A 72,089-nucleotide genomic window follows, 5' to 3' on the forward strand; every position below is an offset into this window, starting at 1 on the left:
GCAAGTGTACTCATCTATGAGGCTTATGGCCTTATGCCCCTGTTGCCTCGTGGTGATAAGACTCGCACTCACACATGCACGCTTCTTGCTGCTCCCTCACAAAATAAATCAGCATGTATGAAAAAAGATGAAACATGTCGTGAATGTGTTTAAAGCACAGCACTTCCCTGTAACTTGTGAGGAAAATGATCTTCCGTCTGAAGACCGAATATTGCATTGCATGTTTGTTTATATTCATAAAAGCAAGTGTTGTCCCATTGTGAACTGTGTGCCAAGTGGTTTATGGAGACATCATATTCCTTCATATGACTCATCAGAAGTGCTTGATGGCTCATTACCAGCATGTGCCTAATCACTCATCACCAGCTTGTGTCTGAGGACTCATCACCAGCACACCAATCTATGAATAAAACTGCCAAGGTGTTTCCTGTGCTAGACTTCGAGTCTTCCTTCACTCACAGGTGTTACTGGTTCAGCTGGAGTATGGTGATTCTTTCAGGAGTCATCTTTTCACTGTGAGGCTTCATCGGAGCTTCCCTCTCTGGAGCAGATTACTTTCACAGTTGCTGGAGAATTTACGAGCAGTATTTCATCTTCCTCAAATAATCAAAACATGCCAGGAGAAGTTGGTTCGTAGGTAATTCCCCTCTCATCTCCCTGTTTTTAGTCTTCTTGAGGTTAGTGACCTTTTGGTGCATTATGAAAGACATTCCTCGATGCTGGGAAACCTGTGATACAAGACTATTTTCCAAAGACAGCTTGTGAAATATTTTTAAAAGCAGCATTGAAGTTAAGTGTTGTGAGCTCCTGAAAGCATCACTGGATATCTATGCAAACTTAAATGTTTATTCTGATTGTTTTGGATCAAGTCTATTGTGTGAAAACAAATACCAAAAGACAAAATTCATAAGTTTGATTTTATAACGATTTTGTTTGAGTTACAAAAGCGTACTTAATAGTTGAGCAATCGAGCGCCAATCATCATTGTGACTTTGCTGAAAGACTTGGTGATTGCCCAATTGAATAATAATAATTATTGTTATTTTGCTGAAAGACTCTGTGATATTTGTAGTTCTTTTGTTTTTTATTTGTTTTTGGTCTTAGAATACCTGCACCAAGCCCTGAGGCAACTTTCTTAGAACAACAGTGATGCTCCTTTGTGAACCAGTGTTTTGTTTCTCTTCCCTTCCCAAATCCCTGTTCCCTATCCCTTTCCCCCGGTAGCTATTCACTCGTTCCCTATTCATTTCAGATATGAGAGAATAGTGTTTAGGAGTGAGGGTTTCATTCTCTTTGCTCCTGCGGAAGCTAGAATTCAGGTGAGTGAGTGGATAAGGACTTGTCACTTGGCTGTCGTCAGATGTCTGTTGCCTTGTTAGGCGGGCTGCCTGAACAGGGGTGATTTCAGGTGGCGAGCCCCCTCGGCGCTGTGGTTGGGGGTGGCCTTTCCTTGAGAAACGAGGAGACGAGGAATCCTGACTGTTTGACGCCACTTTTCCAGGTGGGGTGCCCTTATTTTTGGGCTCGCTGTCATACTTGTCACCATGTGCAGTGTTGGACTCTCCTTGTGGTTGAATGGATGTGTGTATACCCTTTCTGTCTTTCAGCTCTTTTATTACGCCCCCAAGTATGCTTGGCAGCTGGCTTAATTTGTCTTGAGTTGCAGAACAGCAGCATCTTGGAGCGATATCGTTGGTAGCCTCTCGCACCCTCTTGAGGCTGTTGAGGTCGTTGATGTGCTTATCTATGCCAGCCACAAAGGTTGCTACTGAGCTCAATATCTCCACTTGTACATCTATCTTAGCTGAGTGATAGCTGAGTGCATCAGCCTTGACTGAATGGTTCTGAGCAGTGCTAGCCAGGCACTGTCTTCCACCTGCTCAGGAGATCCTCTGCTATTATCAGGGAGGATCCACCACGATTTTGGTAAGGGGCCAGGGAGCGGGGTTCTCAATGTGCAGTCAAGCGCTCTTTTCCTTTTTCCGTTGAGTATGAGGCGAGCAGCTTGTTCGATTCTTCCTGTGATAGGTCTTCGAAGTCTGCCTCTATGTTGGGGTCAGCTTCTGCCTCTCCATGCTCCGCCTTGTTGAGCTCTGAGCCGCCTTTGTATGGTTGTCTTTGTCTTTGACCACTTTGCTCGATCTTTTCATACAGTGAGGGCTTTCTCGTGCTTGGCATTTTCCTCTTGTGCTCCTTCTTGCCTGGGCTGGTGTAATGGTGGTCAGGACTTGGTCCCCCTGCCAGTGGGTGTGGGTTAGGCTGGGTGCAGTCGTTCCTGTCATTTTGCACTCCTGACAGCGTGGTCCATGCCAGGGTTTCAACTTTACTTGCCGTGTTTGCATCATTACCCCTTTCTGTGTTTGTTTTAATTTGTCCAGTTGTTTGAAAGGTGCTCGTGACACTTGTGTTGGGCCTGCCTGAGGTGGCTTTGCCTCTGAGTTTGTATGGGGGGTTGTTGTAGTAGTAGTGATTGTTATGGTTGTTGTTCCAGTTATCCTGCTGCTAGATAGTGGCTCTGGCTCCTGTGGTGTCCCAGCCTGCCAGGGGGCCCCATCCAGCTGGGTCCCAGAGCTCTTGTTAGGAATCAGAGATGGTGGTTGCTTCTTGACTCTGATTATCACCAGAGAAGTCACGGAAAGTCCAGTGGGCAGGGGGGGGGGGTGGCAAGGAACAGATGGCAGCTCCTCCAGCTTTCCGAAATTGGAACTTTGTTGGTATTTTGGGTTGGCCGGTGATTGTCGCCCCTGTTGCGGGACCCTTCTGACCCATATGGGCGCCCATTGGTTGGGCATCTGCTGGCAGAATATCCACCAGGGGGGATTGCTGTGGAATGTCCACACATTCGTAGCTGCCTGAGCCACTTACACAGGGTCCTGGGGCATGCGCCTGCAGCAGCTTCTGAAACTGCTGCACTCGTCAGACTCCAGTTTCCATGTTCCTAGCTCTGGAGTGGTTCTGATACGTTTATCTGGTAATCTACTGGTCAGATGTCGCCGTATGTCACAGGATGTCACAGGAGGGAGCATGAGGCTCAGGCAGAGGTGGGGTGGGTTGTGATGAGTCTCTTGAAACCTTTGCGACCTTCAGTGAGGACCTAGAGGGCCCCCTGGTTTATGCTCACTGGAGGTCTGGCCGGCTGTGTGCTAACTGGGTGGATGTCGGTGTTGGTGGGTGTTGGTGGGCAGTACCTCGTTGTCGGGTTGTCTGGTTGCTGGAGTACTGGGTTTCTACGGTTTCCTCTGTGTTCTCCCTTGGCTCTCTTTTCAAGCCTCACTAACCCCACTGCCCCACCGCAACCTGTACCCAGTCCCCCATACCCTGCACTCTGCACACAATAACACCACCTCCCCCTGTGCACTTCGGTGGCCTCTCTGGGCTGCGTGCTGTCGGCAGGCTGGGGAAGGGGAGAGGGACAGGGGACTGGCAGGCACGGGGGCACAAGAGGGCATGAGTGTGTGCAGCCAGCAAGTGGCTGCAAGGGACTGCGAGGAGAGGCACCGGGGCACTGAGGCAGCTGAGGCACTACCAGCCCCTGACCGGGCCCTAGGTCAAGGACCAGCCCCCCACTGAGCCTCGAGACACTACTAGTCCGGTGTGCAATGCATGCATGGCAGGGCAAGTGTGGGAGTGGCAGGCTAGGAGCTGCTGATTGCTGGGTATGGCAGGCACTTAAGCAGGTATCGGGTGGCAGGCAGCACTGATCGCAGTTGTGTTGTGCCGTGGCCCCCCCGCTCTCGCCCTGCTCAGGTGCACTGACCCACCTGGCACCGGCACTGCCTCACTCGTGGCTCACTCCCGGCTTCCCTCCAACTCCGCACCAATGCACACCAACACACGGTTCATGGCTTGCAGCGCCTCTCCTTTCTCCTTGCTCGTCTGCTACATTGCCTCTGCGGCCGCCCTTTTCGACTTCTGCTTCCTCTTCCGGATCTGGATCCCATTGTTATGTCATCTACAGAAATGTGCCTCAAATCATTGTGAATTAACTCAAATTTACATTCTTTGGGGTACAAAAAAAGAATCTTCGTCAATACAAATACAAGGCAGACAGTCCAAGTGTACATGTATTAACCCACTAGTATGTCAAAAAATCAACAATTTTCAAAGCAGTAGTATTCATCTGTTCCACAAGAGATAGTATGGAGATGAGTTAGCGATGATGTTTCGGTCCAAGCTGCAGATGTTAATAGGACCATCTTCTGGACTGGTAAAATATATGAAGATACATGGTCTCCCTAAGGGGAATTGAAATAACAGTGCATACAATATACACCTGCGAAAATAATAGAATGAAAGAAAGCATAGACCTCAACACAGATGATGCAGAAAGGGTAGAACCATACATAAAGAAATCCAGCAGATTAAAACAAATACCATAAACGTGAAGTGAAACACATGTACATGCACAAACATTATAAGTGCAATACTGTTCATTAAAATCTTAAAAACCATAAATGTAGTGACACCTCGGGTCAAGCTTGTTTCATACTTTACTGAAAACCAAAAGACTCATAGAGGTATTGAGACACTCACTAAATTAGTAAATACTGCTGGGAAAGACAAATACATCAAAGAGTAAGGACAGAAATGTGTTGATGGGATTAAAATCAAACCTCAAACTAACATCAAAAAGCATCAAAGTCGAGCCATCCCAGGGGTGGCGTTAGCAGGGCGCAACGAGGAGGAATACTTTTATTCATCCTCGTTTTTTTGCTTTTCCAATGTGTGCTGCATTCTGCAGCATGCGTACAAAGAGCAAAATGCCAGACATGATTGTTTATGTGCAGGAAGGTAATTTAGCGCCGGCGCATGGGACAACATAGGGGTGCGACGTATTCAATTAAATACGACGCAAACCTGCGTTGTGAAAATGCCAATTTTGGCGCAATGTCGCACTCTGTCATTTTCTTTTAAATATGGGCCCAAATTCAGATAGTATTAAAAATGGACAACCGAAACGATTCTGATGAGCTAAGATTAAACATTGAAACAACCAAGCACCATTATTTGAGTGAGAACTTATCTTAACTAAAGCAAACATATAAACAGTACTCACATGCCACCACTTCACTGAACATCATCCCTGCATGGAGAACTCAAAAGAAATAGACATAGAAAGAGGCCATCACCATAGTAAACAGTTCAAGAATAGAAAGTGAATACAAAGAATCCGCTACCACATTATAACATTAGAGATGCATGGTAATTCAAACAATTAATATAATGTTATATTTAAAACCACTGAATATGTCACATATTACAATTGATTTTGCTGAAAACCAATAAGTACAATAGGGATACAGAAGAAGAATACACAAAAAATATTTACAAATTAGGTATTCAAACTTGAGTGTTTTATATATATGTATCGTAGCGTCATAATCTTTAGACACCACTATTTCGAAGGACAACTATCATAATATACAAAAGCATAAATAGTCATTAGTTGTTTATAATTCATGTATTAAAACATATCACAATAGTTAGTCAAAGTAGGTTGACAAATACCTATATTAGCTGCAATAATATGGAATACATGTACCAGAGTATGTCATATCAGTCAGGCAAAGAAGATTAACAGGAGCCAATTAACAACAGAGACATGGAGGTTTGCACAAGGCTACTATATTTTAAACAGGTGAAGATAATTATAAGGACACACCCATCATAGGACTACTAGTGTAGTCAGTTCAATAGATGAGTTCAAGCTCCATGAACACTGTTAGGTCTCCAGATTCATCAGTTTGCCTTAAAAGTGAGTAAACATTCTATTTTAGTAGATCTAAATGATGTTTTAGCAACATCAATCATCCACCATGATATGTCTTTTTCTGTGTGTTGCACTTGTGTGAGGTGTTCTACCATGGGTACGTGTTCTATCCTACATCAAAACCTAGATTGGTGTTGCAATATATATTTCTTGATAGGTTGGGTAGTTTTGCCTATATGGGGTTGACTGCATGGACAAATGATACAATAAATGAGATTGCTTGTTTTACAATTGGAAAATTGTTTAAACTATTTTACAGTTTTGGTAGTATTGCAGGCAATACATTGGTTGCATTTATAATGTCCTTGAACAGGAGGGAGATGTTTTATGATTTGAGATAGTAGTTCAGAATATGCTTTTACTAATCTGCCCCTAAGGTTTGGTCTTCGTTTAAAAGCAAACAATATTTTTATCATTCAAGATGGGATGATTATCCAATAAATTCTAATACTTGTGTATCGTTTTTGTGATCTTATTGGTAAGAACCCCAAATGTTGATATACAAACAAGTTTTGAGAGTTCAGGGTGCTGTCTAATTTCTAATAGAGCTTCTCTGTGGCTGTACCAAGCTTGTTTCAGAGATCTTTTAATCAATCTAGATGGATATCTATGGACAATCAATGTATTTGTCAGTTTATTAGCTTCATTAAAATAATCTCCTTTTTTAGGACAATTGCGTCTTAAACCTGGAAAATGCTCAAATGGGAAATTATCCTTCAAGGACTGAGGATGATAGCTATTATACCTCAGCACTGTATTGTGAGCCATGGGTTTAGTGTATAGGGTAGCGTACAATTTATCATTTTCTGTCTTGATTGTAATATCAAAAAAGTTAATCTGATAATTGTTATAATCAGTAGAGAATTTCATGTTGGGATTACATGTATTTATCCAGGAATGGAATATCAACACACATTGTGTATCACCTTCCAGATGAAAAAACGTCATCAATATATCTCATCCATTTGATGATCTGTGTCCTGTACAGGTTAATAACATTATAAATAAATTTAGACTCAAAGTTAGCCACATATATATTGGCCATATCTGGAGAAAAACCTGCCCCCACTGCTACTCATGTGATTTGTTGGTAGAATTGATTTTCAAACACAAAGAAGTTTTTATTAAGAGCCAATTGAGTACATTCAAGGTTGTAATATATAGGAACGTAATGTGGGTGAGGTCAGTTTTCAAGTAGTTGATCTAAAATACTAGGGGGCATATTTATGAGCTCCTAGCGCCACAGTAGCATCACTTCATGTGACGCTCCAGTGGTGCTATGCCATGCCTCATATTTGGAAGGTGGCATTAAGCCACTTTTTGTGGCTTAACGCCACCTTGTAAATACAGTCCAATCACATGCATCCCTTTACGTGGAAGGGGCGTGCAGTGAGTGTTGCTGTGGGTGTGCCACAGCAACACCCGTTGCATTTTGACGCTGTGCCAGATTTATATATTTTCATAAACCTGAGGCAGCACCAAAATCTAAGGCCACCCCAGGTGTTGCGTTAGAGTAGCACAACAAGGAGAAGTACTTTTATTCTTCCTCATTTTTTGCTTTTTCTATGTGTGCTGCATACTGCATTCTCCAGCACACATAGAAAGAGCAAAATGCCAGACATGATTGTCTATGTGAGGGAAGGTGTCTCTTCCTGCACATAAACAATCATTCAAAATGACTGTTTGGCACTTCTGTGTGTGCTGCATTTTGCAGCACACACAAAGTACCAAATCACCATTAGTGATTGTTTATGTAAAGGAAAGGACACCTTCCTGCACATAAACAATCAAACCCCTCAATGCAGACATCCTTGCATGATGGTGCAAGGATGCCTACGTTGGCGCTAGGAGCTTAAGTTAGCTCCAGTGCAGGGGGAAACGCAGGGGTGCGCCAGATTCTAATAAATATGACATATCCCTGTGCTTCTAAAGTGACACAGCACAGTGCTGCCAATTTTCTGTTAAATATGGGGCTAAGCAGCATATTTAAGAACCCCTAGCGTCATTCCAACACCACATTATGTAATTTCGATGACACTAATGTGGCGTTTGAAGGCTAAAATCTTGTGTCATATTTAGAAAGTGGCAGAATACATGCATTGTGCCACTTTCTAAACCTTTGTGCTACATTATGCCTGCGCCAGGCATAATGTATACAATGGGGGCAAAAACATGGTGCAAGGAAATCTAAGAGTTTACTTGCATCATTTTCTTCAACAATTTTAATGCCTGGTCAGAGGAGGCATTAAAGGGGGGGCATACCATTGAATACAATGCTCTCTTATGTACTCTGCAGTGGTGCACACATGGTAGCGGTAGGGGGGTGATAATGGGTGCAAGAAAAGAGGCATTGCACTGTGTGCAGTGCCACGTTTCTTGCACCCATCAGTGGTATGTTCGTGTATAAACATTCCATATCCGTAGTGACCAATATTTCCTCCCCAAGATGGAAAGGGTGATTGTCAATAGAGGCTTCTCTCACTTTGTTTTTTTCCACAGCAGGGTATCCGGCCTTGTTGAATAGTCTTTGGCTACAACCTTCTGCCTAATCCCATTGGAGATTCTCAACTTCATTTCAGAGACAAAGAGTGAACACAGAAATCTTCACCACAGCTTTAAGTCAAGGCCATCTGATGATCATGCTCCCTCCTAGGACAACTCCTGCAGCCTTGCCCTACTTGACTTTAACTTCTCAGACACTTTTTTTCTCCCTCCTCCCCTTCCCAGCGAAGGTCATTGAGAAAATCGTGAACAGCCAACTATCCCGCTTCCTGGAAGACAGCAAAGCGCTCAACACCTCCCAATCCGGGTTTCGCAAGAACCACAGCACAGAGACTGCACTCATTGCTGCTACAGATGACATCAGGACCATGCTCGACAAGGGCGAAACCGCAGCGCTCATCCTCCTGGACCTCTCTGCAGCCTTCGACAGCGTTTGTCACCACACCCTCCGAACACGCCTCCACAACGCTGGGATCCATGTCAAAGCCCTCAAATGGATCTCCTCATTCCTCTCCGGCAGAACCCAGAAAGTCCGCCTTCCACCCTACCTGTCCGAATGCTCGAAAGCCATCTGTGGCATCCCCCAGGGAACCTCCCTCAGCCCAACACTCTTCAACGTTTACATGGCTCCTCTCACCAACATCGCAAGATCCCACCACATCAACATAGTAACCTATGCAGACGACACCCAGCTAATCATCTCCCTCACAAAAGACCCCACAACAGTAAGAAACAACCTCCACAATGGACTACACGCCATCTCCACCTGGATGGAATCAAGCAGCCTCAAGTTAAACACAGAGAAAACAGAGATCCCCATCTTCGGCAGCAACCCCTCCGCTTGCAACGATTCTTGGTGGCCTACCTCCCTAGGAGCCGCACCCACACCCACCACCCAAGTACGAAACCTGGGAATCATCTTAGACTCAGCACTCAGCATGCCTCAGCAGGTCAATGCAGTCTCCTCTTCCTGCTACAACACCCTTTGCATGCTCCACAAGACTTTCAAGTGGATTCCCATCGAAACCAGAAAGACGGTCACCCACGCCCTGGTCAGCAGCCGTCTGGACTACAGCAATGCACTCGATGCAGGAACCATGGCCAAACTACAAACAAAAATGCAACGCATCTAAAACGCCTCCGCCCGATTCATCCTCGACGTCCCACGCCGCGACCAAATCTCTGCCCACCTTAGAAACCTACACTGGCTACCCGTATCGAAGATGATTACCTTCAAACTACTCACTCACGCACACAAAGCCCTCCACAACTCTGGCCCGGCCTACCTCAACGACAGACTCACCTTCCACACTCCAGTCTGCCAGCTCCTCTCCGCCAGCCTCGCCTCTGTCCCCCGCATTTGCCGCACCACCGCCAGAGGAAAATCCTTCTCTCACCTCGCCGCAAAGACCTTGAACTCCCTACCACTCCACCTGCGCCAGACCCAGGACCTCCTGACTTTCAGGAAACACCTCAAAACATGGCTATTCGACTAGCAGCTCCCCCCCCACCCAGCGCCTTGAGACCCTAACGGGTGAGTAGCGCACTTTATAAATCTCGTGATTGATTGATTGATTGAATTTCTTCAAAGTCCGAAGGTAAACGCTGACAAGGACCAATCTATTTTATTGTATCTGAACTGCACTTATCGTGGTCAGCCATATTTTTCAACTTTGACCCGGTCACAAGTGAATAGGGGTTACATGAAAGAAAGGAAGAAATTACACATGCCTATTTGTGAAAAAATTATGAATCGCAAATAGGCAATCGCAATTAGGGATGTACGTAGCCTTGGTCCTGTGATTTTGTGACTCACAAAGCATACGAGTCGCAAATTCAGAAATTGCAATTTGCAATTTCCTATTTGGTCACAAATTGCGATTGCAGTAGCAAATTGCTATTCTCATAAAAACATAGGAGAAACACTTCTTCGGTCAAGGGCCACACCCAGAGGCCCAAATACTTGAACAAGGAAGTGCTTCTCAGTGGCTTCCAATCAAGGAGAGAGACAGAGAGATGTGTATCAGGCTGCCTCCTGTTGGCTCTGAGAAGTCACCCTCTCACCCAAACCAATATGGCAAGCCTTTAAGGATATAAGGAGGCAGTGGTCTGGAAGAGAAAATTAAAATTCATAGAAATTTCCAGTGGAAGGCCCCCTATAGCCGAGGCAGTTGCTGGATTTGGACAATTGTACAGCTCAACTCCGGGACCCAACACAAGTAGTTGCAGTATGTAGGTGGTACTGTTTATTTCAAGTTGTTTATCCACACAGACATGTTAAGATTAGGCCTGGTTGGAAAGCCCAGTTGTGCTACACAAAACTCCTCAATGTGGTAAAAAAACTCTGCTGCAGATTTCCACGTGTGGGTGGAGTTCTCTGGTGTGCCCGTTTACATTGCGTTTGACAGCAGATGTAATGCAAAGTACGTACTTGTATTGAAAATCACAGTGACAGCACCATGTGGTTCGCAAGGGCGCAGCTATCTTGTTTTTCACTCTGTTTATGGTGCTGGTCCTGATTTTTGCATCCCTATTTATGTTTGTAGTCCTTTACCCTCAAAATTAATCTACCCCTCTTTTTTAGTTATTTCATTACTGTCTCTTATCATGAATCTGTGGCTTTTTGTATTTTTGTTTATTTTTCCCTTATTTTCTTCCTTCCTACCCCTCTTGTTTCCATCTCTTCCTCTTTACTGCCACCCCACCCAAAACATGGCTGAGCAAGCTGCCTACCTTGTGGCGGTGGTGCTAACAAGGGGTGCAATCTCGGGCCATCTTTAGCGAGGAGGAGGGGGCAGTACTAGTTTTTTTTTGTGCAGTGCCAGCTCTCCCCACGCTGACAGCAAGTCGCAGGCCAGGGAGTGGTTAGACCTTTCGGAAACTTCAACTGCTGTGGGGGAGGGTGCGCCTGTTTGTTTATCACCAAAACGGGGGCCAGCACACCCAGCAGCAGTTGATGCACCATTGGGAGTACATAATCGACCAGGAACAGGACCTGGTGGACCTGCTGGGAGTCGAGGTATTGGGGCTTGGTGAGTAATAGTTATTTATTGTTGTGTGTGTTGTTCCACAATTCTATTTTTTTTTTCTAATAGCAGTGCTGACTCTCAGAGATAAATTAAGATTATGTTTATTCATTATGTAATGCAGTTTGAGGTAGCAAGGGGAGTTAGCAGCAGTGCTTCTTAATTGTACTTGTGGGAGTGCATTTGAGCTGATTATTTAAGAAGCTAGGCAGACAGATACTCCTTCTGTCCCCACCAAGTAGAATAAGATAGTGATAGTAGTAATAAGTAATATCAATGAGTTAGCATTCCCTTCTCTCTGCATTTCTTTATGTAGCTTCTGAAGTCCCTCCCAATCGCAATCTCATGGTGAATGTGTAGAATTATATTATCATAGTATGTATGTTTCTATACATTGAAAAAAATGCAGGTTGAGTCACCCTATCAAAGGTGGTTGAGAAGAAAAGATCATTTGTTGCAATATGAATGCATTGTTAGTGGTACGTAGTTGTAAATGTATGACCCTTTGCACCGCTGGACTTCACGTTTAGAGACAGTCTGGTGTCTACTTTTATTTCTCCTTGTTTTTTCCATTTTCTATGTGTGCTGGAATCTGCAGCACACATAGAAAAAGGAAAACTCCTCATGTGATTGTTTTTTTTTTGTGCAAGAAGGAGTCCCTTACTGCAAAAAAACAATCATCCCCTCAATGCAGGCACCCTTCGAGCAAGGTTCAGAGGTGCCTGCATTGGCTCATGGCAGCCCATTGTGCTCCAACACGGGAAAAGGACAGGAATGTGCCAAATTTGCTGTAGACACAGCACATTCCTGCTCTCTCCTTTTGACGCAGAAGAGTGCTGCAATAAGGCTTGTGGCACCGCCCTTCATCAAAAGCTTGTAGGTATGTCCCATAGTTTAGGAAATGTTGGAGTAGCGCTTAGGTGTAGGAATTAGGAATTTAAAAGTAATAGGTCAACTCGAGTTGAGTCCATCATACTAGGTAAACTGATTTAGAAAATTACAATGTTACTGTGTTTGCCTCTCCTTGTCTAAAAATCATTTGGGGAGATTAAGGGGCATATTTATACTCTGTTTGCGCCGAATGTGCGTCAAAATTTTTGACACACAATCAGCGCAAACCCTGCCCCATATTTATACTTTGACGTCCGACCCCGCGGGCGTCAAAATTCCACCATGTGCGTCATTTTTTGGAAGGGGGAACCAGCCTTGCGTTAATTATATGCAAGGTAGGCGTTCCCTTCCAAAAAATGACTTTAAGGCCTGTGCCCCATATTTATACTCTGACGTCATTTTGACGCACAGGAGGGGGTGGGCCTTAAAAAACGACGCACAGCCTGATGGGTCAGGGCAGGCGTTAAGGGACCTGTGGGCCCGGAAGGAGCTCAGAGGTGCCCTCCCCTGCCCCCAGGGACACCCCCTGCCACCCTTGCCCACCCCAGGAGGGCACCCAAGGATGGAGGGACCCATCCCAGGGAAGTTGAGGTAAGTTGGGGTAAGGATTTTTTTGTGTTTTTTTAAGTGTCATAGGGGGGCCAGATTTGGGCCCCCCTACATGCCAAAATGGCCAATGACCATGCCCAGGGGACATTAGTCCCCTGGGCATGGCCATTGGGCAAGGGGGCATGACTCCTGTCTTTGCTAAGACAGGAGTCATGTCAATGGAGGTTGGGCGTCAAAAAAAATGGCGCAAATCCGGTTTGAGGCCTGAATTTAGCCTCAGACCTGACCTGCCCCATTTTTTGACGCACAACCCCCATTTTCCCATACGCCGGCGCTGGCTGGTGTGAGTCTTTTTTTTTGACGCACACCAGTCCGCAGCGCCGGCTAACGTCATTCCATAAATAAGGCGCCCGCATGGCGCGTTGGAATGGCGTTAGCCGGCGGTAAAATTTTTGACGCACAACTGCGTTGGCGCAGTTTTGCGTCAAAAAGTATAAATATGGGCCTAAGTGTACCACTAATCTTTTTGTTTTATCTTCATGTGTTTCTCACACAGCACCAAAGGGGAAGAAGAGGGCAACATCATCGGCTTGTCCAGAAGGAGACGAGGGTGCCAGTGCCAGCACCAGTAGGGATGCTGGTGGATCTGTTGGCCCCAGTAAGTCTTCCTGTTATATTATTATTCTTTCCTTTATTTTATTTTTCACCTCCTCATTTCAAATAAAGTTTCTTTTACTTTTACAGTGCCTGTCTACTTTTTGTACTTATTGTTGTTCTATGTAAGCATTGTTAAATTCTTGTTACCCCTGTATTTATCTATTTGACATGTTTCTTCTGTACCTGACTTCCTCCTGTCTGTACTAGCTTTCTTCTGCTTTGTTACTAAGTTTAACTTTCCCTTCTCCCCTTATATATATCTTGCATACTGGAACTTAATATTGAGAGGACAGATTTTGACAACAGGTGCTCCACTGACAAGATTGCATGCCTAAGTTAGCTTTTCTATGCATGTTTGTGAAAGTCTTCTTTGCCCTGCTCATGCCCATTGCATTTGCCAACCAAAACCTCACCATAGGTTCTCCTGAATTAACCAAAGTATTCCACCCCTTTATTGCTCTTCAGTGACTTAGCTCTGCTCCCAATTACGAAATGTTTGCAGTTGATTTGTCTACCTTGCTTTTCTTACAACCAACAAAGGGCCAGATGTATGAAAATGTTTTGCACTAGCAAATGGTGCGAATCGCAAAATTCGGCCGTTTGCGAGTGCAAAACAGTGGTCTGCAATGCATGAAAGGCATTCACAGACCACAAAGAAGAAATCGCTAAAATAGCAATTTCTTGCGTTGCGACCTGGGTTTTGCGAATCGCAATTTGCGATTCGCAAAATCCACATCGCAAGGCGATGCTGCAAAAAATCTCAAATTGCGATTTTTCGCAGAATGCCATTTTGCACATGCAAAATACCATGGACTGCAACCAGATGGTAAACTGGTGCAAAATTTAAAAATGCATTTAAAATGCATTTTTAAATTGAACATGTAAAGCACACATGCCCTTTTGGCATGTGTGCACCTTACATGTCCCCCAAAACATTTTTGGGGTGCAGCAGAGGGGGCCATAGGCCCCCAGCACCCTGGGGATTTGCATTTGCAAAATTGTGATTTCTGGTTCAGAAATCGCAATTTTGGAAATGCAAAAAATTCGCAGCTATGCGCCAACTGCGGTGGCAAAGGCTGGCGGGGATCTCGGATTAATATCAACAGCTGGTGGCCCTTCAGGAGGACGAGGTTTTTGCTGAGGCAGGAGTGGCTGCTGATGCCAGCCCTAGCTTCTCCAACTGGCCGCCAGAGCCTCCAGCCTCCCAATACCACCACCATCTCAGCCGCCAGCCAACATCAGCCCATGCGTATCCACCACTGCTACCCCCCCCCGCACTCATACTGCATTTTCCAGCATTGCGTCCTCCAACACCTTGCGCGCCCGGACCACTGGATGGTACACATGGCGGCAAGCATTGAAGATCTATGGACTTTTTTCAAAAAGATCCTGTTCTGACTCTTTTTTATTATTTTTAGTTTTAGGGGGAGGGACATATTGTGTGTGCAAAGGGTGGGGAGGAGTTGGGATGGGTTTTTGGAACATTACATATTGGACTTTTCGTTGGACTTCTGGGGACAGGGCAATTTCTTTGTTTTGCAAGAGAGGTAGGCCTGTTGTGGAAAGGGCGGGGTCTTGTTTTTGTTTCAAATAAAGAGGACAATTGATTTTACTCGATTTATGCTTCAAATGTTTATTTTGATGTTTTAGTTTGAACTGCTGCCTTTTAGTGTAGCCTGATTTTTAAATCTGCTTATAAAAGTATATCTCATTTACTTATACCCTTGCTCTATTGTCCTCTGCAACCATATTGACCACTAGCGGATGACTGCCATCGCCTATTTTGCCTAAAAAAACTTAGCTATACATAGACAAATAAGACAACATCTTCTTTAGTAGGAGTTAATTACTAACTAAACAAGTTAACTTCAATCCATAGTTCTTCTCTTACCTGAACAGATGAAGTAAGTGAGTCTTCTTACTGCATGGATTTTCCCAAGATGGTATCTTAAGGGGGTGGTAGATAGGTAGCAGTAGTAGGAGGCTAGTGTGCTAACAAGAAAACAGAACTTCACAGAAAGTGACACTCCCACCTATGCAAACTTCAGCTACTGGTTTAATCAAAGGGTTGTCTATAATTGTCAACTCTATTGAAAGAAAACAGGGAGTTAGTGGGTCATCATCATATTATTATAACTTTAGAAAGACTGAGATCAGACTACCACAATGACAATATTTGATACACAGCAAAGACCTGATATGATAATAAAATCTACCAATATCGGTTTCTTCTGAGCAATGGTGGGGAGCTACAAATCATGGAGTCAGGAGAAGTGGGCTAAGACTCAAGTGGTATGACCAGGTTAAGCATTTACAGAACACACACACAAGGCACAAATGATGATGTTTCTGGGGCCGGTTGCGGAATATTAATCAGGTAATAGAAGGTTAAGGTCATGCAGTGAGTTGGTGTCGCTTTCACCACACTCGCCCCAGCAAGTGTGTGTTTCATTTATGGTGTAAAATGAAGTCACACCTCAACAAATCACACAGCCCGGGGGAAGATGGTTAGGGGCTTGACAAATGGATGTGAAGGGGAGTTGGGAAAAGGTGTGACAAAGACAAACACTACACAAAATAAACCATGGCAATATTCATTGGGGTGCTGAGCAGCACACCATCATCAATCTGTTTTGGAAGGAAACAAAGGGATAAGTAAGTTTGACACAGTTCAGTTAAATGCTTTGCAAACACTCCTTCTGCCCCAGAGAGACCCCAAATATTATATCCTAAGCTTTATGTCTTCTAGTTTTTAAATATGGAAGATTGAATTTAACCCACCCAGTTCTAAACATTATGATTGTTAATAGGAAAATTGTACAGTATTGCCAAATTGGGTGATCCATCTCTATTCTTCTTGGGGTGTCTGTCACTCTGGTGCATGCCTGAACCTGTCCGGTAGGTAAGCTGGAGTCTCCAGCTTTCCACAAGTTCTGTTCGTGCAGGAGAGGACTAGGAGAAGGCCTGTGTATTGAAAGAAAACAGTAGCTGTGTTAAAGAATAAAGGGGAAGGTCAAAAGAAAGCAAGGTGAGCTTCATGAGGAGTCAGGAGTGTACCAAGAAGACTCAGAGGCAAAGCAAGGACTTAAGAGGAGCTTCACATTTGAGCTAGCAATGCAGCAAACACACACTCAGCAGCATTTCTAAATCAATGCTCATTTCTCCAGTTCACAGAGCTGAGTAAGTACTAGGCCTCAGAGACTTTGCCATCATCATGGGTTCTCTTTGAAGTCGGTAAGTTTCTCCATTCTAGCTGCTTAGGTAGTCCCGTCTGGAGTCCTTCCATCTTACTCCTCCAGATTCTGATTAACTCTGTCTCTGTCCAAAACTGACCAACGTAGACGTGTGAAGTGAGCTGCTGTTGAAGAACAAATAAAGAAACAGAACTGGAATATTTTTTGTGTAGATTTGTGTTTAGTAACTACAGTATCTGCTCTGTTCTGATGAACCAGAAAAAAGAGTAGACACTGCATGTACATTTCACTAAGTTTGAAAGGCCTATCACTTTCAGAAAATAACTATCACCCATCAGCCCTTAATCATTGCAAATCATCAGAAACAAGTTTACAGATTTGTTGAACTCCCCCCTCACTGTCCGCCACCGCGTACATCATCATCACTCATAAATTCACAATCACTCAATTTATCACCACTCATTGGTGCAATAGTTACTTAGTAGTTACCTCTTCCAATCCAAGCACGGAGGTTGAACAAAATATCTCCTCTTTGATGGTATCCACACATTAGAATTAGGCATTGGCACTGGCTGTCTTTTAATCAATGATCTTCTAGGGCAGCCATTCTATGTGCTGTAAAAAATAGGACAGGCAATGGCATGTGATGGAGGCAGGCATTATCTTCAGTGTCCTGAAAGGTATATGGGGGTGTTCGACTTGGCATCATTGGCATTTTGCCTCTACCTCCCAGGTTGTTTCTATGTGCTAAACTCTGTTTTTGATGTTTTGTTTGCTCTGGGCACTGCTGGCCAGTACTAAATTGTAAGTGCTCCCTGTATAACTTATATGTGTACATTGGCTTATCCTTGATTCGCATATTTGATTTACTGGTAAGTCCCTAGGAAAAAGGCACAAGAAGTGTCCAGGGCCTGTAAATCAAATGCTATTAGTAGGCCTGCAGCACTGGTTGTGACACCCACATTAGTAGCCCTGTAAACATGGCTCAGACCTGCCACTGCAGTGGCTGTGAGTGCAGTTTTAAACTGTCAATTCAACTTGGCAAGTGTACCCACTTGCCAGGCCTAAACCTTCCCTTTTCAAACATGTAAGGTAGGCCTTAGGTAGCCCCATAGACAGGGTGCAGTGTATTTTAAAGGTGGGACATGTACTTATTTGTTTTACATGTCCTGACAGTGAAATACTGCCAAATTCGTTTTTCACTTTTGCAGGGCCTTTCTCTGTCATAGGTTAACATGGGGGCTGCCTTTAAATATGACTAAGATTCCTTTTGGGAGAAGATAGACATGTGGAGTTTGGGGTCTCTGAACTCACAATTTGAAAACAACAGAGACATCTCTTTGAAGTAGGCCTACTTCAAAGGCAGAAATGGGTATAAGAAGAGCACCCAAAACCCCTGAAAATCTGATTACTTCTGGAACCAAGAGGAACCTCTGCCAAGGACAAGGGCTGGAGAGCTAGAGGATGAGTACTACCCCTTTGTCTGTGACTGTGCTTTGCTGGGTTGGCCTGCAGTAGCTGCTTCTGCCTGAGAGAGGACAAAGACTGACTTTTGTGTGACTTCCCACTGGTAAAGTATCTCCAAGGGCTTGAACTGAGCTTGCCTCCTGTTGTTCAAGTCTCAGGGACAACAAACACTTCTCTCTGCCAACACATGGGCTTTCTGCTGAGAGTCTTGCCTGCCAAGTGGTACCCTAACCTGTCTCTGGGCCCCTGAAAGATGCAGCTAGTGGAAAGGGACCAAATCCACGTAAAGACCGCTGTGCAGGGAAACTTTCAACGCTCTGCCTGCCCAGCGGCAGATAAATGACACTCTGCCGGCCTCGAGGCTAAAATCGACGCTCCACCTGCATCGCAGCTGGGCGATCGATGCAACATGGCTGGAGAAACGAAGCGCAACCACATCAATAGCTGCTGTTAATGATGCAAGCCCCCATGCAGAGTGGTTTCAAATCAATGCAAAGGCTGCCCGGACCTGAGGGTGCTCATCCGGGATTTACGCATCGCTCTCTTGTGGGAGAGAAGAAATTACGCATGCTGACCCGACCGGAAGAGGAACAACGCGCGGTCTCGTGAGTGAGAAATCAACACATCGCTGGCCTTTTTCAAAGCACACTCACCTGTGCAGCTTTATTTTGACACTACCCAGGTACTTTTGTGCAATAACAGCATTCTCACTGTTTTCTAAGGATTAAGGACCAGATGTACGAAGCATTTTTCAAGTCGCAAAGGGGCCAATTCACAGAATTGGCCTGTTTGTGACATGAAAAATGCTTTTTGAGATGTACAGAGCTCAAATAGTGATTCGGTAACTTGTTACCGAATCGCAGTTTGCGTTTTGCGATTCGGTATTAGGAAGGGCATGTCAAGGGCGTCCTTTCCTAATACCGAATCCGAATGGTATGTATGATTGTTTTGTGACCGCGAATGCGGTCGCAAAACAATCGCAGTTAGCACCGGTTTCAAACTGGTGCTAACCCATTCGCAAATTGGAAGGGGTCCCCACGGGACCCCTTTGTGAATGGCAGTGAAAATATTTTTTCAGAGCAGGCATTGGTCCCATGGACCACTGCCTGCTCTGAAAAAATGAAAAGAAAGCTTTTCATTTTTGTTTTTGAAATGCATCTCGTTTTCCTTTAAGGAAAATGGGCTGCATTAAAAAAAAAAAAAACTGTTTTATTTAAAAGCAGTCACAGACATGGTGGTCTGCTGTCTCCAGTAGGCCACCATCCCTGTGAGGGTGGCCATTCCTAATGGGGTCACAAATTGCAACCAACCTCGTGAATATTCATGAGGTATGTCATTTGTGACCCCATTGGGAATCACAGACAGTGTCACTGACACTGTTGTACGTCCGGTTTTGTGACTCGCAAATTACGAGTCCCTAAGACTCGCAGTTTGCAAGTCGCAAAACCGTATCTTTGTACATGTGGCCCTAAGACTCTTAGGCCCGTATTTATACTTTTTGACGCTAAACTGCGCTAACGCAGTTTAGCGTCAAAAATCTTTGCCCCGGCTAACGCCATTCTGAAGCGCCATGCGGGCGCCGTATTTATTGAATGGCGTTAGCCGGTGCAAGCAGACCGGCGCTGCCTGGTGTGCGTGGAAAAAAACCACGTACACCAGGCAGCGCCGGCGTTGGGAAAAATGGCGCTAGGGCGTCTTAAAAATGGTGCAAGTCAGGTTGACGCAAAAAATCGCCTCCACCCGATTTGCGCCATTTTTAACGACGCCCAGACGCCATTTACATGACTCCTGTCTTAGTTAAGACAGGAGTCATGCCCCCTTGCCCAATGGCCATGCCCAGGGGACTTATGTCCCCTGGGCATGGTCATTGGGCATTGAGGCATGTAGGGGGGCACAAATCAGGCCCCCCTATGCCAAAAAAAATATATAAAAAAAAAAATTATACTTACCTGAACTTACCTGAATGTCCCTGGGGTGGGTCCCTCCAGCCTTGGGTGTCCTCCTGGGGTGGGCAAGGGTGGCAGGGGGGGTCCCTGGGGGCATGGGAGGGCATCTGTGGGCTCATTTTGAGCCCACAGGTCCCTTAACGCCTGCCCTGACCCAGGCACTAAAATCCGGCGCAAATGCGGGGTTTTTTGCCCCGCCCACTCCCGGGCGTCATTTTTGCCCGGGAGTATAAATACGACGCATTTGCGGCGCAGTCATTTTTTTAGACGGGAACGCCTACCTTGCATCTCATTAACGCAAGGAAGGCGTTCACGCAAAAAAATGACGCTCTTTCCTCATACTTTGGCGCTAGACGCATCTAACGGCAAAGTATAAATATGGCGTTAGTTTTGCGTCGAATTTGCGTCGAAAAAAACGACGCAAATTCGGCGCAAACGGAGTATAAATATGCCCCTTATTCTTTTTAAAAATTCATAACTCGACTTTTTTATGCTGGATTTGTATTGTTTTGGTCTTGTTTTGCTTATATAAATATTACCTATTTTTCTAAACCTGTGTTTTGTCATTTTGTAGTGGGTTCACTGGGTTAGACTATTGTTTTCAGTGCAGACTATTACATGACCACACTTGTCTTTGTGATTTTTGTTTTTTTCTCTTTTTTTGGATTTTTCTCTACTTACATTTGATGTTAATCCTTCATTGACTTTTGAACTTCATTTGGGAACTTGTTTTTCTGCCTTTGGAGCTTTGCACTTTTAACTGATCATCATGTCTCAATTTGGAGATGCTCAACAGGAGCTGCTTTTAATATAGAGGAGAGGAGGAGCATGAGGAGGAGGAAGAGCAATCCATCCACAATGGTGTTGTGTGTGGCCCTGTTATGTACAAGGAGAGGGTCTCTAGGGCAGGTAGGAGTGTGTCATCCAAGGGTCTAACTCCTGAAGAGTTGCAGGACAGACAGACAGAGAGGGCTCACCAGCTGGAGTTGGAGAAAATGAGGATGGCCATAGAAGAGAAAAAGTTAATGTTGGCTCATGAGCTCAGCTTAAGGGAGCTGGATAAGAGGAGGACGTCTTGTAGGGATGGTGGCACCAATAACACAGTGCAGCCTGAGAGGAGGGTGCCCATTCCTAAGGATATGTGAAGGATTACAAAAGGAAGGATAACACACTGTTGTGGTTCAAGGGGTATGAGCATGCTCTTCATTAGAATCTGGTCCCTGAAGCTTAATTTGGGGGTGGGTCTGTGGAAGCACCCAAAAGAAGTGGGAGGATAAGGGTAAACAGGGGGAATTCTCTAAAGGGCCCCAACCTAGTTTCCAGATTAAAGAATCCCAGTCCCCAGTAGAAAAGAAACCATGGGTCTCTACAGTGAAACCTGAAAAGAAGGGTCTCACAAGAGCTTTGAATGTGATCAGGATGGTCACATGAGGGGGGACCCCAAATTTCCCAAGTGGACAGCGGCATCCACTGGTGCACAGTCACAGGGTTTGGCCAGTGTAGCGCTTGGGGAGGAGTTGGTTCCAGGTGGGTGGGAGCCAGCTGAGATGACCCTTGTCTCACCAGGGGACAGTGAAATGTTACAGAGGACTCTCATTCCTGAGAACACTAAGAAGTACAGGCAGTGGCTGACCATCAATGGACAGAGGGTGGAGACTCTGAGAGACACAGGAGCCATTGTGACTAAAGTCCGATAGATCCCAGATAGATCCCTGTGTACTTCACCAAGTGATTGCATTGGACAACTCCGAGTGCCTGTGCAGAGTGATGCAGGTTCCCTTTGAATGGAGGGTCTCATGTTCCTTGAAGGTAGCTGTGAGTCCAACCATGCCTGTAGATTGTTTGCTTGGAAATGACCTGGAAGATTCCCCTTAGCAGGAGGTGGAACGCAGGTCATACTTGGAAATGCTGGGTCTGCCTGGGTGGGCATGTGTGTCTACCCAGTCTATGGCAGACCAGCAGGGTGATCAGGAGACCCTGGAGCCTGAGAGAGTGGCCCAGGTGTCTGCAAAAAGGAGAAAGGCAAGGGGTGCAGGACACCGGCCCCCGACGTTCCCAAAGTCCAGGAGGAGGCTGAACCTGAGGGGAGTCCCTAAAACCTACAGGGGAACAGGTGGCTGAACTGAGCGAGGTCCCAGAGCTGTCATAGTGGCAGCAGGAAGTGCGGCCCACCAGGGAAGCATTCTGTGAAGCATAGAAAACATGCCCTACTCTGGAGGGTTTGCGGCGGCAGGCTGCAGACCAGTAGTCTGGCAAGGAGCTTCGATCACATTTCATTTACTGGGAGGGTGGTCTCCTATATGGCGAGCCTAAGGTTCCTAAGCCTGGGTCAGCCTGTTTGCTGGTGGTACCCCAGCACTTCAGAGCCTTCCTACTGGGTCTGGCTCATTATGAGCCTTAAGCTGGACAATTGGGGCAGGACAAGACCTTTGAACAGCTTGTCATCCACTTTTATTGACCCCTAATGGGCAGGCACTTGGATGCTCATTGTAAGTCTTGCCCAACTTGTCAGACAAGTGGCAAGAGTGGGGAGAAATGAAGGGCCCCCCTACAACCTTTCCCTGTGGTTAGTATCCCCTTTGAAAGGGTTGGTATTGACATTGCAGGGCCTCTGGATCCAAAGACCGCCATGGGTAACAGGTTGATCCTGGTCTTGGTGGACCATGCCACCCATACCTGGAAGCCATTCCTTTGAGATCAATCACTGCCCCCGTGGTGGGCTGTGCTTTGAAGGGGGTTTTTACGTGCCTGGTGTTCCCCACGGAGGTGGTGTCCAATAACGGTACCAACTTCATATCAACTTATATGAAGTCTCTGTGGAAGGTGTGTAGGGTAATGTACAAGTTTACCACACCTTACCACCCCCAAAGTAATAGTCTGGTTGAGAGATTCAACCACACCTTGAAGGGCATGGTAATGGGCCTGTCAGAGCCCTTGAGGCAGAAGTGGGACGTCCTCTTGCCATGTCTTCTGTTTGCTTACAGGGAGGTGCCTCAAAAAGGGGTTGCCTTTAGTCCTTTTGAGATGTTGTATGGCCAACCTGTGAGGGGACCTTTGAGTCTGGTAAAGGAGACTTTGGAGAAAGCCCCTAGTGAACACCCACATGATGTATTCAGTTACATGCTGGCTTTGAGAAACCAGACTGCCCACTAAAGAGCTCTCACACAAGAGAACCTGGAAGCAAGCCAGGAAGTTATGAAACACTGATGTGACCAGAATGCCACTCTGGTCAAGTTTCAACCTGGTTAGAAAGTGTGGGTGATGGCACCAGTGGAGCCTAGGGCACTCCAGGCAAATGGATTGGGCCGTTTGAGGTGGTGGAGCGCAAGAGTGAAGTGGACTTGCGGACTCCCAGAAACCCTTTGAGGGTCCTTTCGGTGATCCGGCTCAAGTCACACTTTGAGCGGACTGAATTGTCCGTAATCCTAACATCAGATTGTGGGGTGAAGGAAGAGAGTGAGCATCTTCCTGACCTCCTGTCTGCAGGTGAAAAAGATGGGTTTGTGGAGGGAGTGATCTTCGCCCCCAGAGCAGCAGAGGGACTGTTGCCAGGTTTTGGGTCAGTTCGTCTCACTATTCTCCCTGATCCCTGGGGTCACACACTTGTGTACATACGATGTGGAAACTGGGGGCAGTCCTCCTGTTAAACACAAAGTTTACAGAGTGACTGACAGGGTGAGGGCTAACTTTAAAGTTTATGGTGCTGAATATAACTTTGGCGGTAAGTACTGCCGCAGTGATGACCTCCAGCATACCACCGCTGCGGCGACCAACCATCCGCCAGATTCTGAGCATTGCCTGACATGCACCACAATAAGGGCAGTAATCCAGCAGTGTTCATACTAGCGGACGGTGATAACCCGGCGCTGCTACCACCAGCTCCGCCCCACCAGTAGAACGCCGCCAGCCGTATTTTGAGCAGAAATTTGACCTAGCGGTGTTCTGCTTGGTGGGGCACTGCTGGCGGTAGCAGCGCCCCCTTCTGTTCCCTGCCAGAAGACCTCCTCACCCAAGGTAAGTCGGGCTGCCGACAGGGGAGGTAGTGGGAGGGTGGGCGGTATTATGTGTGTCTGTGTGTGTGACTGTGAGGGTGAATGCGTCTTTGTGTGTTGTGTTGTATGCGAGGCTGTATGCGTGTGGGTGAATGTGTGTAAGAATGGTGGAGTGAGTGCACGTCTGCATGTCAGTGTGCCTGTGTGTAAGAATGTGTGTGGCTATGTCTGGATAAACGTGTGTATGTCAGTGAATGAGTGAATGCACGTGTGGTTGTGGGGGTGGGGGCCGGTGTGTGGTGGGTGCGTGTCTGCATGTGTGTGCATTTATTGAATGCATGTATCGGAGGGGTGGGGGTGTTTGAATCAGGCAGTGGGGATGGGTGTTTGGAGCAAGGGGGGTGGTGGTGTCAGGTGTGTGTTGGGGGTGTGGGGGAGCCAGATACTGGTGACATGGAAGACATTCCGGAAACCATGGCGGTTGGCAGGCTCATAATGCCACCGGCGGTACTCTGTGGGCCGCAGGGTCAGAGATTGATAGCTCCGGCCCGGCAGCTCATACCGTCATGGCGGTATGAGTGTAGAAGTGGCAGGTTGGCTGCAGCCAACCCGTCACACTCATAATGTGGCGGTATGTACTGCCAACATGTTGGCAGTACTACCTCCATATTAACACTGGTGATCAAAAGACCACCAGGGTCATGATGACCCCCTAAGTTTCTAAAATGTTAGCATTGGGGGTTTTTGAGTTTTCCAGCAGCCCTTGGGCCAGCCCTGTGGTTTTGGTCCCAAAGCCTGCTGTTCCTGATTGCACTCCAGAACTATGGTTCTGTGTGGATTACCGGGGACTCAATGCGGTCACTAAGACTGACGCACACCACATCCCCCGAGCTGATGAGCTCATTGACCCATTGGGAGCTGCCAAGTAACTAAGTACATTTGATCTTACCTCTGGGTACTGGCAGATCACCCTGACTGAGGGGGCTAAGGAGAGGTCTGCATTCTCTACACCAGATGGGCACTGCCAGTTTGGGTGTGCCCTTTGGGATGAAGAATACCCCTGCCACCTTTCAGAGGTTGGTCAACCAAGTGTTGGCTGGACTGGATGATTTCAGTGCCACCTACCTTGACGACATTGCTGTGTTCAGTTCCAAATGGGAGGAACACTTGCAGGACCACTGCAAAGTGTTTGAGGCCCCACAGAAGGCAGGCCTCACTATTAAGGCAAGCAAGTGTCAAATAGGGCAGGGTTCTGTGGTGTACTTGGGACCCCAGGTGGGGAGTGGCCAGGTGGCACCCCTACAGCCAAAAATGTAAACCATTCTGGCTTGGGAGCCCCCCAAGACCCAGGCTGAGGTGAGAGCCTTTTTCAGTCTCACTGGATACTACAGGACATTTGTCAAGGGGTTTGGCACAATTATTGTTCCCTTGACTGAGTTAACTTCCAAAAAGCAGACCAGAAATGTGATCGAGACTGAGTATTGCTAGAGAGCTTTTGATGCCCTGAAGGCTTCCATGTGCACAGCACCTGTGCTGAAGACACCTGACTATTCAAAGGAATTTGTTTTGCAAACAGACACCTCAGAGCATGGTATTGGAGCAGTACTCTCACAGCTAAATGAACAGACTGTAAGAGGAACGACTCACGGTCTCCCTTGCAAGTGGGAGATCTACGCATTGCTGGCCTTTTTCGACACACACTCACCTGTGTGGCTTTATTTGGACACTACGCAGGTACTTTTGTGCAATAACAGCATTCTCACTGTTTTCTTAGTAGTAAGATGCTTAATCTTTTTAAAGATTCATAACTTGACTTGTGAATGTCAGATATTTATCTTTCTGGATTTGTTTTGTTTAGATGAATATTATCTTTTTGTCTAAACCTGTGTTGTGTCCTTTTGTAGTGGGTGCACTGGGTTACTGTGTGTGTTTGTACAAATAGTTGACACATTGCTTCTGAAGGTAGCTTGCCGCTCATGCCAAACTACCAAGGAGGTGAGCAGGGGTTAACTTAGGGTGGCTCACATTTACCCTGACTAGAGTGAGGGTCCTTGCTTGGACAGGGGGTAACCTGACTGCCAACCAAAGACCCCATTTCTAACAGGCGGCTTCTTTAATGCACACGGGTCCAACTCCAATCCGGGTTTATGTGTGACTATAAAATGGTGGGGCCGCATAAATCCAATGCAAACATAATTATGTGCTTGCATTTTTTTTATGCAAAGAAAGAAAGAGAAAAGGAAGCTGAATAAAAAATAAATGTAAAAGTTCTATTGTGGCACTGGCATACTTAGTCCAGAAATTTAAGTTTGTCCTCAAAATCTGGTGGTTCTCCCAGAAGTTGGTCAGCTAACATGCTTGATTCTGACCAATCATCCTCTTCCTCCTTCAGTGGTGTTTCGGTAACTGTGTAATCAGGTGGTATTAAATGCTGGTTCATTTTGATCATGGTCAATCTCTCCACATGTTGAGGAGAAATACTGGTCTTTCTCACTGTAACAACTGCATCAGCTGCAATGAACACATGTTCAGCAGACACACTGGCTATAGGACAAACCAGAAGCTATATTGCCAGCCTTCTGAGCACTGGCCATTGGCACATCTTCCCATACCACTACACCAATGGGTTTTGATCTACAGACACCTCTTTTGGGTCATCCAGATATTCCTGGAACAGTGCCACCTGATTGATCGCTTTTTTTCCTTGCCTCTGCACTGGACTTAAGACCTGTCACTTGAAAGCAAGCCAATGCAGAGGTTGGGTCAGATTCATCTTTTGCTGTTGTCACTGGTTTTCTGTTGGTGGGGTTGGTGGATATGAGACATCTCTGGAAGTTAAAGGCGGCACCCCTAAACTGTGGAGTGGGTGTCTAAGTTCCACCCATTCTTCATCCAGTTCTCCTGCTTGCTCAACAATCTACCGCTTGTATTGTGAAACATCCCCTTCAGAAAAAGGAATGAAAGTGGAAAGACATTTTTTGTAGCGTTGATCAAGTAGGATGGCATAAATGTACTCTTTGGTTGAGATGATATCATTTTGCAGCCTTGCATTACAAGTCAAGTGATAGCTTAGGCTCTCAACCAAGGCATGCGCTTCTGGGTTTTAGTTTGCATCCGCCAATGCGAACCTTTCAGAAACCTTCTTTACCTGCTCCTGTAGCAAATGTAATAATGGGATAGCTTGGCCTCCTTGCTAACTTCCTGTGTGAGAACCTCAAAAGGGGAACAGCATCTGTGTGAGGCATTTGACTAGGCCCTAGTTGTCCTCATCCATGGTCATAGCTTTTCCAATTGCATCAGCTCCTCTTTGAATGACATAGTCACTCATCTGTTTGTGCTGCTCAAACAAATGTTGCAACATATAGTAGGTTGAGTTCCAATGTGCTGGCATCTCCTGTATCAGGTACCCTGCAACTACGCTGAATAATCTGCAACTGTTTCCAGGCTTTAAAAGAATGGCTGAAATAAGTGCAGATGCACCTGCAAGTGGTCAATATGTTGCTGACTGTGCCCTCATTATGACATTGCGGTAAATCCCATTTACACTGCGGTGATGGCCACCAATATACCGTTGCGGAGGCGAACATCCGTTCGCCATATTATGACACACACACTAAACCGACAGAATACTGCCACAAACACATATCCGCCAGACCAAGGTTTAGTGCTAAACTGTTGGTACTAACACCCATACAGTTACGCCAACAAAACCACGCTCTCCACATTATGACCCATGAATCACCACAGCAGGCATTCAGCAGCTGTAAACCATTGGTGGTAGACACTGGCGCAGTCAAAATGGCCATCCAAAGATAAGACAATACAACATTGGCCAATACTAAAAACACACACCTGACATTGCTACACACAGCACATCCACCCACCCACCCACAGCACTATAAAACACACACCCGCATTACCCACAACCCTTTCCGAACACGAAAAGTAGCCAAAAGATAGCCACGCAAATCATAGAAACAACTACACACCTGTTTCACTGATGAGTTGCGGGTTATGGTGGAGGAAATAGTCAGGGTAGAGCCACAGCTGTTTGCAGCACAGGTACAGCAAATCTCCATTGCAAGGAAGATGGAGCTATGGCGGAGAATCGTGGTCCAGGTGAATGCCATGGGACAGCATCCACGAACAAGGGACGACATCAGGAAGAGGTGGAATGACCTACAGGGGAAGGTACATTCCATAGCAGCAAGGCACCAGATCGCCATCCAAAGAACTGGCAGTGGATCCCACCTCCTCCCTCACAGCTGACAGCATGAGAGGAGCAAGTCTTGGCAATACTGCATCCTGAGGGACTTACTGGAGGTGCCAGAGGACTGGACACAGGTGAGTCAATATTTACGACCTATTCCCCCACATACCTGCATGCCACCACCACCCCTCACCCTGACACCCATCACCCCATTCCATTCCCCCACCACAGTGCTCCACCACAATATACTAACCTGAGAGCCAAGGCCTGCATGCTATACCCACTGCATGAACATCCCTCCTAGCCCTGCATGTACACCCATCACCAATGTATGCACAGCATGGAGAACTAAGGCCCTGATTTATACTTTTTGATGCAAAAGGTTACTGCCAGCTAGTGCCATTCCTGAACGCCAGCCGGGCATCATATTTAAGGAACGATGCTAGCCAGCGGGAAGGCCCGATTAGCGTCAAAATAAATTAAGGTAGTTTTCCGCAGGCAAAAAATGATGTAACCTCCAATATATTGATGCTAGATGGGTCTAGCATCAAAATATAAATATGGAGTTAGGTTTGCACCGGATTTGTGTAAAAAAATTGGCGCAAATCCGGCACAAACAGAGTATAAATATGGCCCTAACAATCCCACAATACATCACCATACACAAACAAAGGTGGCAGGACAACAGCAACGATACAGGGGAAGCTAGTGATGTAGAATATGTCCCAGACATGTAGCATAATACACCACTTACAACCTACAGGTGCCCCAGCCAATCACATTGGCGAGGAAGAGGTGCCAATGCTACCAGTCCCCCTTCAGAAGATGCCCCCCAGTGATGACAGCAACTCTGGACTACTGGATCTGGATGAACTCCCTGGCCCATCAGGGGCCACTGGTCAGTCGGATACCCCAGCCCACACCCAGTCCACCACAGAGCCTCCCCCATCAGTATCCAACACCACAGCAGCCACCCAACATCCCCACACTTCTGTCCCCAGAACACGTCAATCAGCAGTGTGCCCACCGGTACAGGGACCCCAGTCCACACCTCACAGCCAAGACAATCAGGTTCCTGGGGTCAGTGGCAGTGGGCACACCATTCAGGGGACACAGGCACAGAGGGACAGGAACACACGGAGGACAGGCCCAGGGAACTGAATGCTCAGGAGGCACTCACCAATGTCCTGGGGGCTCACCAACAATCCCAGGACAAGATGGGTCAGGTCAGAGGCATCATGTAGGAGAACCAGCGGCTTCAGGAGGAACACCACCAGGAGATCAGGAAAGAATTGCATGCCCTCAACAACCCCATGTGCTCCATAGCATGGGTGCTGGGTGATATGGCTAACATAATGATGGACTCCACAGCACACCAGCAGGCCCCTACCACTAGCCAGTCAACTGAACAGCCCTCCACATCTGCTGCAGCTAGTGAACAGGAGGCCCTGCCACAGGACCCACAGGTCACCAGCACCCCTCCCCCTGCAGAAGGTGAACCACCCCGCAAACGTTCCCTGAGACCCAGACAGACACCAGAGACACTTGCCAAGACCAAGACCACTGCCAGGAAATGAGACCATCGTGAATGTCCCCCTTGTGTTCCACTCTGTCATCTTGTCCCCGTTGAACTGCCATTGCTTCCCTTCATATGGCCCCTTGGACACTGACCTGTGCTACAAACAGACTGGACCAATATCCTGGACTTACCTCTACCATCACCCCATTCCATTGCACTTTTCCTTCTATATTTTTCATTTCAATAAACACCCTTGAACACAACTTGAGTGAAAGTGTTTTATTTGACAGAAATGTGCAATAATTGTAACTTTTAACGGTTTCATCTTGTGCAATTGTCCTGAACCTTGTGATTCCATACACATAATGCCCTGTAGCAGTTTGTAGTCAGCACATCAGTACACAGTTGTAACCACACCAACTTCTGCAAAATGGGAAGGCATAGGTGACAGTCAGTTGGGATGCTAAGGAAGTGTCTGCCATCATGCTACAGCCACACAGAAAAATAAATAATCAGAGGAATGGTCAGTTCCACTGTCTTACCTGTGTGTCATTGGAAGTACTGCCATATGAGTGATGTCCTGTTGTCCACATACCCATCCTCTGCCTCCTCATCCTTACTGTTCTCAGGGTCCACTGCTGCCACAGGAGCATTTTCCCCCTCCTCCTCCTGCAGATATGGCACATGTCGTCTGATGGCCAGGTTGTGCAACATGCAGCATACAACAACTATCTGGATGACCTTCTCAGAGGAGTAGCAGAGGGACCCACCTGTCAGATTGAGGCATCTGAAACTGTACTTCAGGAGACCGAAGGTCCTCTCAATTATTCACCTAGTTCGCCAATGAGTATCATTATACATATTCTCAGCCCCTGATCTGGCACTCCTTACAGGGGTTATGAGCCACAACAGATTTGGGTAGCCAGAGTCACATGCAAGAAGTGAGGGACAAACATTAGCCTCGCACAATGGTATGGGGGATCACTCCTGAAGTCATACACTGACATGCCTTGGGTGGGGACACAGGCTCACCTATTAGCCACACCCTATGCCTCTGTAGTTGTGTCATCACATGTGGGATGCTGCTATTCCTCAAGACAAAGGCATCATGCTCCGACCCAGGATACTTGTCAGTGACGTGGGAGATGTACTGGTCAGCGAGGCACACCATCTGCACATTGAGTGAGTGGAAACTCTTCTGATTCCTGAACAGCTGTTTACTGGCCCTTGGGGACAAATGCTATATGTGTTCCATCAATGGCCCCAATAACATTTGGAATATGTCCCACTGCATAGAAACCAGCCTTTACATTGGCCAAATCATCCACTTCTGGGAAAGCGATGTAGCTGCACATGTGTTTGAGCAGGGCAGCCAAAACCCTTCCCAACACTATTGAGAACATTGGTTGTGACATCCCTGCAGCCAAGCCCACTGTCACTTGGAAAGAGCCAGTTGCCAGGAAATGGAGCACTGATAGTACTTGCACAAGAGGGGGAATCCCAGTGGGTTGACGGATATCAGATATCAGATCAGGCTCCAATTGGGCACACAGCTCTGTGTGTGTGGCCCTGTTCAGTCTGTAGGTGAATATATTATGCCTGTCCTCCAGTGTGGGCAAGTCCATAAGGTGTCTGTACAGAGGAGCTTGCCTCCTCCTCCTATTCCTCCGCAGTGGTAGGTACCTAAGGGACACAAAAGTTAGATGGAGTGACAAACCGAACTGTAGAACCACCACTTCAGTAGACATTGACAATGTATGTAACTGGACTATGTAAATGGCAATGCATGTACAATTGACAGTAAGGATGCAGTTTTCAATTTAAGAATGTTGAACTGCACCATAAAATGGTGACCGCCTGTCCTGTATGTAGGGACAGGTGGAAGTGATGTAACTCTGTCGGCATTGGGCATCATGGCAGAGGGCGGAGTTGCACCGCCGTGCTATTCCTCATTGGCTTACATGGGGCTATATTGATTACAGTGTCCAATGAGGATCACCGGCGGCGGTGTACACTGCCACGGATGTGACTGCCATTTCCTGACTATAACCTCACTTGATTCCTAACTTTCTGCAGGACAACACCTCCACTGCGTGTGCTGCTGTGACCTGAGTCTGGAACCTGCCATGGCCCTTGTGACAGGGGAAAGGGCCCTTGCCTTCACTTCAGAGGAGTTTGAGCGCCTGGTGGATGTGGTCCTACCCCTGTATGGACAGCTGTATGGGCCTCCAGACCAAAAGGTGAGTACACCATGGGGACGATGCATGTGACAAGGTTGCATGTGGAGACGTGTGTGTGCTGGCAGTGTGTCATTTGGATGGGGGTATGGCTGGTGGTAGTGTACATGCAGGACTCTGGGTGATGTGAGTTCCATTTGAGAGGAAATGGTTTTTGTGGGCCATACGTGTGACAGGCTGGATTGTATGAGTAATGCTGTCCTCCTGTCTGTTTTATTCTCTGCAGGTCAGTGCCCATCAGAAGAAGTGATTGTGGCGTGCCATCACTAAGGATAAGGAGACCCTGGCGGTCTACATCAGGTGGAGCACCCACTGCAGGAAATCCAACCACTTCCTCCACAAAATCCTGGACATCCACAATAGCTTCATACCACACATACCCACCACACACACCCCTCACTCCAACCCAACCCCCACTCATGACCCCCCATAACACTCACCACCTGGGCCCCCACCACACACGAAGACACCGAAAAAACCATGAGCTCCATCCACTACGGATCCCTCTCCAACCCCTGCCCACATTGCATCTACAACAAAGCCAGCCCAACCATCACTCCCATACTCCGCAACATAATCAACTCCTCTTTCGACTCCGCCACCTACCCAGACCCCTGGAAGCACGTGGAAATCACCGCTCTCCTAAAAAAAAAAACAAGCCGACCCGGAGAGCCTCTTCAACTACCGCCCCATCTCCCTCCTCCCTTTCCCCGCCAAGGTTGCCGAGAAACTAGTCAACGCACGCCTATCCCACTTTCTCGAAGCAAACAACACTCTTGACCCCTCACAATCCGGGTTCCACAAGAAAAACAGCATGGAAACCACCCTCATCGCATGCACTGATTACATCAGGGCCAAAGTCGACAAAGGCGAGACAGTCACACTCATCCTCCTAGACCTCTCCGCAGCCTTTGACACCGTCTGCCACCACACACTCCGCACACACCTCCACAACATAGGAATTCACCACAAAGCCACAAGCCACAAAGCCTTAGACTCGCTCACCTCCTTACTCACTGACCGGACCCAGAGAGTCCGCCTTCCACCCTTCCACTCCAACACTACCAAGATCATCTGCGGAGTCCCCCAAGGGTCCTCCCTCAGCCCACACTCTTCAACATCTACATGATCCCCCTAGCCAACATCCTCTGAGCACACGGAATCACTATCCTCTCCTACGCAGATGAAACCCAACTCATCCTCTCCCTCACCCGCAACCCCACCACCGCCAAAACCAACCTACACGCTGCTCTCCTCGACACCACCAGCTGGATGACCACTAACAACCTCAAGCTCAACTCCAACAAAACCGAGATCATCATCTTCGGCCTCAACAAAGCCACATGGGAAGACTCCTGGTGGCCCACCGCCCTAGGCCCCGCACCCACCCCCGCAAACCACGCACGCAACCTCGGCATCATCCTGGACCCCTCCCTCTCCATGACACAGCAAATCAATGCTCTAACCTCCTCCTGCTTCCACACACTCCGCACTCTAAAAAAATCCTTCAAATGGATTCCCCCAGAGACCAGGAAGACAGTCACCCATGCACTCATCAGCAGCAGACTAGGCTACGGTAACGCCCTCTACGCCGGCACCACACTCAAACTCAAACTCAAACGCAAACTCCAGAGAATCCAGAACACAGCCGCACACCTCGTCCTTGGCCTCCCCTGCCAAGAACGAATCTCACCACACCTCAAATCCCTTCACTGGCTCCCCATAGACAAGAGAATCACATTCAAGATCCTCATTCACGCACACAAATCCCTCCACAACACCGGCCCAACCTACCTCAATGAAAGAGTGAACTTCCACACTCCCACACGCAAACTCCGATCAGCTGACCTCGCTCTAGCCACAGTCCCCCGCATCCAACGCACCACCACAGGAGGCAGGTCCTTCTCCTACCTCGCCCCCCAAAACCTGGAACTCACTCCCCACCAACCTTCGCAAAACCAAAGACCTCCTGCTCTTCAGAAAGAACCTCAAGACACGGTTGTTCTAACAATGACCCTCCCTGCCCTCCCTTGAGTTCCCCCCCCAGCGCCTAGAGAGCCTCACGGGTGAGTAGCGCGCTCTATACATTTTTTATTGATTGGGAGGACCTGAGACGTTGGGCCCGGAAGACCGTGGAGGCTCAGCTGGGGATGGCCTCTCAACGAGGGAGTGGTGCCTATTGGAACTTGACCCCCCTGATGGCCCACATACCGGCGGCGGCCTACCCAGAGCTGGATGGGTGCTTGAGGGCAGCACAGCAGACGGAAGGGAGTACATTGTGTGTAATACCCATCTTTGTTGCCTGGCGTAGGATGCTGGTGGTGGTTTTCAGTCAGTGGGTGCCTCTTAATGCCAGCTCATACATTGCTGTGTGGTCCAGCTCAGGGTTAGTGGATGAACTGCAAAACCTTGTTAGCTAGCTAGGTGGCATTCCATCTCAGACAGAGCTTAGTAGGTCCCAGGAGGGGTGCAGATGGATGTGGTTGGGTCTCATCTTGCTGTGGTACCTAACCAATGGAATGCCAGTGTGGTGCATAGTGCTCAATCTTGGTCCCTGTGTATGATGGCAATGTGTATACCATCTGTGGTGTTGGTGCTGTAATTGACCTAGTGCTCACTTTCTCTCTCCCCCCCTATTTTCTTCTGTTATCCTGTCCTGTGCAATAGCATCATCTGGCAGAAGAGCAGGGGCACCAGCAAGTGAGGGAGCTGCAGCCCACAGGACCCAGGTCGCAGAGTCCACTGACGTTGAGGGGATCACAGTGGGACGGAGGGCAAGGGGAGCACCATGGTGGGGACAAGAGATGACAACACTGACTCTAAATCCGCCTCCTATGGGAGCTCCCTGGTGGTGGCGGACACCTCTAGAACCACCCCAGCTACAGCTGCCACCCAATGTACCAGCACCGCCCTCCCAGTAGCCCCCCACCAAGTTGGCCGTGCCCACTCACCCAGGAGGGTGGGCATCTCCTTCGCCCCATGTACTTCAGGCCCTGCCCCAGTGAGCCCTGTTGCCCTCAGTGAGGAGGCTATTGACCTCCTGAGATCCATCTCTGTAGGGCAGTCAACCATAGTGAATGCCATCCTGGGGCTGGCATCCTAGATGCAGCAATGCAATACCAACCTTGAGGGCATCCATAGTGGGTTGGAGGCCCTACAGAGATAGTTTCAGGCTCTGGCCTCCTCTCTGATGGCGGCCAGTGTCCCTGGTCCTACTGCCCCCCTCCAACTACCTCTTCCTAGTCTCCTCAACCCCAACCTATCCCGTGCACACATACAGACAAGCATGCACACAAAACATCACACAAGAGTGGCACAGACAACACAAGCAGCAAACCTTAAGTCACAAGCACTCACATAACAACAGACAGTTGCACACACAACAACATCCACTGCCTCCACTGTCTCCCCCTCCTCCTCCCTCACAGTTGCATTCACACTCACATTTGCATGAATTGCATCAACAGCCACGACGACCATCACCACATCATGCAGCACACCCTCCTCACTTGCAGACACCTCTACAACATCCATCCACACGTCCTGTTTATCCTCTCCCACCCTGTCTGCCCCTCCTAAGAGACACATATGCTCGCACTCAAACACCATCCACCTCACACATACACACTGTCCATGCACCTGCACCCAAGTCCAGCAAACGTACACCCCCTAAAACCACTCCCCCTATCTCCTCTCCCATCCCTCCTCCCACATCCTGCCCCAACATCCCTAAGAAGCTTTTCCTTGCCGATCTTGACCTCTTACCTTCCCCTCCCCTCCATACTGCCCGTAAAAGCAGGGTCCCAACTGCCAGTCCAGCATCTCAGCCAAACAGTCTGCCACTGTTCCCAGCAACAAATCTGCTGCTAGCAGGTTCACACCTCCGCCTCAGAAAGGGAGGACTAGGATGGCTAAACCTAAGGGAAGGAGGACGGGGTCAGCAGAGGCAACTCCTAGACCTGGAGGCAAGGACACAAGTCACATGACAAAGGCCAAGGCGGCCCGTCACAAGAGGGAACACAAGGATCTCCCTCCACCACCAAAGAAAGCAAAGGATACCCTCTACCACCAAAGAACGCCGAGGACCCCCCTCTACTACCAAAGAAAGCCAAGGAGGCCCCTCCACAAGCAGAGGAACCCAAAGAGCCCCCTCCACCAGCTGAGGGCAAGAAGCCCCTTCTACCAGCAGGAGACAAGGAGAATCCCTCCACCAGCAGAGGAACCCAAAGAGCCTCCTCCACCAGCTGAGGGCAAGAAGCCCCCTCTACCAGCAGAGGGCCAGGAGCCCCCTCCACCAGCATAGGAACCCAAAGAACCCCCTCCACCAGCTGAGGGCATGTAGCCCATCCTCCAGAGAATGTGGCCTTTCATTCTCCTCCAGAGACCGTTGGGCAAGGAGCCCCCTCCAGAACCAGTGGGCATGTTACCTACTCCAGAGACTGTGGCCTTTCACTCCCCTCCAGAGACTGTTGGGCAAGGGCCCCCTCCAGAACCAGTGGGCATGTTACCCACTCCAGAGACTGTGGTCTTTCACTCCCCTCCAGAGACTGTTGGGCAAGGAGCCCCCTCTAGAACCAGTGGGCATGAAACTAACTCAAGCTGAGGTGCCCCCCACACCCCTTCCGCCTGAGGTGCTTGCCCATTTCCAACATGATGCCCCTGAACGGTGGAGTCTGGATGTTGTCAGGAATCAAGTTGGGGCTTGGACTATGCCCTGTGGCCATGTAGCCTTTGGTACTTTGGACTGGCCAGTGGCCCAATCTGTACATTCCTGTCTGCATTTTGATTTCATGATTCATTATGGTGGCTGTTGGCAGCAAATTACAGTGTTCGTACTTCTGAATTGTTGTCCTTGCATTATTTGCTCGTGAGTCCTGTGACAGTAGTTTTACTCTGCAGCAGGTTCTGTGTATGGTGTGTGTGTGTGAATGGTGTGTGTTGTGCATGTGTGTGTCACTCTCCTTTTCCTCCCTTCCTCCCTTGTGTGATAGGCGGCTGTACTCACCGTCATAGGCTTCATCTGCGTTGGTGCTCAAGGACAGCCATGGCATAGTATATCATCGGGAAGACTTGGAGTTCTGGTTCCTTGCCAGCTGTGGAGTCCTCTATGTCCCTGATGGTGAGTCTTTCATTTTCTGTACTGTGTTTCTGCCAGGCTTTTAATGGTGTTCATAACGTCCTAGAAATCCTGGTGGTGTGTAATAATATGGTGGGCGGTACCTTGACTTTTGCCTGGCTGTAGGTGGCTACGGCCGTGGTCAGTGGTTTTAACGCCCTGGCGGTTGGTGTGGTACATTAGCAGTCTATGGGAGGTATCACCACCATGGTCATAATATGATAGTAATTACCGCCAGGCTGTTGGCGGTATTACTGCCATTTTAACAGTGTGGTCAGTACACCCCCAATGTCATAATGAGGTCCTATGTCTTCTCTTTTTAAGAAGGTTATGCACAACCATGTTGATGTAGTGTGCTAAACACAGGACCCTGAAATAGCCACCATCTGCCATGGCCTTGACTATGTTACTGCCATTGTCCACGGCAACAAATCCAACTCGAAGACCTCGGGGTTACAGCTATTTGAACAATTTGTTATTAAATTCCTCCAAGATGTATGCAACTGTGTGCGATTTTTACACGATGAAAATGGCTACTGTTGCATGCCGCCGAACACTTAAATAAATGTCTTCGGGCCAAAACCAGTAGATAGCTTTTGCTTTATCCCCACAAAAGAGATCAAGTATGTAGTGATGCAAATGTAATCAGTCATCTGACAACTGGTCCACATGTCAGTCATCAGGTGGATAGTGTGGACAACACTTTGCTGTAACGCTTGTCCAAACAATTAGAGCACATTGTGATGCAGCCCTGGAACAGAAACTCTGGCAAAATAGGTCTGACTTGGAACCTTCCATTTCAGGCAGATGGCTGCCACAAACGCTAAGAATACTACTCCTTCCACAAAAGAAAAAGGGAGGATGTCAAGCATTAGCATTTTTGCCAGCTTCCAGTTGTAAAAATTGCCAATGGGTGGTTATGGTTGTGGTTGTAGAGACCCTCCTGCCTGAACATGCCCATAATTGTAGCCTGGATTTTCTTCTTTTGTGGGGTCACTGATACAGGTGACATTGAGATGTAGGTGGTGGTGGACTCCGTACGCGTCATGGTGCAGTCAGTGTTTGCTGGGGTGTCTCCATGTGACTCGATTCTTTCTGTGCCATTGAGAGGTCGCTGAGGCTGCGTGAGGAAGATATCCTCTTCTTCCGAACCTTTCACCATGAGTTGACCAGTTGTAGCTGTTGTTTCCTGGCTCTCTTCACCTTCACCACCGCAAACAGGTTGTGTCATTTTTTTAAAGATGCCCTTCCCACTAGATAGCATGATGTTTTTTCACATGGGTCATCTAGCCTCCAGTACCATAATGTAAACCTGGCTTACCTCGGCGAACACTTGTTTGGCAAATGGAGCACATGGCATTGCTCCCCTCATGTTTTCTAATCAGAAAAAAAAACTGAGGAGTACTTTCTTATTGGGCCACTGCCAATGCCTGAAGAATAACTGGAGGTAGGTGGGTGTGTCGCTTGCCTCTCTGCAGTGCATACTTCTTCTGAGGTATGTGTTGGTGCAGGTCTCTGCTGGGGTGTTGCACATATGGGAGCCGGCGTTGCTGCCTGTGGCACATCCCTTTGAGCAGGTTGGATAGGAATGTCGAACTCCTCTGTGACAGCTTCCACAATAACTGTCTCATCATCATCATCCTCCTCATCATCATCCCCTTTCATGATTCTTTCTGGAACTTTTCTTTTCCCTTGACTCGCCTGGCATCTCCTGGACTCTGTCAGGATCCACTCCATATCCCTATCATCGTCATTAGTGGTGCTTCGAGATGATGGTGGAGAAGCACCCTTACTTGTTCTTGCTGGAGATCTGGGAGCCAATAATTCTAAAACAAGAGGTTCTTGCTCAGCAGGAAGCTTGACCTCCTGTTCTACTCCAAATTTGGGAAGATCTGACTGCGGCTGCTGTCCAGTTTGCTCTGTTTCCATAAATAATTGGGTACTACTTTGTGAAAGGGACTAATCCTATTCAACATCACTGCTCGTCAATGTCGCCATGATTGCAGTGGCTGCCTCACTGACAGAAATAGTCTTGGATTATGGTGGTGCTGTTGATGCAGGAGTATTGCTCCCAGGTTACTCCTCGGATACCGGTGTTGCAGGCACACATCTCCCAAAAAATGTTGTGGTTGGCACGCTACTGACAGAAAGCTGCTTGTTGTCAGTGGCCAATTTCTTGGGAGCAACTTTGTTTGGGGCCATCTTAAGCTCTAGGTTGTCAGTGGCACTAAGATGCACAAGTGAAAGAGTTTGGTGCCTTTAGACTGACGTAACTGTAAGGCCTTCTCTTTGGCAGTGTGTGTGAATTTGGTGTCCCTTCTCTTCTGCCCCTAAAAATAACCAAGCAAGAAAAACATGTAGTTAGTAAAATGTGGCATTGTTGCAGGTCGGAATAGTACAGAGAAATGCAATCTTAGTGCAGTTGGTTATTCATGTAATATACCTATTTAATCAAACATTGTAAAGGCAAACACCACCACACCATAAAAAATAAAAAAAACATTATATTTCAAATCAGACAGCACAACAGGCAGATCTAGCTCTTTGCTTTATCTCCATCTGTTTTAAAGGAGACACTTGTAGGGTAGTCAGAGAAATGTGCATGGGTGAATGGAATAAACCTTCACCACACCATAAAAAATAAAAAATACATTATATTTCAAATCAGACAGCACAACAGGCAGATCTAGCTCTTTGCTTTATCTCCATCTGTTTTAAAGGAGACACTTGTAGGGTTGTCAGAGAAATGTGCATGGGTGAATGGAATAAACCTTTAAATAACCTATGGCGGCAAGGTGGCCCAGGGGAAATTAAACAATCATTAACAAAATGAATTATGCCATTGATTTGTCTGCCATGCTCCACAACCAGGGTGTCCTGGAAGAAATGGAACTGCGCCTAAAGATACCGACTGCTACAGTCGAGCTGTGTGTTTTTGGTGGATAGATGGATGGAGGAATGGATGGATGTGGATAGATGGATCAAGGCAAAATGCAGAATTAAATACAAATGAAACTAAAAATAAAAAATAAATACAATTAAAAAATAAAATATACAAATTTAAATAAAATTGAAATGAGAACATCTTAATTAAAATTAAAAGTAAAATAAAAAAGTTAAAAAAAATAAAAATTAAAAATAAAATAAAAAAATTAAAAGAAAAAGACATTTAAAAAAGTAAAATAAAAAATAAAAATAAAATAAAAAAGCTAAAAAAACAGAAAATTATAAAAAAATTAAAAAATGAAATATAAAAATGTAAATAAAAAAGAAATTGATAAAAATAAAAACTGAAATAAAAAATGACTAAAAATTACAATTAAAAATGAAAATAGAAATATATTAAAAATAAAAATAGAAACCTAAAAAAAAAAGATCAATAATCAACAAGATTTATATGGAAGCCTATGTCAAAGACACACGGGCTGCATGCACAAAATAGCTGCTAGACAGCCACATGGCCAAACAACAATAACAAGGAGCAAGGAGGGGGCATTGAGAACAAAATACACATGCAAGCCTATATCAAGGGACACTAGCTGGATGGACAAAATGGCTGCCAGTCACAGGGCTAAACAACAACTACAAGAAGCAAGGGGAACAAAGAAGAACATATGCAAACCTATGGCAAAGAGACACTGGCTCAATGGACAAAATGGACACCAGCCACATGGTCAAACAACATTTACAAACAAGGAGGCATGGGGAAGTAAGAATACAAGCAAGCCTATAGCAAAGAGACACTGGCTGCATGCACACAATGTCCGCCAGTCACATTGTCAAACAACAACTGCAAACAAGGGGTCATGGAGGACAATGAGCACATGCAAGCCAGTGGCAAGGGACGCAGGTTGAATGGACAAAATGGTTGCCAGCCAGCCACATGGTCAAATAACATGGAGCAAGGAGGCATGGCAAACAAAAGACTCATGCAAGCCTATGGCAAGGGACACTGGCTGGATGGATAAAATGGCTGTCAGCCACATGGTTAAACAACAACAACAAGGAGCAAGGAGACATGTCAAACAAAGAACCCCTGCAAGCATACGGCAAAGGGACACTGGCTGCATGCACAAAATGAATGCCAGCCACATGGTCAAACAACAACAACAAGGAGCATGGAGGCATGGTAAACAAAGAACATATGCACTCCTATGACTAAAAGGGACACTGGCTGCATGGACCAAATGGCTGCCAGCCACATGGTCAAACAGAATCCTCCTATGCCATGAAATATTACTCCACAATATGTACACTGTTTGCAAAAAAAAATGAAATGTAAACAATAGTCAACAATTAAAATGTAATCCAGTGCCATCCCTGTCCTAAATTAAGTTTTAAAAACATATACCAATCAAACATTTATTTCACGCACTGATGACTACTAGTACTGGGCCTACTGGCTAAATGGTCTTTTGTAATTCTAGGTTACATTGTAAAATAATATTGCAAACCTTACAAACATGTAGAAAAGAACAGGTAGTGAGATGTGGAAACATTTTCATTTACAAAAGATGAAAAATCAATAATATGCAAAATAAATAACTTGGCCCATACATAAATTCCAGGCCACCCACCAATAAAAAAATTCCAGATCAAATTAATGTACAAAGAAATACTGGTGCAGGAGCAAACAAACAAACAACACCCTTCTTCAATAGGTTTGGAACTTACTTGTGTGATTTCACAAAAACAAAGTCCTTAAATCCAAAGGTATATTGAGGAGAGGAAGAGAGTGAAGCTTCCACCTCAAAATCCAAGTGAAAAGTGACCAGGAGACAAAGCACTGGGAGGAGCCTGCTGGACAGAATCAGAAAGTTGGAGTTTCTGACGCTCTTCCTTCCTGTTTGAAAAAAAAGAAAATGCTTCTCAATCTGAAAAACAAATTGCAGGGTCCATTGGAGAAGAAAATCTAGTCAAAAATCTCTTTTTCACTAGATTTAGTTGCATCTGGAGTAGAGCTGCACTGTTGCGGCCGCTGGCCTGGCCAGAAGCAACACAAGCAAATGGAAAGTCTTGCACGTGCTTGCTAGTGGCCCGGGAGTATTGTGGTGCTCGTGAGAGAGTGCCACAACCTAATCTTGTGAGCGCGAACAAACTCTGCTCTGGAATGCGGAATTTGGGAACTCCGTGGTACTCTGCATAGTGTCAAGTACCCGAATTTCACAAACTACGCCGGCAGAATGGAGCTCTCCACCCAGACCTAGTTTCACAACAGTGTGTTTTGTTTCCATTAATAGTACGTACCTGACATTAGAGGATAATTTGTTTACAAGCATCAACATGGTCTTGTGTTCATTTAACATACACAATGCATTTTTCTTGTTGACTTACCTCCCAAAGTAAGGTGTGGCAATGTGGTCCATGCACCGTCTCCCCTCCTCTGCTCTCATCTATTGACTGGTGGCACAAGATCTCATCCTCTGAATCTGAGTCTGACACTTCGATGTGTAGGACTGTCCAGGTGGCAATATTGTGTAGAGTGGCACACCCTCTCCTATCTTACAAGCAATTTCAGGTGCATATTGCAATGCACCCCTACTCTTGTGCAGGAACTGGACACACGTTTTCAGTCAGCCAAATGTCCGTTCAGTCACACTCCTGGTGTGATGATGTGCAGTGTTATATTGGCGCTCATTTTGGGAGATGGGAGAAAGATATGGTGTGAGAATCCAGGGACGTAGAGCATACGCACTGTCACCTGCAAAGCAAACATAGTTGTGAGGCTACATGACAGACTGAATAGGTGACAACAAACACATGACTGAAAATTGATACTCTGTACCTAATAGATATACATCATCAAACTCCCCTGTTTCCAGCTGTGTGTATATTCTGCTCTGTTTAACATGAAGGAGTCATGGGTGCTTCCTGGATATTATCAGTTATGATGTTGTGGGCATTGCTTACCACCTGAATGCTGAGTTAATGTATATTTTTCCTGTTTCTGAATATATATATTCCGGATGGTATGGGGGACATATGGGCATGTGTCCCATCCAAACAACATATGACATGGGGGAAATTTACAATTATATAAAAGTTTAATTTGGCACTATGCATTTCATGGGCATTAATGGGTATGTATATGTGTTGGTGAATATAGATCAGCATGGCATCTAAAAATGTATGGCAAAAGGTGAAAGTGCACTTTGTGACACCCCTCCTGCTGCAGCAATCACAACCTGGTAACCGCCAAAGGCCAATATGTGTAATAAGCACAACATCTGAACATGAGCAGGGATAGAATTGCTACACCCGTTCTGATTTGGTGTTAAATAGCATGTGCTAACTGTGATTTTTGCGAGTATTGGCTATTTGCGACTGGCCTTAACATAGGTTTGTGAATCGCTAATATGGATTTCCTATATGCGATTTTGTATTTGCATTTGCAAAATATACCAACTTGCAGTCACAATGCAATTTGGCGTTTGAAAATCACATTTGTACATCGCAAACAACCATCCTAGCATTCACAAACCCCTTTGCAACCATTTTTGCAAAATTTTCGTACATCTGGCCCTTGATATCCATGCTTGGCACTTTGATCTTTTAGGTGGTAGGTTTTACTAAAAGCTTTAAAAATTCATACGTCTGGTGATAGTGATTGGGTTTTTATGGTTTTGGTTTCAAATAAAGTATTACAATGTACTATATTTTTTTAAATATGTTTGGGATTTCTCTTGTGTTGTATTTTTACTTTATCACTTTTTGTGTACTGCATAAATACTTTACACATTGCCTTTATGTTAAGCCTGGCTGCTTTGTGTGCCAAGCTACCCAGGGTTAAGCACAGGTGAATTTTGTGACTATTTTGTGGTTCACCCTGCAAGGGATTGTGGCTGTTGGTTGACCAGGTCTTACGACCCAGTAAACCAGCAACCCAGTTTCTCACAGTGTCCCTGTTAAATATTGATACAGCAGATATGATAGTTCATGAGTGTGCAATTACAGTATCATTTTAAGCCAGTCAAAGCAAAACTAGTGATATATAGTAATGTAGGCTGTTGTAATGATTTATTGTTCATAGAAAAAGATCTTTAATGAAGGAATTGTAATGGTGTGGGGTAATGGATGATATAATGGAATTGGCAAGATTATTTTTGAAAGCAACAACCATGCATAGTCTTTACAAAGAGATGGTTTAATGACAGTGATTCATAAAAAAGCATACTAAAGTTAAAGAGTGTAGCTAGGTTTTTATATCCATAAGTCTGACCATGAATTTACTAAAGCATGGAGATGCTTGCACCAAGTGTGGGCCTGCAAGTGTATAATCGGCAGGCGTGCTGATGAATGCTTTGAGAGCAGCAGTGCTATTGTGAAAGCATAAGCAAGAGCCGTCAAAATCAATACAATTGGATTAGAGGAAGAACAGATATTAATTAATTTTTTTTACTAAAAAGAACAGAGAAAAAAGTAAAGCACCATTTAAAATTAACAGTTAATGACTGACCAGGACCTAAGCACAAATCTAGATTGCCTGTGATGATGAATTAGATGTTGAATACACCAAGCAGGTTTTCTCTGTGTTTTTTATGTTAGTCAAAATCCTTTAGCAGAGCAAGGTCTAATGATGTAGCCAGTAGAGGTCCCTTTAAGTCAGTTATGTCATTGTTAATCTCCCTTTGAAGCCTGTCATTTTGGTAACAAAAGCTGGATTTGATAGCTGTTGAGGTTGTCTGCGCTGCTGGGTTAGATTGGTTGTCTCTCCTGAGACCAAAGTCAAAGTCAAAGACCACAAACATATTTAGTCACTATTTTTGTTGTCAACATCCTCCACTAGGCAAAACTGCAATTTATAGTTGAATATGGCTCACAGAGGCTTGATATCTTTATCATAAGGTCTTGCTTAACCGATTTTCAGTTGGGGAAAATGCTTTAAGTGAGACAAATCTCATTTTCATTCCCACCTTTGGTGTGACCTCCCGGGGTAATTCTGAATACTGTGCGCAGTCTTCCAGATGTAGAAATAAATATTAAGACATACTTTTATCCAGCTGCTTGGAAAGATTATTCTAGTCACTCTAGGATCCCTCAAATCCCCAGGGCAGGCTTTTAGGCACCAGGTCTCCCTCTAGCCTGGGTCCTGCAGGGTCCAGTCATCTGTGGCCAGTTGGGCATTGATTGAGTAAGGAATCAATCTAGTCTTTGTGTTGCTTCAGCATAGAAGGATGACATGAGCCACCTGACCCTTAGACACCACCTCGAATTACTTGATGCCAGTAGGAGTCAGGAGTCCATGAGTGATTCCTCCTCTTTCAACAAGTGCTAGATGTTATTGAGTCCTTTTCTTGCATCAGCACATTTTTCCTCTAGATGCTGAATTCTGGATCCTGGGTTATTCCGAGGAAATGGGGGTGAGGTGCCAGTGTTATCCGGTGCACTACTCAGTGATTGGAAAATGTTACTTCCCTAATTTTGCCTACTTTCACACCTTTTGTCCACCTCCTTTTTGACACTTTGGGGCATATTTATACCCTGTTTGCACCGGAATTGCGTCGTTTTTTTTTACGCAAATCCGACGCAAAGCTAACTCCATATTTATACTTTGGCGTTAGACCCGTCTAGTGCCAAAGATCTTGGAGTTTGCGTCATTTTTTTGCGTGGACACCTACCTTGCGTTAATGATATGCAAGGTAGGCGTTCCCGTCTAAAAAATGACTCCAAGGCATGTGCGCCTTATTTAAACTCCCGTGCAAAAATGGCGCACGGCAGTGGGCGGGTCAAAAAAAATTACATCCAGCCGCTTTTGAGTCATTTTTTAGCACCTGGTCAGGGCAGGCGTTAAGGGACCTGTGGGCTCGGAAGGAGCCCAGAGGTGCCCTCCCATGCCCCCAGGGACACCCCCTGCCACCCTTGCCCACCCCAGGAGGCCACCCAAGGATGGAGGGACCCATCCCAGGGAACTTAAGGTAAGTTCAGGAAAGTAATTTTTTAAAAACATTTTTGTGGCATAGGGGGGCCTGATTTGTGCCCCCCTACATGCCACTATGCCCAATGACCATGCCAGGGGATATAAGTCCCCTGGGCATGGCCATTGGGCAAGGGGGCATGACTCCTGTCTGTGCTAAGACAGGAGTCATTTCAATGGGGGTTGGGAGTAAAAAAAAATGGCGCAAATCGGGTTGAGGCCAATATTTTGCCTCAGCCCTGACTTGCCCCATTTTTTGACGCCCAAGCTCCATTTTCCCCTACGCCGGCGCTGCCTGGTGTGGGTCATTTTTTTTGACGCACACCAGTCAGCTGCGCCGGCTAACGTCATTCCATAAATAAGTCACAGTCACCATGTCACCCCCCAAACATCTACGCTTCACTGAAAGGGAGCTAAGGACCATGGTGGACGAGATCCTGAAGGTGGAGCCACAAATATTTGGGCAGAGGTGCAGCACACACCCATCGCAAGGAAGATGGAGCTATGGCAGACCATTGTGAACAGGGTCAATGCAGTGGGACACCATCCACGTGCCAGGGATGACATCCGGAAGAGATGGAGCGACCTGTGGGGTAAGGTCAGGGGCATGGCTTCAAGGCACCACATCGCAGTGCATAAGACTGGGGGAGGACCGCCACCAACACCACCAGAATACACAGACTGGGAGGAAAAGGTACTGGCCATCCTGCAACCTGAGGGACTCACTGGACTCACTGGAGGAATGGACTAGGGTCAGTCATCAACTTATACCCCATATACACCATACCTGTAATGCATGCACCCCCCCACCCCACCCACACCCACCAGGACCAACACCCAACCCAGGCATCAGCCACTAAATCCACCCCCCTTGTTTGACCACAAACCCACTAACAGGCCCACATCCCTCCCCCAGTGCAGAGTCACCTACCCCTGCAAGTACCTACAATGGAACGACACCCCCACCACAATGCAACCCCACCGTCTACGCTAAATGCAGTGCCAACATGACAAAGGCACCCAGGAAGGCCACTGAAAGTAACACCAGCACAAAATAGCCCAGTCCTGTTCACCTCAACGTTCATGCAGCTGTAACAGACATGTCTATGTCCCCCAACAGGCACCACCACCCATGCAACCCTAACAGATGGGACAAGGAGTGCCACTGCCCCCCAGGGAGACAGAGGCACCTCACATGACACTGGAGAAGGATCCCTGGACACCGATGAGCAGGCAGGCCCCTCACACAGTCCTGGACTCTCACCATGCAGCAACCCCACCCAGGAAAGCACTGTCACCCCTATCACCCAGTCAAGACCAGCAGCCTGGGGCAAGAGTCCCCACACCAGTGTATCCGGGCCAAAGACTGGTGGAACACAGGTACAGAGGCCACAGTCTCCCACTCCCAACATGCAGGAAGGCAAGGGCCCCAGTACAAGTGGTACTGCCAGACCTTTGGAAGGGACACAGGCACAGGGGTTAGGGCAAGTGCAAGGGTAGCAGTGGGCCAGGGGCGAGGCCACAGGATGGATGCAGCAGCCCAAGGCATGATATCTGAGGTATTGGGGGCCTCCCAGCATACCCATGACAGGTTGGCACAAATTGTGTCCACCCTGGAGCACAGTCAGAGGATGCAGCAGGAACACCACCAACAGGCCATGGAGCAGTGGAAAGAGCACAACGCCACATTGGCCACCATAGCAGGAGCACTGCTGCAGCTGGTCCAAAACCAGTCTGACACCCACACAGGACAAGAGGCCCCCACAACAGCACCGGACACCCACCATGAGAATACATCATCAGCAGAAACATCCCAGGAACTACCCTCACAGGAAACCCAAGAGCCTACCATGTCATTCCCTGAAGATCAACAGCAGGTGCCCAAATGGACACTCAGGCCAAGATATGGCACTGGAACCCCAGCAAAGAACAAGGCCCCCTTCAAGAAGTAACTCAGCAACAATCTGCACAGCAAACATCCAACTCAATCAGCCACCACACATTGCTAAGAGGCAATATAAGAAAAGATGGACCCATCATTAGTACCAACAAGCCAACATTAGTACTCAAACTGCGATAAGAAATATATACAGTATTTTGTACATTAACGGACAACAATCAATGGATTCTCTAGGCTTTTTCTTATTATGAGGTACTATTTAGAGTTTCATTTCGTTATTTGTTGACACAAGGATAAGAACGCTTGAGATGGGAATTGCATGTTATGAATATTTGCAGTTCGGTGGAGTTTTTGTAGATGACAAGTTTGGATTGCAAAATAATTAAATTCCTTCTAGGGGGAGCACTTCAAAATAATATTTTTTGTCTGGGGTCTTTCACTTTTGGTTTCTTTGTCTTTGTGGTTTAATTAATATTCCTGTGAAGCACCACATAGGTTTCTGCAATGATTCCTGCACATTGGTGTGTTTAATTGGGGTTCTATCAAATGTATCAAGCAATTATTGGTTTGAGCATTTTGGTTCCTAACTATTTTAATTTGTTCAAAAACTTTTCAGCCCTGAAGAAGTCGCTCGGGATTTTATAAGAATTTCCCTTGACGAAACATGTGTTGGCTGTAACTTTATGACCACGGATGATTCTCAATTTTCAACTGATTTGTGATGATTGGTTGTACCAGTTTGGACAATTTAATTTAAATATTACTGAGTTATTTTGGAGGGTTTTCCACTGTATGTAGATTCTTAATTTATGCTTACTGTGATTGGATATTGCAAATTCGAATTAAAAGTGTATGTTCTTTTAGAGACTACGTTTTTGAACTTTAGATAATGCTCTATTTCTGTGAGCGGAGTGCCACACTTATTATTATCTGAAACAGCCAGGAGCTCACTATGAGCCCACTGTGGCCATTTTTCCAGTAGAATTCCTAGGTGTACAGTATTCTCTAGTTGTTGAAGGGAGATGTGTAGTCATTATGCAGCTCAAATAAACATGTTACAAATCTAACAAGAGAGCTCTTTAGAGTATTTGGCAAAGTAAAAAGGGTTGCAGGCCTTAAAGGAGGAGACTATAATCTCAGACCAACCCTGTGAGGACCTGGAGGGCGTGGTTTCACTATGATGCAAAATGGCAGCTAACTACAGGGCTCTGCTGGCCAACCACAATAAATCCTTCTTAATCGGCCAAACCGTGCAACATCCAACGTTTAATACAGGAGGCTCAGGACCCCTGCAACACCAGAATTCAGTGGGAGCGACTAATGACTGTTGGTGGATCACCGGCCACTGCTGAACTGCGCTGGGGCCGGGCGCAGCCGGAGGGCTGGCCTACTGTGGGGCTGGCACCCAGTGTGGCCTGCGGGCCTGAAGGTGTTGGACCTGCTGCTGGCCCCGGCTTCAACATCTGAAGCCTGCAATTCCCACACTCTGAGAGAACATACAACGCTGAGGTGTGAAAACCCAGAAGTTGGTTGGCTGGAGGTGGCTCGGGATCAGCCTGAGGAAACAGGAGAGAGGCTTAGGATCGACCCGTGGCTGCAGCAGGGGTCATGACCAAGGACCTGGGGCCCACAACTGATAGTGAATGAGTCGGGCCTGTCTCCAGGATCAACAGCAAAACCCAGCACTCTTGCAGTTGCCCGCAGCCCCGCTCCATGAAAACTTGCCAGCTGACTGATTCCCACTTGCAGAGGCAGACGGACCATTGTTAATTACTGTGAAGGACACAACTACTAGTGACCTCATCACCTTCACTGGCTATAAGGCAAAGCCTGCACTCTGTATTTGGCCGCTGGGTGACTCAGGGAGGCTGCTGCTTGGCAATTACCTGGTCCTGCACTTCTGTAAGATTTATGTCTGCCTTCCGTGATGCTGCACAATGCTATTCACTGACTAGACTGCCTTGGGTAGTGCCACACTGCAAGCTGTTCCTATGGATTTCCCCCTTTTGCTCCTCACTGGTGCTGACAGGACTGAGCCTGGCTGGTGGTTCTAGGCCGATTGGGGCAGCCCCCTATCAAACCATGAAGTGTGAGCCCTATTTGCTGGTAATCTCGTTGCATGTGGCTGCTGTGTGATACCCATGGAGCCTGCTTGTGCCCCCTGTTAAGAGAAACAATTCAGGTTGTGGTGGGGCTATACTGGAACTCTACTCTGGATCTCTGCTTGCCTACTAGGCTCCTTTGACATATACTGCGGAAGCACTACATGGGGGCCCAGACAGGGGCTTTTGCTCTTCACTGCCACTCCTTGCCCATCACCGGGTCAACCATGGCAAGCATGATTCCAAACAACCAAAGTTTACCTTTGATGGCAAATGATGCATCTGTCCAGTAGAGGGGGGCTGGGCCCAGAGGCCGCATTGGACCATCCGGACGACTACCACTCTCATGAGATCGACCTCAAAGATATACTCCTGAATGTAAAAGCAAGTCGGGAACACATTGACGCCAAGTTAGATCTTCTCACTATCCACCTTGATCAGGTTAAACAGAGTGGACAAACACGAGTCCAGACTGTACTACCTGGAGACTTGTCTTTCCACTATTGATGACTCACAAACCAATTCAAATAAACAGTTCCTATGAATGGACAAAATCCTGGACTTAATAAAAGCTAGGAACGAAGATCCGGAGGCTAGATCAAGGCAGAACAATCTTTGCATCACGGGCATCCCGGAAACCACAGCGATCTCAAAAATGGAGATTTTGTTGAATCCATGCTTCAACAACTCTTTGGGGACAATCTGTCAACAGTATTCATTGTGAAATATGCCTACTGCTATTTTGGCCCCCGCCAGCCCCAGACACAGTAGCCAAACTGATTTTGGCCATACTATTAAATTGCTGAGATCGGAACGTGGTCCTGCTGCTTGTCTGCAAGAAAGACTCAATACAGTATCAAGGCAGCTCTATATCATTTTCCAGGACTTCATGCAGGCAGTGCATGCAGCCCACAGAGACTTTCTAAATGATAAAAAACTGCTACAAAAAGCAGAAAATCCATATGCCCTACTGCACCCTACCAGACTGTGGATCACTATCAAGGGCAAGTCTCACTTCTTTACAGATGACCGATCCGCATTGAAATTTGTCAAGCACATGACCAAAAAACGTCGCTTCCTGGGTAGCTCACTTGGAGCTGAAGTTGGGCCACCCTGAGTGGCAATGACTGTCCCGACATGATGGAGGTCCATGGCTGGCTCTTTGATATGCCTGCAGAGCCTCACAATGCTCTGATCCCCTATGGCTGAACTCACCATGTGGTCTGCTTGGGCTCCCAGGCTGCGCCTCCTAATAGCAAACATTACCCTGTGCTCATTCATATGCCTACTACATGCACAGATTATGTTTGTCTTTTCTGGTTCTGCCACCCCACCTTATTGGCTGGGTCATTGTCTGTTGTCACCCCTTTCTCAGGGTTGACTTCTGGCTCATGTCCCCCGACATCAGGGGTGACACCCATCTTCCACACAGACAACACTCCTGTTCTGTTGGAACTTTGAATCCCAAAGTCCACTCTGCACGTCTTTGCATGGCACCTGCCCCCGAGCGTGCTACAGGACTCAGTCTTCTGAGAAGAAATTAGCAAGGAAGTCATCAATTTATTTGCCGGCAATGTGAATTCTGTAGATTCACCCTCCACATTATGGGAGGCCTTTAAAATCGTCATTTGAGACGTCTCTATAGCGAAACAGGCTGGCGTTCTGAGGACCATCTGGCATACACTGGCTAATCTTGAACAGGAGATTCAGTCCCTAGAAGTCCAGTATTGTCAGTCCAAAATACTGACCTCCTCGCCATTATTCGATCTAAACTGAGTAACTTCCAGGAGGAGGTGGTTTGGGAGACCTGCTACCTCCATTGAGTTGCCCAGGCATGGCGTTTGAAAGAAGGTGATCATCCAGACAAAACATTGGTTGGGATATTGCATCGTCCGCACGCTGATACATGTGTAGCTGAACTTCTTGACTCTGACAGTAACCCCATTTCTACCACACCAGAACTGCTGCATGTGATTTCTTCTTTTTATGCACTGCTGTATCGTGTAACCTCTACCTTTGCAGGGTCTGAACTCACTGAATACTTTGTCATTATACAGCTGGTTTGATTTGACCATACCCATCGTGATTATCTTGACTTCCCTATCACCACCTAAGAGATTGTGCAGGTGATTGCGGGCCTTCCTAGAGACAAGGCGCATTGCGGTGATGACCTTTCCACTGCCTTTTATATAGAGTACCCCTCCCTCCTGGCTCCACATCTCTTGGTCATGTTTCAAGACTCCATTGACACAGGCTCCCTGTCCCCCTCCTTGAGAAAGGCAATTATAGTCACTCTTCTAAAACCGGGTAAACCAGTGAACCAATGCGACTCCTACAGGCCACCCTCCCTCATTGACATTGACAAAAAAAATGTATGCAAAGGTGCTGGCAAACTGTCTACTGCCACTTCTCCCCAAGAGAGTACGCCCTGACCAGGCAGGTTTCATCCCTGGATGATCTACCTCCCACATTCTCCGTTCCTTTTGCGCTATCATGCACCACTTTGATCGTCTAGTGTCAGCCCTAGCAGCCCTTCTGGATGCAACAAAAGCATTCAACACACTGAAATGTCTGTACCTTTTGCCCCTCCTCACTCGACTGGGCCTTAGCCCACAATTTATATGACAAAATTAGCTTCTTTACCTGGCTTGGGTACAAATCAATGGACTAGATTCTGAGCCCTTCCCCATCACTCGAGGCACAAGCCAGGGATTCCCACTGTCACCTTCATTATTCAGTGCAGAGATTGAACCCCTGGTAGTGCGCCTCCATCAGCATCATGTGCACAGGGGCATAGGCCTCACGTCTCGAGCGATGGTGGTTACAATGTATGCAGATGATATCATATTATATGTCTAGGCTGAGGAACCGGTTCGATACTCAGGGATCTGGCTGAGCCGCAACACTTTCGAACTTTGGTGACCCAACTATGGCAAGGCCCTGTCCTGGCTAGAGGACAAGACTGTCTTGATTGTCCCTATCACTTGCTCGTCGCATTGCAATAGCGAAGATGGCGGTCATCCCAAAATTCCTCTATCTTTTTCTTAACATTCCTCTCCCTCTAACAGCCCAATTCTTCAAATGTTTAAAATCTAACTTGGTCACCTTGGGCTAACAACCCCAGATATCCTGGGAACACCTGACATTGCCGTTCGAGCAGGGGGGACTGGGCGCACCGGACATGCCACTATATGCCTTCTGTGCTCAAGCTCAATACCAACACTCCAGTCCCCTCCCAGTGGCTCTGTATCATCCACATAGGGTAACTCGGGCAGACATTAATACGGTCAAAATACATTAATATGGTCAAATGTGTGTGTTGGGAATAGAATGGATTGAGGAGGAGGACAGGGGTGTCTATACTATATGCTCCATCAATCCCCCTGGCTAACAACCATATGATCCACCACTCCAAGAGACAGGCGCATGGGCATGAGCACGTAACCATATCTTTAAATGATATTCATATCTGTGTCCTGATGGGAGATATCTGTATCCCGATGGGAGACAAGGAACGCCCCACTCTAGTTGGCACACTTCTATATTTCCAGCTACGAGCCACCTGTAGCACTATGCAGGCCACTTTCCCATCCCTGCTGGCCCTTGAACACATCCTAATGAATACTGCTTCACGGCACCTAATAGCACAGCTTTACTCCATTACACAAACTTCCACACCTATCACCATTCTCAAAGCACAAGCAGAATGTGATGAGGATCTCTCTCCTGCCCTCACTGATACCCAATTGCTCTACTGCTGCGGCCAACTGGAATTTCTCTCTCCCAATTATAGACTTCACCTCATTCACTTTGAATTCCTTCATTGCCTCTACCACCACCCTGTACAGCTATACAAAATCAGGCTGACCCCAGACGCACAATGCGTCAGTTGTAATCACACACAAGCTTCCTTCATCCATCTGGCATGGTACTGACCATGGATCATGTCCTTTAGGGATGAAGTCTTTCAAACCCTCTGTGCCATCTCAGTACATTCCTCTCCCCTGACCCCGCTGGTGGCTGTCATGGGTCATGTGAAGGAGGTCCCCGATGTAGGAAAGTCCTCCTTTTTGCCATGGTCACCCCCAAACGTTTTGGACTGATACTGGTGGTTACTCACTCTTGGCTGAGGTCTCAGGACCAGTGCTATTTTTAAAGTGGATATGCACATTAGGCTAATTATAATCAGCAGTATCAACCTAATTATGAGTCCCTAGTAAATGGTAAGGGATGTAGGTTTAGGGACCCTAGCATAGGTAGTGCACCCATAGGTACATTTCTGAGGTGCCCAGTGCCATTTTAAAGGCAGGCCTGCCTTGCTGGCTGTTTTTAAATTAAAGTTACCTTCAAATTTGTCTTTGGAATTAAAAGTAATTCCAAAGTCTTAAACTACCATATTTTACACATAAGTCACGCCTAAGGGGTGCCTTAGGTGCCTCCAGGATTGGGTGCTGTGTAGCTGTAAGCAGGGACCTTATAAAAGATGTTTCATAAGCCCTTGTGAGGGAAACTAACCAAACTGAACATTGTTGCTGGTGTACCCTACGCACAACAGCATTGCCGCCGGCTCTATTACGAGCCGGAGGCAATGCTGTAGGCCATTTCCCCCTGGGCTTGCGAGCAGAAAGTGAGGTTCTACCCAGTGACCCTGTGGGAAATTCATAATGGGCCCAGTGGGGAGGCTGCCACACTGGCAGGAATCTACCCTTCGGAACATCGGCAGGAAGCTTTTCTGTCCGCTGAGGTCATAATGAGGCCCTTTGTCTCCTAACTTAATCCTTGTTGCTCATTGCCAATCTACCAAGGGTTGAGCTGGGGTTAATTTATTGAGACCTAATTGGACCTAATGGGGGTTAGTGGCCTATTGTTAAGTGTAGGTACTTACCTGCCCTTCCTACTAATCCACTTTCCAACACCCGATGAGAGCTGGTGCCTCACTGTCATGCTACTTCTACTAGCTAAACAGAGGGTGGCCATACACTGGGGCAGAAGACCTGCCCCTTCCACCAGGGCTTGGCTGCAAAATGCGAAATACTGCCAGGAACAATTATCTGCCTTCTGGGACATAATGCCCCCATGGTCCTGCCCCAGAGATATATGGGAACTCCTCTTTTCCAACCTTCACAGTAGAGACCTGACTTTGCCTACCACCAATGACAAGGCTACAGTCGCACCTCTGACCCAAGGGAAGGGCAGCAGCTGATCCTGAGATATCCCTCAGGTATGTACAGGACAGCTAAAGGAGGATTTGAGCTCAACACATCCATCACTGTGCGTCCCTCCTCTGCACCTCCCTCATGCTAATTTTCTTTCATTCCGCGGTATCCAAGGTTCACATGTAGATTCCACACATCTATTAATTGTACTGGTCTTCACTGTATACAGTATTGTGCATGACATTATGCTTTTTGAGCTGTAACCACTACCAATTCTGCAATGAGACATTACCTGTTTACTTTGTTTTATTCCCTGGTCTTTCCCTCTCTATTTGGATGCACCTCTTGTATTAAAAAGCAAATAAATTAAAAAAAGTTTTTAAAAAATCCTGTGAGGACCTGTTACCCTTCTTCAAAATTAAGATTCTTAAATTCTAAGCTATCATCTCTCACAACCCAGACGTTAAACCTTATGTTTCAATTGCCCCAAACATCACTCAAATCTCCTCTTCATGTTTCACCGCAGTGAGTCAAGGACAATTGTTCAAAGCAGCAACTAAACAAAAAGCTCCACACAATGATTTAAAACGTGCTCTGCTACCTCTATAAAGAAACAACTACTTTGATTGGGGGCAGACATAAATACAACAATGAAGGGCATATTTACATGTCCCTAATGCAACCGGTGGCGCTGTGCAATGTTCCATATTTATAAGGCAGCGCTAAGACACTTTTTGTGGCTTAACGCCGCCTTGTAAATATAAGCCCCTCCAATGCAGTTTTCTGTGGCAGAGGGCATGCAATGGGTACTGCTGTGGGAGTACCATCACAACACCCATTGTTTTTGACGCTGCCCCACATTTACAAGGAATTATACATCTGAGGCTGCGCCAAAAACTAACGACACCCCAGGAGTGGCATTAGCATGGCACAACAAGGAGAAATACTTGTACTTCTCCTTGTTTATGCCTTTTCTATGTGTACTGCATGGTGCAGCACACATAGAGAGAGCAAAAGGCCATGAATGATTGTTTATGTGCCGGAACGTGTCCCTTCTGGCACAGAAATAATAATTGAATAATAACGATTGGCTACTTCTATGTGTGCTGCATTTTGCAGCACACATAGAAGTGTCAAATCACCATTGTACATTATGTGCAAGAAGGGACACCTTCCTGCACATAAAAAATCATTCCCTTCAAAGCAATCTTGCACTAAGGTGCAAAGGTGCCTGCATAGGCAGGCTAAATTTAGCGCCAGCTCTAGAGAAAACACAAAGGTGTGCCATATTTTTGTAAATACAGTGCATCCTTGCATTTCAAAACTGACACAGCGTAGCACAGCCAATTTTGGTGTTGAGCCACGCTGCTTCAGTTCCATGTAATTATGCCCCTTGGTATTCAATTTGGCCTAGGATGCACATGACATATGGGCGACTTCTCCCTTTCAAAATTCCATGCTGTGAATTCCCACAATATGTCATATATTACCACTGTTATGCCAGAAAAACCCAAATACTGTGGGTGGGCACCAACATGCCATGAATGCCCACAATGTTCTATAAATTACCACTGTTATGCCAGAGTCTGCATTAAATCCCAGGTCCCAAAGTAACATGTTTGACAGGTCTGTCTTGCAAGGCTTTCTCCACCCCTCCCAATAATTGTTGATTATCAGTCTACTGTGAATAGCGACTTTGGTTAGTGCTCTGCTGATTCTTGTTGCCTTTTTGCCTTAAAATTATAAACATCATTTCTGAGATGCAGGGCTTAGCCATATGTCTGGCTTTCCAGAAAGGTCTCCTGGACACACTGCCAATTGCCTTCTTTCATGATAGTCCTGGGCAAATAGAGAATGGCTATGCAAGCATTCGGAAGTCACAGAAAGTGAGGGGAGGTGGTGAGGAGAGACATCTGCACTCGAATCACATGAAAACTATGGACAGAAGCTAGTAACTGGGGCCTCGAATACCACTGCACAATTGTGGTGCATGCCTCCCAGGCTTCAGAAACAGATCTAACACCTCTGACCACATGGGACAAGACGAATAGAGAGGAAAGGAATTGACAATGCTGGGGGAAGCAGCATTTTGGAGCAGACAAACAGGGGATGAAGGTGGAGACTCCTAATGTACAAGGTCTGTTAAGAAGCACTGGATGCCCACAACTACATTAACTTTCACCTGAGGCACAGCAGCCACTGACGTCCAATAACTGTAAATTACCTGAATGTTCATAAAGAACTCGGCTGCACTGACACAGAGAGGCAACTGGATTAAAATGAGGAGAGAATCAGGGGTGTGGAGTGTCCTTTAGGGAAACACTGAAATATTGAAGCACAGTAGAGTCAGCAGCCCCAACATAAAGATTTTATAAACAATCCAAGACAAATGTGGACTGAAAGGTGGCTACTCCTTGTGGGAGAAAGTGAGTGAGGAACAAGCTAAGGGTAAAAAGAAAGAAGAAAGCAGGGGGAAATAAGAGCAACAAAAACATAGCATCTTCCCTGAAGATAGAAATCCTAGGACCAGCCCTCACTTTTCCTCTAGACTGACCATCCCTGCCACTGTCTCTGACAAGCCTTAAGTCAATTATCAAGAGTGGGGCTAGAGCTTCAAATATGCCATGTGAAAAGGAGGAATCCATTCAAATCAATACTACAAGAAACTGCAACGTCAGGCAGCCAGTGGCTAGATAGAACAGCAGATGTTGAAAGAACATGCAGGCCTACACCACTGTCTTGCTGCACTTTCCTGCGCCACTGGGAAAGGTCAGAAATGCACTGTATCTACAAGATGCTGAGTATTTCTGTCCTCTCCCCGTGCACTGGCACTAAAATTAGCTGCCTAGCGCCGAAGCAGGCACCTTTGCACCATAGTTCAAGGATGCCTGCATTACAGGGAATGTTTGTTTATGTGCAGAAAGGTGTCCCTTACTGCACATAAACAATCAATAATGGTGAATTGTTATTTCCATGTGTGCTGCAGAATAGAGCACACATGGAAGTAGAAAACTGTCTTTATTTAATGATTGTTTATGTACAGGAAGGAACACCTTCCTGCACATGAACAATCATTAATGGCATTTTGCTCTTTCTATGTGTGCTGCAGAATGCAGCACACAGAGAAAAAGCAAAAATTAGGAAAAATAAAAGGGGCTTATTTACAAGCCCCTTGCACCGCCGGTGAGTCAGTTATTCCCATATAAACAGTGACGCCCCATTGGTGCAAGGGGCTTGTAAATAAGCGCCAAAGGATTTCTCCTTGTTGCGCCACTCTGGAATGGTGTTAGTTTTTGGTGCTGCCTTAGCTTTACAATTTCTCATAAATCTGGGGCAGGGTCAAAAGCAAAGGGTGTTGCTAGAAAAACGCCATACCAACACCCAGTGCAAGCTCCTCTGCCACAGAAAACTGCATCGGGCCCTAAATTTACAAGGCAGCCTTAAGCCATGCAAAGTGGCTTAGCGCTGCCTTGTAAATGTGGAAAAGGGCACAACACTACGGGAGCGTCGCTGAAAGGGACACCCCAGTGGCGCTAAGGGCTTGTAAATAAGCCTCTCTATATGCCAGAACAGATACACTCTCAGCATTCTACAAGGGCCTCAAAACTCATGTACAGCTGGCACGGCAGGATACCTCCTCTACTTATCATCAAGGCAGAAGGAGTCATTAAATGAATTGTCTAGGATGGATAGCAGAGGATGCCCAGGCCACCCACAGTAGACAGTGGGGGAAACACAGCCTACCTCGCCCACACCACTGCCATTAATACATCTCAAAAACTGAATGGGAGATGAAGAAACTGCACAAAAGTAAGGAATACCAGATGTAGCAAACTGAGACATTCTATTCATTAAAATTCTTTCATTCTACCACCAACTCACTGAGAACAATAATCAAACAACATAGTTGAGGTAAGAAGAAAACTGACCAATCGAATAATGTCCGACTACTTGCCTCACACCAAGACCCAAAGTGACTATGCATCTTCTTCTCTCCTAGGATGTAGCTGGGATAACCAAACAAAAGACAACATCAAATCATCAGATACCATGGAAGTAGTAACATTGGAAAATAAATAACCTAAATCAAATTTAAAATGGGATAGATCAGAGATTAATTATCGTCCACAACAGCAGAAATCAAACAGCTAAGAATGGACATGGCCTCTTTTCAATCCCTTCTAGATTCTTCAGAAAGGAATTTATTGGCTGTAGAAAACTAACTAATCTGGGGTCTTAAGATTGTACACTACAAGACATTCAAATTGGAAAAAAGATTCTAAAGAAAGACTGTCTGCTTCTCAAACATCTCACAAGGTCAGAAAGGTACAGACATGCCCTCCTTTCTAGCTACCTTCATTCCGAAGCTGATCAAGCAAATGTTTGACCCTCTGTTGGAGTTTCAAAGAGCACATAGGATGAGATCTAGAATTTCTAGTAATGGACGTTCCAGGCTCATCATGTGTTTCCCACATTAAAAACAAGCTAGATAGGTGATCATGAGAACCAAAAAAAAGTAATACTCATCTGCTTCATCATAGTCAACAAATCTTTGTATCAACTGACCTGTCTCAGAAGATGACACAAAATGTAAGCAATTCCTAGCAAGGCACCCTCTCATCCTCAACAGAGACATCTGCTATGAACTATTAGAGTTGTCAAGGATACCCATAACTGTAAATGGAAAGTATAGATAGTTCATAGAACACAAAGACATATAGCAATTTCTAGAGAACATGACATCCCCACTGGATTTGGACACTTTACAGCCTGAGAAAGACAACAATGCAACAAGGCATAGCAACACTGAAACTGATGAAGAATCATTCCAAGCATCCCTAACACAAGAAGACAAGAGGTTGACTTCTATGACATAGAAATGGACAGACAGGGACAGAAGGCCAATCAAAGAACCTACAATTGAATATCACAGCCATGGTCTTCAAAATACTTTACATTTGATATCTGACTACCTGGGTACTCCTACTTTCACCTCCCTTTTACTCCCAGGACTCCTCAGGCCTGCTGCCCCATTTTATGTAAACAGAATTGCAGGGGACAGGAAGAGAGGAAGGGAATGAAACCTAAAACAAGACTCCAGCATCAACCATGTGCCAATGTCTTCTCAAGAACCGTCACCTAGATGCATATGTGGACTCCTAGACACGAAACACACATGTTTTACAGTTTAACATATTTTATCATCTAAAAGTGGTTGAATAGGGTAAAGGGTCTTAGTAGGCTACGTTTACCTGTATAAAGTTAGTGGATTATGCTTACTATAGTAGTGCTACCATCAGTACTGCACATTGAACATGATATTTCCAACTTTTTGCACCATATATATATATATATATATTCAAAATATTTAAGGAGACCCAAGGATCAAATATATAGCTATTTTACTATGCCCATAATCACTTAACACACACTCTCTGTTTTAGCTCCACTCTTCTCCTTCTCTAATGAGCTTTGTGTGAGGAGGCGCTAACACAACATTCCAACCCAATCAGGACAGTCCAACATGCCTAAAACCTAGAGAATAGAACAAGAACTTGCGTCACATTAAAACCCCTCATGATGTCCGTTCATATAAAACGAATGACACAATTATTGAAACACAAATAAGTACTGGTATAAGTGACTTCAGACATACTGCTTCTCCAGAAAACTCATGTTTCCACCAAAGAGTCAAACAACTAAAGAGAGACTGGCTGGGAAGAGAGTGAGTTGAATTAGGATAGGAACTTAAAAACCTTACATATGCCAAAACAGACTATCCCACCATAGAATGAGACACACACTAATTACACACCCAGAGGAAATAGTAAAGACTCTTGTCAACTGCTATAAGAACCAATAAAACTCAAATAAAAAAGACATGTATGTGACAGAGAAAGAATTTCTAAAGACAAAAATGTACAACAAAAAAATCTATCTGGTGAGGTCAGTACATTATTAGAGAGAGAGAGATCTCAAAAGAGGAAAGCAATGATAGCTGTCCTGCCCTTGGGTAGCAGCATGTGGTGAGGAGGCCTTCCAAATAAATTATTTAGGATAAACTAATCCAAACATCCAGCACTAATTTTGTAAAGAAACATAGAAGAGAGGTAGGATTAGGGCAGAGTTTAACAAAGCCATTATAATGCTACTTTCGAAAACAGGCAGAGAGTTACTGCAATGTGTCAGCTACAGAACCATGGGCCAGATTTACAAAGGCCCTAGCGCCACACTAGCATAATTTTTTATGCTAATGTGGCGTTAAGGAGGCCATTCCCCAGCGCCATATTTACAAAGCGGCTCAATGCTCGCATTGCGTCACTTTGTAACCCCTTGCATCTCATTATCCCTGCGCCAGGCATAATGTATGAAAGGGGGGGCGTTCCACCATTAGGAGCCCCAGAAAAATGACGCACTGAGATCTGCAAGTTTTCACTGCATTAACTTTTCTGTCATTTTGAATGCCTTCACAGGACAGGTGTTAAAGTGACGGACCCATAGTAACCTATGGGCATTACTAGTGCTGTGGTGCACTACTGCCATATTTTATGGTGCTAATGCTGCAAAGCGCCACAATAGCATCATAAAGTAGGAGGCTATTGTGGAAACGACTACCATGGTGCGCCCTATTGTAAATACTGTGCAGCCATGGTGTCGTTAGGTGGGGCTGGGGTGACGCAATAAAAGTGACGCATCAGGACAGATGCACCACTTTCTTGTAAATCTGGGCCCATGTCTCTGATCAATGTTGACATATTGGTCTTTACAACGGTCTTGGTAAACCACCTAAAGAAAGTTATCCTGTGTTTGAGCCATGTGACAGACATTGGCTTTTGACTCATATACAAATCACCCTGTGCTCCTATTCAACATCGTTTGGAAGGTCAAGGATCACTCAAATGTCATAGTGGCTGTGTCATTGTCTGTGGAGGCAGGGAAGACATTCATCTGTGTGTAATAGAATGTTTTATTCTAGGACGCTGAAGAGAACCAGTATGGGGCCAGATTTCATGACCATGTTCAAATTACTATATGATAACCCAAAAACACAAATGGACTGCTGGGGATATTTTTTACAGAACTCTTCTCTATCCCTAGTGAAATGTGACAAGAATGTCCACTCACTCACCTATTGTTTCTTTTTGTTTAAAAATCCCTTGCAGTGTTGTGAGGACCTCTAAAGCCTCAAGGTGGTCACCACTGTTTCAGGTTTGCTTTACATTCAAATTTTATAAATTTTAGTAAGGCTGCTTTTAGCAATGATGTCTACATATTTTTAACAGCTCATTTTTATTCTAGGAATATGAAGAACAAGCTACTTGTTAAGTTAGCCTTTGCATGACATGTAACCAGTATACTTTATGTTCAAGGCTAAAGAACACTGTACAGGATGTGCCAGTTGAATTGCCCATTCAGGAGAAAGCTTCTAACACCTAGAAACAGCATTGCAGCGAACTGTACATCCAACATTGTATGGTTTATTATATACACGGTGCACTGACCCAGAGGGGGCAGAGAGCATTCCAGCCACCACTATTGTTTGAAGTGAGCTGTGTGACATGCAGCTTGGCTGGCGCTGATCTCCCAGCCTTCTGAGAGGATTGCCATCTACAACACAGGCCAACTCCTGACACTGTCTTCAGGTATGGGGTTGTGGCTTACATCTTAGATCTGGCCAGGCAGAAAGGTACACCCGCTGTGCTCTCAACTTCGATATAGTGCTAGGTAGAAACCACTAGAACCTCAAGAATATATAGAACTACATACACCATTGTTGGATTGTTGATCTTTTTCACCATGTTTGTAATGCTGATTACTTTGCTTGGTTTTATCTGCCTAATCATCATGGCTCATTCTTTATATGCTAGATTGCAATTATTTCAATAAATGTATTGAAAATTCATCTCACATCTTTTGTGTCTCACCTTGGCATGCATGAGTAACAACACAAAAGGTGTAAGATCTGTTTCCACGGCTTCCCTGGGGAGTCAGAGTATCATGTTCAGGTTGCCATAATCACCTTTTGCCCTGGTTGGTTTGGGTCCGGGTGAGGCACTGTGAGCTAGCCAGGAGTTAGGCCGACAGTTACTAATGGTTTGGATGGACTCAATATCCCACACCCTGCCATTCTGCTGCCCTAATATGGAGCCCTTTTACTATAGTAGGAACTGGGTAACAGCAGCAGCAATTAGACAGGAAAGATTACGGAATAGACAGTATGGCAGGACATGGTAAAATCCTATTATATGAAGATGATAAATTACTCACTCCAACAAAAGTCCATGTAGTTCACAGATAGATTTGTTCTCTACTTACAAGACAAGTTGGGACAAGAGCAAGATACTTCCTTTGTCGAGAGAGGCTGTGGATGAGCACAGGTTTAGATGTCTAACAAGCACCTGTAAATATCTGGGTGCATAATGATGGTCAATCTACACACATTCATGAATGAAAACGTCAATGATTTCACCCGATGGTCCTCAGCAGCTGCTGTCATTTTTGGATTGGGTACAATTTATTTAAATGGTAGTGTACTCCTATACAACTACCTTCTCAGAGCACACCCACTGTCAGTCCTAATATCATTACTGAAAACCATCATCAGACAAAACAAAGACTTCATATGGGCAGGCAGAAAACTATTACTTAAATCCTTGAAACTTCAGGCAATAACAACGGCAGGTTCCTTGGACTACCTGACATGTAATCATACAATTTGGAGCACCAGCCATCACAACAACTATATTTATGAACAAACGTTTACACCCTCTGATGCAGACTCTCATTGAAAGACCCTATGTGAATATTCTTCCTGATTTCCAAGGAGTATACAACAACAGGGACAAAAAAGACCAATAAAGCCCACCATCATCAGAAAGATCATGTATGCTTTGATTACATCACAAAATGTCTCAAAGTGCATACACATTCTCACTGCAAGGCACCCATATTTAATGATAAGGTGTTTATGATTGGAGAATGTACATTCAAACTGTAGCAATAGATACCTTTCGGCATAAGTACACCAGAAGGTATATTACAAGAATCCCTTCTCAGGCCAGGATATCAAGACAGCTTAGCCCCTACTGAGTCAGAAAGTTCAGCCAAGGGACAATCTCATTGGGTTACTATCCTATCCTTTCATATACAACAAAATTGGCCACATAATATCAGATCTGTGGGAAATACTAATATAATCACTGCATTCACACAATGGATCTGAAAAGCTGGACTATGATGGCAGACACTATTAGATACAGGACATTCTGACGAAGACTGGGGTTCCATACTACAAACCTATACTAGAGGGCTGAGAGAACCACGCTTGCAATAAACCTACTTTAAGGTTTAGCATCAATAGTATTGGTCCACCTCCAAATTCTATAAGGGAAAGTTGGCTTCAACTGACCAATACAGCAAATGCAATGCCACCAGCTGTGACCTAATACATGTCATATTGTCCTGTCCCTTCCTGCAGACATTTTGGACTAGAGTTTGGTGTTTTCTACCTAACATTAAAGAATGTCCACTCGGACCATCTGCCACACTAGTGATGCTACATGAACTGACTGACATAGAATAGAAAATGTTGCACTGGAGGAGGTGAACGGCCACAGCACTCTTTACTACAAAAATATGGGGCATATTTATACTCTGTTTGTGCCGGAATTGCGTCGTTTTTTGTGACACAATTCCGACGCAAAACTAACTCCATATTTATACTTTGGCGTTAGACGCGTCTAGCGCCAAAGTCCATGGAGTTTGCGTCATTTTTTAGCGTGGACACCTACTTTGCGTTAATGATATGCAAGGTAGGCGTTCCCGTATAAACAAATTGACTCCGAGGCATGTGCGCCGTATTTACACTCCTGGGCAAAATTCACGATCGGGAGTGGGCGGGTCAAAAAAAATGACGTACGGCCACTTTTGCGCCGTTTTTTAGCACCTGGACAAGGCAGGCGTTAAGGGCCCTGTGGGCTCGGAAGGAGCCCAGAGGTGCCCTCCCATGCCCCCAGGGACACCCCCTGTCACCCTTGCCCACCCCAGGAGGACACCCAAGGCTGGAGGGACCCATCCCAGGGACATTAAGGTAAGTTCCGGTAAGTCGTTTTTTTTATTTTTTTTGTGGCATAGGGGGGCCTGATTTGTGCCCCCCTACATGCCACTATGCCCAATGACCATGCCCAGGGGACAGAAGTCCCCTGGGCATGGCCATTGGGCAAGGGGGCATGACTCCTGTCTTTGCTAAGACAGGAGTCATTTCTATGGGGGTTGGGAGTCGAAAAAAGTGGTGCAAATCGGGTTGAGGCGAAAAATTTGCCTCAGCCTGACTTGCCCCATTTTTTGGCGCCCAAGCTCCATATCCCCCTACGCCGGCGCTGCCTGGTGTACGTCGATTTTTTTCACGCACACCAGGCAGCGCTGGCGGCTAACGCCGGCTAACGTCATTGATTAAATACGGCGCCCGCATGGCGCTTCAGAATGGCGTTAGCCGGCGCTAATTTTTTTGACGCAAAACTGCGTTAGCGCAGTGTTGCGTCAAAAAGTATAAATATGGCCCTATGTATCCTCCAGGAACTGCTTCTTGGCAAATATACCCCCTTCAAATGAATGACTCATGGAATTACTGAGGCTGGCAGCACACATATAGCATTTATAGACTCCAGGAGAAATTCATAGCATCCAACCACATCTGAGGACCATATCTTGAATATTGCTCACACACCATTGACAATATATCTGTGTAATAACTCAAAAAGGATGAAAAACACTACATATCACACCTTCCTCCTTTCACCTACAGCACTGTCAGGGCTACTGGCAAGATGAATAATAAATGTGAACATCAATTCTAAAGACCAGAAATATGGACTCACATGATACCAAACAACCACACACCTGACTTGCAATCATGCACAAGAGCCTTCTCCTAAGTACCATACCCAAAAAGCAAATCCAACCATAATGAAACTGGACCATCTTCTACCACTCTTCCTATAGGCTTCTCAATTTCACCCACTCCAGCCAGCAAAACGACCCGTGGGCGCAGGGTCAAAATCAGCGCCGGTGGCACCTGGTTCGAAAATCTTTTCTGGCACCCTCCCCAATAGCCTCCTACTCTGATTCACTCACTATCACCCAGCTAAATTGCCCCTCATCTCTCCATAGCCCCTCTCTCACATACATTCCATTTTTTTCAAAGTGCTAGTAAAGGCTAGCTTTCCTAATCCACTCAGCTATCCAGATAAAATACAGATCTGTTCTTTGCAGCAGGTATATTAACCCACTGCTCTACATTAGGGTGCATCAAACTACCATGAGACAAAACTCCCCTCTCTCTTTAGCAGGAATATTAATCACTAAAGTTGTTTTGACATTATCATAGCTGCCAGGAAGCTGGCTGCACAAGGAACTCTGCAGCAGGTGATTTTAAAATGTAAATTATTGTTGAACACAGGTGCCCCACTTAAGGTCAAATCTCCTCTCTCTCTTTTGAAGGAACCTTAATCACAAAATGTTTTGACATTACTATTGCTGCCAGAAAGCTAGATTCACAAGGAACTCTGCAGCGGGTGCTTTTAAAATGTAAATGAGTGTTGAACACAGGTGCCCCACCTAAGGTCAGTGTCCCCCCTCCCTGATAGAGCAGTGCCCACTGTAGCCGCACCGGTCACACCATCCTAAATCTGGCTCTGCTTGGGGGAGACCAAGACATGCACAAGGCCAAAAAGTATCTCTGACTTCACTGATATGAATCACAGCTGCCTTAGATTCTTAAATCCCCTGTTTACCTATGTTTATCTCTCATCCATCACTACTAGAAGATAGATCTTCTTTTACAGTGACATTACTGTTATGTCTGTCATTTGCAGAAACCAAGTGACGTAATGCTTTATTATTTAATTACAGAAGAATGAGGCTTGCAACAGAACAATGAACTTGCAGAGGAACTGATGTTCTCAATATCAGTGTTAGTTATATGTATGTGCAGTTACTGTAGTAAAATCGGAAACCCCATAAAGATATTAAAAACATTATGGTGGTCATTACAACCCTGGCAGACGGTGTTAAAGCGGCGGTAAGACCGCCAACAGGCCGGCGGTAAAAAAATTGGAATTACGACCGTGGTGGAAATCGCCAACAAAGATAGCCACTTTAATACTCCGACCGCCACGGCGGTACAGACAAACAGCTTGGCGGTCACCGCCAACAGACAGGTGGAAGACAAAGTACCGCCCACAGTATCACAAACTACCAATCCGCCACCTTTTCCGGGGTGGATTCACCGCGGACAAAAACATGGCGGAAACAGAACTTCGAAGGTAAAACGCTCACCTCTACACACCCCACGAGGAATCTTGACGCCATGGAACCCGAGCTGCACATCCAGCCAGCCCTCATCTTCTTGCTCCTCTACCAGGAGCACGAACGCCGGCTGCGAAGACAACGGTTAGTACTGCACCTACGACACAGGGGAGGGGGTGTTGAAGTAAGCCTCAGCAAGGCCTACTAGTGCAAGGGGTTCACCCTTCTCTGCACAAAGTCCTCAGACCATATAGGAAGAAGTTGGCACAGAAACTGAAATAAAAGACAAAGTTTATTAAACCTCATGAGGTGGTACTATAGTTCAAACAGCACCCTTCGGTAATGTTTGAAGTAGCACACTGAACTGAGAGAGCGTGGTCCTTTTATACCCACGCAGGGGCTAAAAGGAGGTGGTACAATTATAGAAGCAAGACTTGCATACATGTAAGGTCATGTGAAAATGCACAGTCAACAGGTAGGAGGGGCTAACAGTTTTCAAGGACTAACAGCTGCAGACCTTACTGGGCATGTGCGAAAGTGGGAGATGCTAAATATAACTTGTCACTAGGCAGATTTTCAAGAGTAGTTAACAGAAAGGTAGGACAGAGCACATGTTGAGCACATGGCAGCATGTGGCATAGAAAATGGCTGCCATGAATACAAAATGTATTCCGCGAAATGTTCACAATAGTTACTAAATACAAGATGTCTTCTGCTAATGCTTAATCTAATCGCTGCTAAACTACAACAGACGACCCTTTCAGCATTAGCTGAAGACATTCGTCTTTCTGGGATAATCTAAATATTCATCTTGCATATTTATGCTCATCATTTCAGCTATTTCCTTATCTAACATGTGTTGTGCTTTCATTTCTGTAATATTTTTTTTGGTAGGCATAGAAACAGTAATATACATGGAGCAGAACATTGGACCACACTGAATACAGATACAGCATGTGAAAAATATTGCACTCATTACACACAGGATAGACAGTAGTTTCCAGCCCCAGGCGGAAACAAGAGCCCAAAACCATCTAGAAAAAGTCCAAGTACCAGTCTCTGTGTGGATTTCTGCAGCAATTTTATGCAATTTAGATATTGCATCATATACTGAAGGTGAGTGATCTGGAATAAAAACACAGCAACTACTACCGATGATGCGACATGCACCACCTCGGTCAGCTAATATCACGTCTAGTACCATACGATTTTGGAGTGCTACAATCCTCGCAATTTGGAGCTCCTCAGTAATATTCCCAGCTGCCTGATTGGTAACAGCTTCCACAACCCTAGTCAATCGTCTCACTTTCCTACTGTTTAACGCAGCACCCACAAAGGAGAACAACCCTAAATTAAAATCAACATATTGTTGCAGGCTAGAATCCGTTTGGTCTACCTCATTTGCACTTATTGCCCTTTTATATCTATTTTTAATGATGTCATTGAACAGTTTAAAATCTCGGTGATATGATGCAGGGGCCAAAAACACAGGGGGTAATAGAAAAGATACATAACACACACCTGACCACCCAACAGGTAGTTGGTAATATCCATAGTTACCACAAACAAAATATGTATTATGTGAAGCTGTAAAACTACTATTATCACACCCTCAATAGTTAAAATCAAGGTACAATCGCTTATCCCTACTGGACTTCGCCCAATGCTAGGTATACTTAAATCTGCTTTAGTTTTTGTAACAGAAATCACAAATTGTTCTTTCTTGTCAGAGTCTCTTATATTTGTGAAGACATATGGGGGGTGATTCCGACCCTGGCGGTAAATACCGCCAGGGCCGGGGTCCGCGGGAGCACCGCCAACAGGCTGGCGGTGCTCCTTTGGGCATTCTGACCGCGGCGGTACAGCCGCGGTCAGAAACGGAAAGTCGGCGGTGTACCACCGACTTTCCGCTGCCCAGGGGAATCCCCCATGGCGGCGCAGGAACAGGAACAGGATGGCGGTGAGGGGTGTTGTGGGGCCCCTGGGGGCCCCTGCAGTGCCCATGCCAATGGCATGGGCACTGCAGGGGCCCCCGTAAGAGGGCCCCACAAAGAATTTCAGTGTCTGCCTAGCAGACACTGAAATTCACGACGGGTGCAACTGCACCCGTCGCACCTTCCCACTGCGCCGGCTCCATTCGGAGCCGGCTTCCTCGTGGGAAGGGGTTTCCCGCTCGGCTGGCGGGCGGCCTTCTGGCAGTCGCCCAGCGGGAAACACAGAATGGCCGCTGCGGTCTTTTGACCGCGGTGCGGTCATTCGGCGGTTCCCGCCAGGCAGGCGGCTCCCGCCGCCCGCCGGGGTCTGAATGACCCCCATGGTATTGAAACATTGTCTGGTTGATACTCTTCGTAATTCCCATTTAGTTCCTTTGGCTTGGGGATACACATCTTTGTCTTGGTAGCATACTTTATTAAGGCGAAAAAGAAGTCCGCCGTCTGTACGTTTTCCAGATGCAAACAAGAGCATATACCAAGCTTGACAAGAACCATTGTGTGAAAAAGGAAGAGGAATGAAAGGTGTTCCTCCTTTCTTTTGATGTGCAGGTATCATTCCACATACCCAACAGTTAGTAGTATTTGTAGCATTATGAGTATGATGCAACATCTGAATGAAAGTATTATTGAAGTACGATTGACGGTGCTTCTGCTCTTGATAGGGAAGCGTAAAGTAATAGTGATCCTCTGGTACTGGAGTAGTGGCAACAAAAAACTCACGAGCAGGAGTCTTCTTTTCAACAAATCAAGTGATTATTGCTATAATCACCAAAACAACAACAAACCCCATAGTACTAATGATCAGTTTATTATTCATTTTAGCAACAGTGATAATCGACCCTTTCAGAAATGAATTAAAAACAATCGTTGGAGCTCTTATCCCTGGGCAGCCGCTGATTTCTTCACCACGGGCCAAGACGGGTGTCACTACTCTAATGCATGGGTGATCCCCCCCCCTTGCCACATTGGCTCTCCGTTTCACTAACCCAGGGCAGTAGCTCAACCAGTTTAAAAAAAAAAAAATTCAGATTCTTTCCTCGGTCTCAAATTATATTGCGACACTCCAGAAGTCGTATGGTCCGGGAAGACCTCTGCAGATTCGTCAGGTGATATAGCACGGCCTTTCTCCGTAGTCAAAATCTCTCGATGATCGGTCAGCACAGCAGGTTCCACCAAGGTAGGTAGCACTCTCTTGTAGTGAGTACTACGGACCCAATTCTTTCGGTTCGTCACTCGAACTGCTGTCCTTGTCGCAAGGAGCACCTGTTCTGGGCCTCGCCACCTTGGTTCCAAGCTGCTTGATCTTTCAAAGGACTTAATCAGCACCTGGTCACCAGGTCAGAGTTCATGGCCTTCACCTGTAGATCTGTCAGGAAGTGCTTCTCGAACCTGTTGATGAATAGAAACCAAATTGTCGGTTAACTGTGCCAAATAATCATTCATCAGGACACAAGGTACATCATATACAGAATTTGGCTTAGGAACTCCCCAAATGTTCATTGGCCTCCCAAAAACCACTTCATAAGGACTAAGGCCGATTCGAGAGTGTGGCACTGACCTAATAGACAATAATGCCAACGGTAATGCATCCGGCCAAGTTAAGGATGTGGAAGCCTGTATCTTCGCTAACTTCAGCTTCAAAGTAGCATTATACCTTTCCACCAAGCCTGCTGATTGTGGGTAGAAAACCGCATGGAACTTCTGTTTGATCCCTAATCCTTTCAGGACATACTTAATAACTTCCCCAACAATATGAGGTCCGTTATCAATCCATAAAAGTCTGCAAACACCAAACCTTGGGAAAAATTATTTCAAAAGCACCTTCGCTGTGGTAATGGCAGTATTATCCTTTGTGGGGTACGCCTCTATCCATTTACTGAAGGCACATACCACCACCAAGACATACTTTAAATTGTTCCAGCGTTCAAGCTGAATATAATCCATTTGTAGAACTTCAAAAGGTGCAGTTGGTGTAGCAAACCCTCCCGCAGGAGTATGTGTCCCATTTCCAGGATTGTATTGTAAACAGATCAAACAAGACTGTACTACTCTCTTAGCTGTACTGGAAATTTCTGGATGCTCCCAAACTTGCGTAAGCAACTTTGTTATTGTTGAAGCTCCAACATGTGCCAGCCCATGTGCCATCTGAACCATAGGCTGTACAAAAGCTATAGGCAATTTCCATTTATTCATCTGCTTATTCCGCCAACAGCCCTCATCATCCAATTCTCCTTCTTCAGACCATTGCTCACGTTCTTTCACAGAAGCAGATTTCTGTATATCTAATACGTCTTGTCTAGCATTATGCCAACGTTCAGCTTGTGACTTCACTACATACATAGAAGTAGTACTTCGCTGCATCGCAGTCTCACGTGCTACGCGGTCCGCAAGAGCATTACCTTGCCCTATCTTATCGGTCACTTTCTTGTGTGCACTACATTTCACAATAGCTAGTTTCTTTGGATTTTGCAATGCTGTCAAGAGATTATGCACTAATTCTCCGTGCATTATCTGTATCCCGTGGGATGTGAGAAAGCCTCTCTCCTTCCAAAGCAAACCAAAATCATGAGCCACTCCAAAAGCATGGCGGCTGTCTGTATAAATGTTCACACATAAGTCAGTACTAAGCTCATATGCTCGT

Source organism: Pleurodeles waltl, chromosome 5 (genome assembly GCF_031143425.1).
Source record: "Pleurodeles waltl isolate 20211129_DDA chromosome 5, aPleWal1.hap1.20221129, whole genome shotgun sequence".
Taxonomy (NCBI): Eukaryota; Metazoa; Chordata; class Amphibia; order Caudata; family Salamandridae; genus Pleurodeles; species Pleurodeles waltl.